Source organism: Mytilus galloprovincialis, chromosome 12 (genome assembly GCF_965363235.1).
Source record: "Mytilus galloprovincialis chromosome 12, xbMytGall1.hap1.1, whole genome shotgun sequence".
Taxonomy (NCBI): domain Eukaryota; kingdom Metazoa; phylum Mollusca; class Bivalvia; order Mytilida; family Mytilidae; genus Mytilus; species Mytilus galloprovincialis.
Genome location: NC_134849.1, coordinates 81,133,508 through 81,205,596, shown reverse-complemented (window position 1 = coordinate 81,205,596; position 72,089 = coordinate 81,133,508). Strand labels below are relative to the sequence as shown.

The window sequence follows — 72,089 nt, the reverse complement described above, 5'->3', positions numbered from 1 at the left end:
ATTCATCCAAATAGTGCGTTAGCTAGAGTATGGCTTCGTAAATTAGCTCACAGAATTAAATTGGAGTGTTGGTAAAAGAAAAAAAATATATATCTACTATTATAGACAATTTAGTTCTTCAAATTTTAATATACAACAAATTTATATTCCACTTTTATTATAAAACTGTATAAGGCGATGGTGGGGCTTACCACAACGTCCCTACAGTAATCGCAATAAACTGTTTATTGGTCATATAATATTTATATCGGATATTGCAACTTTCTTACCATTCACATCATAAGTATTTAGAAGTTTCATGATGAATATTCAACCGTATAAAGTTGATAACATACAAAAAAACAACTTGGACAGTGTATATGCTCTTGCTCAAAATAGTTACAACAACAAGTATACTCTCAATATAGAAAAATCACCGAAGAAAAAGCTTGAAAGTACTAAAAGATCTGTAATAGAGTATGCCTATACTGGCGGTGGCGTTACTATCAGAATGGACACTATATCTTTTGAACTGTTCATATATGCTCTGGAGCAATATTTTAACGATCCTTTTTTTAAGTTTCATGATTACCGTAAAACCATAGCAACAGACAAAGGAGGAAATAATGTTCAATTTACCTACCATATTTTTGACAATCCAACTAATAGTTACACAATTAATGCATACCTAACAAAATGCAACTTACTAATCAATGGGAAAAATTTGGACAAATTGATTGATAGAGATATTGAACACATACACAAGATCATGTCTGATACACAAATCAATGGTGCAAATATCAACACTGACCTCTTGAATAAAAACTCAGCATCAAAACTAATTGATGCACTAGATTGTCTAAAAAAATCAGCAACACCAAATCCTGGCTTACCTGAGAACAAATCTACAAAAAGTTCAAATGAGGAACGTTGTATTAAGTGCAATAGGAACTGCAAATCTAGGGCAGTATTGTGTCATAACAATCATTGGGTGCATTATAAATGTGACAAGTTGTCTGAAGAAGATATTTCCTCCATCGAAAAGAATGATAAAACATATCAATGTAAAAGCTGTGACAGTACAAAGGTAAATATACTTGACACACAGAGGGGCAATGGTGGGACTTACCACAACGTCCCTTCTGTGTTAAAGTACCACCAAATTCATATAATTAGTACTTCTAGCCCTGAAACACATCTAAAAACATATGGAAATAACATCCAGTCAGACGTAAGACACATTACCAGTGCAAGATCCATACTTATAGAGGAGAACCTTATACAATGCTCTGTGTGTGATGAAGCCCTAAATGATACAGAAAATATCTGTCCAGAGTGCAATTTAGTATGTCATAACAGCTGTCGTCTTGATACCAATACAAATTCATGTTACACTTGTGTTGGCTTGTTAGATCAGAGGTCCAGTTCAAATACATTGGAAACAGTTTACAAACTCCATACCTCTACAAATTCTATTTTGGTACAGGACATTATTGATCAATCTCAAGAAGGACATCCTATATCTACAAAATCTTCAAACCATTCGGATTGTCTCAACACACAGTTATCCAATCTCAATACTAAAGACTTATCAACATCCTCTTCAGATATAGAAACTACTGTTCAAAACACATTTAATAGCCATGAAGCTAAAAGTAATCACAACAACATTGTATTAGCATGTACCAACACGTCTGTAGTACCTAAAACTGCCATCATACAGACGAACATAGATCCTTCCATTCCGGATATTCCTATGCCTCACAACCATCATGTTACAAATTCAAAAGAAACAAGTAAAAAAGATCAGGCTAAAGAAATTTCGGCCAAAGACTTTAAACTTCTAGAGCAAAAGTTAAAGAAAAAAGAAGAACAATTAAAGATTAAAGAAGCTATATTGAATGGAAAATCAAATGACAAGTCAAGTATTTTAGATAGACTATTCATAGCAGAAAATAGAAACCTAGAACTAGAACAATCTCTTAAAACCCTAAATCAATGTTTAGATAACTCTGTGAAGAATCAAGCCCACATGGATAGTAAGACAACTGACAACCATAAACAAAAACAGCCAGCTGACGATCTCATCAGAGGTATACATGCAAGAGTAACCGAGTACGTCCTAAAAAAAGTTGATCGTGAACTTAATCTTCTCCAATCCTTGGATACAGATAGTCCTCTACAAGAGAAATCCACACATGGCAATAGTGCTCCAACTAGCTCCGTCAAACACAACGTTGAATACGCAAATCATAGCAATAGTGCTCCAACTAGTTCCGTCCAACACAACAGTGTCTATACAAATCCACATTTTCCGAGCTACCCACACAACAATGACTATTCCAGAGTTAACAATATTCCAGCCACCAATTGCAATAGTACATCACATTATCAGTGGGGCAATGGTGGGACTTACCACAACGTCCCTACTGATAGTCGTGATCCATACTATCCACAATCTCACAACTGGAATAATTATCAGGACAATATCCACAAGAGTTACTATCCGGAAACAAGAACTCCAGATTATTATATCCCTGGTAACTGGTGGGGCAACGGTGGGACTTACCACAACGTCCCCCCAGAAACCTTTCATCATTCTAATAATTGGCATTCTGCAGAAAATCATGTTTGTTTTTCTAATCTAATCTCACTTACTCCGACTCAACTTTCTGCAAATTTTGCTAGTAATACAGAGGCAAATTGTAGAGAAAAAACATCTACTGTAAGATTTCATAATTCATCGACGTCCTCTATAAATAACACTCCGAAAGAGAAAGATAAGTCCAAATCTTATAGAAATGACTCATCCATGTATCCCAGTGATGATAAAACTTCTCCAATCCTTCACGGTGCAAGAATAGGTCAACCACTATATTATTCACAAGACAATTCTGAGCAGGATTTTTTATACAAGGAACTGTTCCAATTCGAAAGGCACAAAATGATGTCATAAACATCCACACACTACTCACTAAACAAATGAATACAAGCAGTGATGGATTTCCTGAGTATGATGTTTTAGATTTTAAAAATGACTGTATAAATGTACATTGTGTAAATAAAGATAAAGATGTATGTAGCAACTCTACTCTGAGGATTTTAGATTTTAACTGCAAAAACATATTGACATGTGGTCCACTATTTAAGGAGTTAGAAAGAAAAATTGATATATTTCTTCTCCAAGAACACTGGCTATATGACTGCCAACTAAATCTATTACAGGAACTACATAATGATTTTACTGGAACGGGTAAAGCAGTTGATTCTAATGATCCTATTCAACCCCTTCATATGCCTCGTGGCTATTGAGGTGTAGCTATATTGTGGAAAAAGAATCTTGACTTGTTACAACTTTATCAATTGGAAATGAGAGAATACAGTGTATTGAGTTGTCTGGAAATCAGAAACTTTTATTTATTTCTATTTATCTTCCTTGCAAATCGTCAGATAACCATCTAAATGAACTTTCCGAATGTATTGACCAATTACATGAGATCATGGAAGTTTATAAAACCACTCACCAGATAATTATTGGTGGAGATTTTAATGAAAATATTTTTAAAGAAAATAACTCTAATAGAAAAAATTATATACTTGACTTCATGTCAGACCATAACTTGTCTACTACAGAAGTTGGAATTACCTATACACATACCAGTGGCATATCATCTTCTGCAATTGATTATATACTTTACCAAGAGAAATTTAAAGATTTCATAATAAATATTGAAAAACATGACATTATTTCAATCGTCTCGGATCATCTTCCAATTCTACTACAACTCAAATATAAATTTCCCTGCATTAATTCTATAAGTCGCACGCATATGACTACCCACCATAAGGTCAAATGGAACAATATAAATAGAGATAAATATAAAATTTTGGTTGATGAAGGCATAGCTCTATTAAAAGTCGACCCACTGAACCCTAATGAATTGGATCAAGACTCTCAACCATACTCTTACTTAAGCTACTTTAGCTTATGCTCCCAAAAAGAAAAAAAAGATACGGAAGAAGAAATTACAAATTATGTCTGAAAATATTTCTCAAGCAATATCAGAGAAAAAAATAGCATTCTTTCAGTGGAAACAAAATGGTCGTCCACCTGACCCCAACAATCCTTTTACTATTCAGAAGAAAATCACAACTTCCTCTCTTCGTAAACATTGCAGAATAGAAACTGCACTACAGAGAATACAAGAACGGCTGAAAATCATTGACGCAGGACACAACGATCCGGCACTTTTCTATAGCCTTATAAAAAAACAAAGAGGTAAACTTTCACGCTTTATCGAGGAACTAACTGTTGATGAAGAAACTTTCCAATCTCCTGAAAATGTAATGAAGGGCTGGAATAAGCATTTTGGTGACCTTGCAAAAAAGTCCAACAATGACTCTTTTGACACTAATTATCTAAATTCAATTGAAAAAGATGCTACCCATATTATTAACAAATGTAAAGATACATATATTCATCAGGAAATTTCTACTGAAGAGATAAAAAGTGCTGTCTCAAAACTCAATACAAACAAAGCTGTGGATTTTTATGGTTTAACAGCTGAACATTTTATCCATGGAAGTGAATCTTTAATACAACATTTACAACATCTGTTGAATATCTGCTTTGAATTCTGCTACATACCGGATTCACTGAAAATTGGAACTTTATTTCCTGTGTTCAAAAATAAAGGGGATGTAAAAAAATGCCAAAATTTATAGAGGAATTACTATAACTCCAACATACTCAAAAATTATAGAAAAAATATTGAAAGAAAGAGAAAATCCAAAAATTATAATTTCACAAAACCCATTTCAAAAAGGTTTCACTGAGGGCACTTCTCCACTGATCTGTGAACTTTTTATAGAAGAATTTGAAAGGGAAAGTAAAGACCTTAACCTTCCTGTCTACATATCCTTATTAGATGGCAAGTCAGCTTTCGATGTTGTTGTACATGCTAATTTGATCCGTCGTATGTTCCAGATAGCCTTACTGAACAATCCATACTATTACTAAATAATCTATATGAAAATGCATCTTCTCTTATCAAATGGAATAATATAATGTCAAAAGAGATGTTCACTATTGATCAAGGGGTCCGTCAAGGTGGTGCATTCAGCGCTGACTTATATAAAATCTACATTAATCCATTGCTTAACATTTTAAGTACATCAGGTCTTGGTGGGAGAGAAGGGAACATACATTGTTGTGCTCCTACATGTGCTGACGATGTAGCACTTGTCTCCAACAACCCTCTAGAATTACAAACCATGATAAACATTGCTTTGGATTTTAGCAAAAGAGAAGGATATTTACTACAGCCTACAAAAAGCGTTATTATTCCAGTAAAAACATTGCAAATTTTATGAAATTGAAGATGGATTTTGGAAATTAAATGGAAAAAACATGCCAATTGTTTCGAACGCTTCACACATAGGAATTCAAAAATCTGACAAAAATTCTGCTGAATCAACAGTAAATGAAAATATAAAGAAGGCACGAAGAGCGATGTTCAGTTTAATGGGTACAGGCCTCCATGGTGAGAATGGATTAGATAGTAAAACCTCAATAGCATTGATAAGAACATATATTCTGCCAATATTAACTTATGGTTTGGAAATTTTATTACCAAAAGGAAAAATACTAAATAATATATATATTTAATATAAAAAATGGATCAAACGTATTTTGTCTTTAAATTCCAATGTAGCAGATTCTGCAGTTTATACATTATCTGGTTTACTCCCTATAGAAGCTGAAATCCATGTCAAAGCCATCAATCTTTTTTGGAAACATATCTAGAGCGAATTGTGATTCAATTGAATGGCGGCTAGCCGAAAGACAGTTACAGATAAAACCCCATAATAGTTGCAGCTGGTTTATTGAAGTCAAGGAATTATGTTTAAAATATGAAATTAATGACTTATATGCTTATTTAAATAATCCGTTATCAAAATTCCAATGGAAAAAGCTAGTTAAATTCAAAATTCATAACTATTGGACATCTAAAATTTCTGATGAGTCAAAAGGTTACTCAACTCTCAAATTCATGGACCATAAATATAATATTGGATCAGTACATCCTTTAGCTATATCAGTTAGTGCAAATCTAAAGGACATCAGAAAAATTCCTGTACGTCTTAAAATTTCAACTGGGAACTATATCCTACAAACCCACAAGGCATCATTTTCAAAGAATAATTATATAAGCCCAACTTGTAAAACTCTGTAGTAATGCAGATGAAACGGTGGAACATTTTATTCTATAGTGTGAAAAGTTAGAAGAGGCAAGAACACCAATTTTGTCAAAGATCTTAGATAATGGAAGCCTGATCCTAGCCAAAGTGGCAACTTCGTTTCCAATTGATCTTATCCAACTAATCATCAATCCGTTCTGTTATGTAGACATAAATGCAAACAGAGCTGTTTTTGAGGAAACCAGTAACATATTGGAACCCCTGTGTAGACAGTTGCTTTATAATTTGCATAACAAACGCTATGCATTATTAGCTAATATAGATAAGCAAGGCAGTAGAAAATCTAACTTCTAATTGCTTAAATAGTGTAGTATAGAAAGCTAGGCCTTGCAAGTACATAACGGGCATACATGGTCCCAGAATGAGTTGTTTTTATATTCAAAGAACAATTAGTTTTAATTCTGTCAAAGATTTTTCTTATATTGTATTTGTGTATGTAACATAAATTCTTGAGGTGACGGAAATTTGTATATATGAAGTGATGCGCGTTGTATTGTGTTATTGTGTATAACATTTTCCTCTGTGTGAATGGAGGTGTGCCTTGATTGGCAGAATTACGATTACAGATTACAGATCTGGGGTCAAATATTCCGCAATAAAAGTTCACAAAAGTGAAACCTCATATGGATAGTTGTTAGATCTCATATGTAGTATAACGTAATCAGAGATCAATATTTTAATTAGATTGTGTACGTTGCCCACTAGATGTATTTTGGTTATTTGTGTTGTTGGATCGTTGTCTCATTGACGTATATCCCACATCTCCTTTTACTCTTACGTAGTGTATTGTCCACTAGAAGTCTATTGTTATTTGTGTTGTTGGATTGCTGTCTCATTGACGTATTAATCCCACACCTCCTTTTACTCGTACGTTGTGTGTTGTCCACTAGATGTATTTTGGTTATTTGTGTTGTTGGATTGTTGTTTCATTGACGTTTATCCCACTTCTCCTTTTACTCGTACGTTGTGTGTTGTCCACTAGATGTATTTTGGTTATTTGTGTTGTTGGATTGTTGTTTCATTGACGTTTATCCCACTTCTCCTTTTACTCGTACGTTAAGTGTTGTCCACTAGATATATATTGGTTATTTGTTTTGTTGAATCGTTGTCTCATTAACGTATATCTCACACCTTCTTTTACTCGTACGTTGTGTGTTGTCCACTAGATGTCTATTGGTTATTTGTGTTGTTGGATTGATGTGTCATTGACGTATATCCCACACCTCCTTTTACTCGCACGCTGTGTGTTGTCCACTAGATGTCTATTGGTTATTTGTGTTGTTGGATTGTTGTCTAATTGACGTATATACCACACCTCCTTTTAATCGTACGTTGTGTGTTGTCCACTAGATGTATTTTGGTTATTTGTGTTGCTGGATTGTTGTCTCATTGACGTAAATCCCACAACTCCTTTTACTCGTACGTTGTGTGTTGTCCACTAGATGTCTATTGGTTATTTGTGTTGTTGGATTATTGTTTCATTGACGTTTATTCTACATCTCCTTTTACTCGTACGTTGTGTTTTGTCCACTAGATGTCTTTTAGTTATTTGTGTTGTTGGATTGTTGTCTCATTGACGTATATCTCACATCTCCTTTTACTCGTACGTTGTGTGTTGTCCACTAGATGTCTTTTGGTTATTTGAGTTGTTGGATTGTTGTCTCATTGACGTTCATCCCACATCTCCATTTATTCGTACATAACATTGCAATACTGAATGAAATTAACATATATAGTTAATATTTATCAGTGATCCCAGCAATAATTATCGTTTTTATTTTTGTATTATATATCATTTGTAAATTTTGGACTATAGATAAATTATCAGAAAGTTTTCTCACTTTTTAATTGTACCAAATAAAATATTCTCATTTACGGAACTAATGGTTAAAACTATTCTACAAAAAATGTATTTGCTTCATTTCGAGCAGATCCTCCGTCTTCCATCTTAGGTAAACAAAACATGACAAAAGTAAAAATCTGGTGGTACTTTAAATCTAAGTAATTTCTTAAGTAAAATTCGACCTAATAAGTATAAGTTATTTCTTAAGTAAAATTCGACGTAATAGGTATAAGTAATTAATTCAGAGTAGGATAGCCGACCATATACATACTCTTACTGGTAGATTTCTATGTCTGAGGTAACAGAACTAAACACCAAACATATTTCGGAAATTCTTTCGGAAATATAAAAAAAAAGAAAAAAAGTAATTTTTAAGAGGGCATTTGAACTTTAGTCATACGAATGTCCTGATATCTGAAATATAGTCATACGAATGTCCTGACAGTATTATTTAATAACAAATAAAAACATCTCTTACAGTTTAACAGGAAAAATTAAAAGTTAAAAATTGGTATCAAACTGTATGTCATATTTCCATTGTCCTTGGCCTCTTTTTCGTGGTTCAGCGACTGCTTAAACATGAGTACTCACACCAAATTGTTTTTTTCTGATCGTGATTGAATTTATGTTGAAAGTCTGTAACATGAAAGTTTTACTGCAAGCACACGTATCACACGAACTTAACATTATCAGTGATCGATCCGAATGAGGTCAAGATCTGCTTGACCCCACCAGACAGACAGTTTTTCAATCATACCGTACACCATACAAGTATATAAATAGCTTACAGTATCGGAGAAAAAGATCTAATTACAAAACTTCACATTTAACAATGAACAATAAAAATGGTGTATGAAATGATTCCAATGTATATGTCAGTCTGGCAGGGTTAACCTGACCTAAATATAAAAATAAAGCGATGTGGCATGCTGAGGGGTATGATTGCCTATGAGACATCTCTCCATAAGAGACAAAATGACGTAGAATTAAAACAACTATAGGTCACTATACGGCCTTCAACAATGAGAAAAACCCACATCATATTTACGTTAAGGTGGTACCTAACACTACAGGGAGATAACTCTGTAAAATCAGCTAAACGTTTTAATGACGTTGTGTTGTTAATGGATAATTAAGCTTTTCAAAGATCAAAATAAGTTTTTGTCAAACTGCTATATAACCAGTGTAATTTTTCTGATAAAACGGTTGGTTCAAATTTTTTGAAATTTTTATATTTTTGTCAAAGGGTCAAAGTTAATAATTTGTCAAAATTTAAAGAAAATTAAACGAGCCAACTTAATTTTAGTTAAAGTGTTGGGTACCACCTTAAGCACGATATTGTGTCTCAAATGTTAACGTCAAATTTTTACGTTTTACGGCGATAATTGATAATTTAGGATATTTTTTTTTATTTCGCTGGCAATTTTTGTTTTGCACATCAATATGGACACTTCTTAATGTTTGGTTGTGCATGGAATATTTCCCGCTGACAGTAACTTTAGCAACAAACAACAAAATACAGTGTATTTGGGCAATGCATAGGTCTATAGTTGAAGATATATACGGTATGATAAGTGCCAATGAGACAACTCTCTACCAGAGACCAATTGACATAAAACGTAATAAATGCAATGTTTCCCCCATTTAGTTCTGAAATGGAGGAAGATATATATTTTGCTTTAATATAAAAGTTTGTCGGGAATTACAAATTAAACGGGTTTTGCTTATAAAATTCACTTTACTTTCTTTAATAACGGCACAATTAGATTAAGAAATGAAACGGTTGTCAGAAAAACAAAGTTAATTATAATTCATCTCATATGTTTACAAGCTTTGCGACAGTGTGATGTGGAGAGGTATATAGCCACGCTTCAGACCAAATTTTTATTCACTTTCAAGTTCTATACATATGAATCTTATTGCAGAGAAATAAAAAAAAATCGCAGTTTTACGCTTCCCTAATTTGAAAAAGATTACTTTTTATCCTCTCTTGATACAAAACTGTTTCACAACTTAAGAACCTCATCTAAACGAACAACCCTAGTTATCGGAATTTCTGTTTTTACTTTCTGGTCTTGTTGATAGTAACTGACTATCAAAAAAAAATTATCTGAGGAAATATATACAGATGATCCACCATAAATAGCGTACCCCGAATCGACAATTTAACTTTGAAAACGTATGAAAATCGTCCAGAGTACAAACTTGCAAGACATTTCATTTCTTTGAAAACGAAGTCGTTTTGACTACGCAAATTATCTAAAAGTATGTAGCTGTATTGTAAAGTTAAAGTACAATTACGTAAAAGCACTATTTAGCCTGCAACAAATCTAAATTTTCAATTAATAACGTCGCAAATAACAATTTATTTGTAAAAAGCGGCAAAATCCGACATTGGACATCTTGCAAGACATTTGCCAGAAGCCGTCGCAATTTTATATGTGGTGCGAGTGCTGCAAAAATTCGATTTTAATATGGTCTATGTATGTACTTTTGTGAGCATAATTTATACAAACGAAATATCATATGATCTTATATTTTTAAACCTATAAATTTTAATAACTTAACATTTTTCAAAATCTGACCATAATGAACAGTATTTGTTTTTGCCAAAAAATAGCGTTGGTCGTTACAGGAACGCAAATTCAGTAATATTGTAATATTTTATATATAAAGCATATCATTCAATCGAATTTTCGTGGATATAACACTGTTTTGAAGAACACAAACACCCCTGCAAAAGTTATTATGCGTATAGTCTGTTACACCTGACTAGCATATTTTTTACGTTCTGTCAATATGTTGTCCTCATTTTAGACTATAGTAAAATATGATAAAACAATTTGTAGTTTTTTTCGGAATAGTGTTTACCTGTCTAGTCTATGGATATAAGTTTTATATAATTTAACTGTTATTATTTGATAGAAAAGCTGTTTATTTGTGTGGAATAGTTGATTTCACGGTATTGACGCAATAACGTGCGTAACGTCATTGCAAGCTAAAAGGGCCCAGAAATGAAAAATGTAAAACAATTCAAACAAGAACGTACGGCCTGATGTATACGAATGTCCAAAACAATGAACGAAAAAATATATAATATGCAACCAACAAACGACAACTCTGAGTTACTGGCTCCTGACTTCGGACAGGCACATACAAAATGTGGAGGAATTAAACATGTTAGCGGGTGTCTTCCCCCTCCCCTTTAACCTCGGACAGTGGTGGATCAGCACAACACAAGAACAAACTGTACAAAACAATAATTGGAACAGGCAAATATAGATTGTGGCGGGGTTAAAAATGTTTGCGGGCGCCAAACCCTCCCCTAACCTGGTACAGTGGTGTAATAGCACAGCATAAGAACAAACTTTAAAAATCAGTTCAAAAAGGCTTTTTCTATGTTGTGATGTTATGCTATTGTTTCAGAAAAAGGGAGAAGGTTTGGGCCCATTAAAACGTTTAATCCCGCTGCAAATGTTTGCACCTGTCCTAAGTCAGGAATCTGATGTACAGTAGTTGTCGTTTGTTTATGTAATATATACGTGTTTCTCGTTTCTCGTTTTGTTTATATAGATTAGACCGTTGGTTTTCCCGTTTGAATGGTTTTACACTAGTAATTTTGGGGCCCTTTATAGCTTGTTGTTCGGTGTGAGCCAAGGCTCCGTGTTGAAGGCCGTACTTTAACCTATAATGGTTTAATTTTTAAATTGTTATTTGGATGGAGAGTTGTCTCATTGGCACTCACACCACATCTTCCTATATCTATTTAACTCATCAAATCGATACAAGCACTTAAACAACTAACAAAAAACACTAAAGACACAAAGTAAAGATCTGACTTATAAAAAAAAAACATCTATCGAAGGCAAAAATATCAATCAGTACACACCCAACATCTACTAATAGATTACGTGTTAATAAAAGACGAGAAAAAACATGATCTTGTGAAATGCTAACATATAGATATCGGTAGAATCCTCTCATTTTCCTGGTTCATTGGTCAATTTTAATGTTTTGTGATTAGATACGGTTTTTATGTATATACTATAAGCAACAGGTCAACTCTATTTGCTGTATGGAAAGATTGTAAGGTGAACATATCCGTCTGACATGTTGCATCTGACCTTGATCTCAGTTTCATGGTTTATATTAGCATGTGTTAAAGACTTGGTCTCTATCTTGATTTTTTTAAGTTGATAAATTCGGCCTTATTTGGCACAACTCCTTTGAAAGGTTTGGTTTTCTGCATAAAACGGACATGATAATATGACATGTTTTTCATCTTCTTTTTTATCATTACACATAAAACACACTCTTTCTTTTACATTTTTATTTTACGATTACCTTCATATTTTCTTCACCTTGATTTAATATTTGGTAGACCTACATTCAAATATGCCATCTACATCGTCCATGGCAGATTCATTTCATGGGTCATTTAAAAAAAAAAGTGGATATTTCAGGTGTGAAATAACAATACAAAAAAATATATATATATATGAAATTGAATAGTTTGACAACAATACAACCTGAAATAAAAATATGCAATCTTTAATGCTACTACAAAAATATTTTAAAAAATAACATAGAAACAAGTATGGTACAAATGTCAACAACATAACGGATTTAGTTTCGGTCACTGTTTTTTTTTTAATAATATTTACATTTTGCTTGATATACATTTCCATAAAGATCATCACACTTTTTTCAAAACAGTTAAAATAACAGTCATAATACTTTTTAGAAACATTTTTTAAAGTGAATTTAATTCAGCAATGTCAACTACATAACGCTTTTTGTCAACTACATAACGATTCACTGTGTTATGTAGTTGACCGTTATGTAGTTGACCTATTTGTGGTTTTTGAATGTTTTTCTTGACCCTAATACTACCAGATAAATGGTTTTTATTGAATTAGAGTCAGTATTATAGACTTTGAATGATTTATGTAAAAAAAAAAAATTTATGCCAAAATTTATCAATGTTTTTGCCGTTACAAAGTTGACATAGAATAAAATTACGGAGTAATTTGTACTCACCAAAACTAATCTATAATAGTCCAGTCGATTTGTGCAGATTTTTGACAAAATTGCTCAGATTGTGGTAAAAGCATGAAATTTGGCATAGAAGAAGTATATGTCATGGACAACATTTTAAGCTATGGACCCACTCTGAAAGTCAAAATTTGAGGACGAGGCGGACATTTTAAAATGGTGGCCGTTTGATCTCTGTAGATTAATAAAAAAGAAATCATGAAAATGATATTAGAGAAGTAATTGAAATGAAACCTGGTTAATAGAACAACAGTGCTGATTTCAATTGTCTTGTTGAACAAATGTTTTGGAAATATTACCCATAATGAATGGCGGCCATCTTGAAAAATCTTGATTTTTTTTTTAAGCCAAAATATGTAGTCATGTTTCGATAAAGATAAAAAAAAAATGCATTGTCGAAGATATACAAATGTATTTGTTTGAGCTATATAAACAGGAAAACAGGTGAGCATACCCCCTCCCCGAGTTATTCTTCTGTTTCGTATCGGGTATAACAGCATTAAAACGCGAACCACGAAGATGATCATAAAATGAACTATTACTCTAAAAGTAATACTCGTTCCACCGCTTGTTCAACATAGAATAACAGGAGAATTTTATTTTACAAGTACAAACAAGTGTGGACACAGATGAGTGTGGATAGTATGGTTGGATGTTGGACATTGTCTTATGACAAAAGGAGTTCTGTGTTTTTCCTTTATGGTGTAATTTTTTTGTCTATCTGATAAGCCTTTTTTAACTGATTTTTATAGTTCGTTCTTATGTTGTACTGTTATACCACTGTCCCAGGTTAGGGGGAGGCTTGGGATCCCACTAACATGTTTAACCCCGCCACATTATTTTTGTATGTGCCTGTCCCAAGTCAGGAGCCTGTAATTCAGTGGTTATCGTTTGTTTATGTGTTACATATTTGTTTTTCGTTCATTTTTTTTACATAAATGAGGCCATTAGTTTTCTCGCTTGAATTTTTTTACATTGTCTTATCAGGGCCTTTTAAAGCTGACTATATATGCGGTATCGGCTTTGCTCATTGTTGAAGGCCGTACGGTGACCTATAATTGTTAATGTTTGTGTCATTTTGGTCTTTTGTGGATAGTTGTCTCATTGGCAATCATACCACATCTTCTTTTTTATATTATTAACTGTGTTGCACGGTGACAACGAACCTGAGCATTAGAACTGTTTTTTATTTAATTTTTTTTTTTTATGTTCAAGACAGGCATGAAGGAGACAGTAATAACACTAGTTACCGAATGATTATGTTCTACATCTTTGATTTTGGATACATTTTGTATCTAGGAGAGCAACACATAATAGATTAATTTTTTCACGCGTTTTTTTTTCTATATGGGAGATGATATCTAGATTTGAGAACATGATATAAGGAGCCTGTAACTCGGTGATTGTCGTTTATTTATGTGTTACATATAAGTTTTTTGTTTATTTTTTTTTTAACATAAATAAGGCCATTAGTTTTCTCGTTTGAATTGTTTTATATTGTCATTTCGGTGCCTTTTATAGCTGATTATGCGGTATTGGCTTTGCTTATTGTTTATGTCAGTACAGTGACCTATAGTTGTTAACTTCTGTGTCATTTGGTCTCTTGTGGAGAACTGTCTCATTGGAAAGCATACCACATCTTTTTCATATGTATTGGCTTACTATTGGTATGGTTCACTAGATTTAGTTAAAAAAAACTTAAGTTAAGACTAAATAATTCTTCAATGTTTCCATTTGTAAAAGGGCATAACCCTAGAATGATAATCAAAGTGCTTGTAATCACTAAATGGTTATTAAAGACTGCTTTAATTTATCAGTTGGTAGTGAATTTTGCATTGTATATTGTATAAAGCATTAATTTAATCTGATTAAACTACTATTCTGGACAGAGAAAGACAACTCTAATTTTCAAAGAAGATTTCATAAAGCATTGGTTTTAAGGTAATTCAACAACCATTCTGGACAATTTATGGTCTCGACTTTACAAACATGCTTGTTTTTGGCCCTCAATTCCTCGACTGTTTGCCCCAATAACCCTTAAAATATACCCCAACCTTCTACTTATGGTATTAAACATTATGGTACAATTTCAGAGCAATTGAAATACTTATACACAACTTTTTGTACTGACACTAAATAAATGCTTGTTTTGGGCACCTTTGGAACCTAAACCTTATGGACTATAACCCCCAAAATCAATCCCAAGCTTCCTTTTGTGGTTATAAACATTTTGTTATAATTTTATTTATTTATTTTTGCTTATAGTTAAGTTATTATATGGAAACCATCTGTCTTCGGATGACGACAACAGGATACCTATTTAGGACCGCAAAAATTTCTGTGGTTGTATAAAAATTTCAAGCATGAACAATGAAATATAGTTTAAGAAATCGATAAGCCTAGATAGAACTTGTCGTTTTTTTAACATATGTTTGGTTCAAATTTAAATAGAATGCTTTTATCTCCCCAATACTTAGGCAGCAACCATTTGATTTTCTAGGGGGGGGCTATGGTTTTTTTTGGAAAAAAAAGTTTGTTTCCAGTTTTTGGAGAAAAAAATAATTTGTTTTTGATTCTGAGAAAAAAAAATTGTTTGTTTCACCCTCAGCTGCCACTATATGTAATGCTAAAATTGAAAGAAAAAAATTGTTTTCGACTTGTCGTGAAAAAAATAGATTGTTTTTCGCCGCAGGCGAAAAAAAAAGTTTGTACAGAAAAAAAAAACATAGCCCCCCCCAGAAAATCAAATGGTTGCTGCCTTACATTGTACATAAGAGGTGATACTACTTTGACAAATCCTTGTACATGAGAGTTGTCTGTCAAATCTTTATTTTACAAAGAAAGAATTGCATAACAATGAACTGAGCTCAAAGCAAAGTAATTTAATAATACACTTAGACAAAGAGCTAAATCCAGTGATATACTTTGTACTACAGGTCCTTCGTGAACATCCATCGACCAAAACCATATCTCAAGAACATTCCATACTACATGGTTGGATTCAGAAGTCCTGAAAAAGACATGATTTTTTTTATCGTATTTTAAATATATATATGCACAGGTTAAAACTTTCTTGTGGTATAATCATTCAGTATCTAGCAACTATCAAGTTGCTTCATGCACATATTGATATAGGTTTAGTGTCCTTCTGTTGGAAATAAGAACACACACACCTCCATCTAGTTTTAGTCAACTGACAAAATATTCATAACTATAAAATGTTATCTAAGACCATAGGTGGATCCAGGGGGACCGCCCCCCCCCTTTTTATGGGAAAAAATTGGTTGATTATATAGGGAATCACTCACTGAAGCATGACGACCCCCCCCCCCCTCCCTGAAAAGTTCTGGATCCACCATTGAAGACTTGTCAGTGTCTATTTATCATTGCCACTAAATCAGTGATATATGTACACATACATATATGTAATTATATACATGCAAGACTAAAATTATAGAGTACATATATAAGACTAATACTGGCATTCAGCCTTTACTACATCTTCATACCCAAATATAAAAAAGAAGATGTGGTATGATTGCCAATGAGACAACTATCCACAAAAGACCAAAATGACACAAACATTAACAATTATAGGTCACCATACGGCCTTCAGCAATGAGTAAAACCCATACTGCATATATAGTCAGCTATAAAAGGCCCCGATAAGACAATGTAAAACAATTCAAGCTAGAAAACGGCCTTATATATGTAAAAAAAAAATGAACGAAAAATAAATATGTAACACATAAACAAACAACAACCACTGAATTACAGGCTCCTGACTTGGGACAGGCACATACATAAATAATGTGGCGGGGTTAAACATGTTAGCGGGATCCCAACACTCCCCCAAAGTCATTTTCAAATAGGACTTCATGATAAAATAAGATTCTATATCTACTACCAATGAAAATGAAATATCCCTCTAATAGACTAGCATTTAAATCACTGTTTTCTAAACTGGTAGCTAGGTCACCATGTATCTTAAATATTTCAAATGCATGTACATTTAATAATATAAATTCTCCAAAATTCACTTTTTTTTCCCTTTTTTTTTCTTCTGTTTGATATACCATTTTTTGAGTCTATATATTGTCCTTTATATTGAGGTAATTTTTCACAAAATAAACCCACTTAATCTGAACTTTAAATGCAAAAGACCCCTAAATGGCTAAGAGATATTGCTATAAAGAATTATAGTCCATGATTTATATACATGTGATTTAAAATTCATGAAATTTACACTGATGCACAATAATATCTTATGAGACCTGTTTTAACTTAAGGACGACACCAAAAGTTCAATGAAGGATTAAAAACTTAATTCACATAGTTTTTTCACTGACCCCCCTACCCCCTTCTTAACTTAATTTGGGAAAAACTGATTGACCCATATGGATATATGTAAAAATCAATGTCAGATAACCAAATTTTGCAGCAGTTCAACCCCCAAACTATTTGAATTAAGTTTTTTATCTTACATAGATCTTTTGATGTCGTCACTTATCTTTAGATGTCGTCCCTTACCGTAAAAACTTTAAACAAAATATTTTTTTACTTCAATTTTAATTTCGAAAAAAGTGGATCATACTATATTAAGGAGCCTCGAGGGTATACAATTTTCAGAAAAAAAATAAACATTTGTTTTTCATTACAAATTGTATTTGTTACTTTTTGTATGTAGTTGTTACTTTATCATATGGTATAAAAATCATTCAAAACAATAAATTTGTGTTGGCCCCAGATGACTTTTTAACAGGGACTAAACTTGGGAATTTCAAGCTAGGAGCCCAGACCAGATATTTGATTATTTCATAATTAGTTTGTACATGTTCAACTAAAATTTAACTGAAAGTTTAGGGGCCCAGCTCAAAATCTAGGAGCCATGGGCGACTGGGCCCCTTCAAGTTTTGTCCCTGTTTTAGAATGTATTCATCATTGAAAAAGTTCCAAATTATCTCCCTTTGGTGGGTAAATGCCATTTTTTTGCTTTAAAATTGAAATATCTTTTTCAACTCATCTGTGACCTATATTTTTTAATATCATTTCCATATGTAAGCTGTACTTAAACTAAATTATTGTAAAATTTGAGCGATTTCTGTAATAAATTTCTTTTTTTATTTCGATATTAACTTTATTTCTCCTATTACTTCAACAGAAAAAACACTTTTACATAAATATATGCTTCTTTGGAAGACTGATTATGAGCGCAAATGAAAGGTGACCCCACTTTTTTTATTTTATTTTTCTATTAACTATAATATAAAGTTCATTTATAGAAAAATATAGAGAAATCCTATATAAATGATTTAGACCCGCCACCCCCTTAAAGTTTCTTGATGATCGCTTTCTAAAGTTTTTACTCCCTCAGCTCTCTACTAAAAAACCTCTATTTTCAGCCACATGACCCAAACAGGGAGTTGTACATTTAACTGTCTTTCCGAGATTGGATTAAATAGCGATAAGGTGTATTTTTCATATTTTCCGGGATTGTTGAAAACTTGCATATTCATCACTATCTGATTTTGTGGTTTTAACAATCCAGACAGACAAATGGTTCGAGACCACAATTGTCATCCCTTGATTTTCGTTGTTCACGAATAAAGTCCATAGTGTTAATAGTGGGTTACTTGCCATTAATTTTAATACCCCTTCCAAATTAATTTATCCATGTTTAATGCCTCAAATTGTAAGTAGGGGTTGAAATTACACTGTAAAAAAATTTGGGTCCCGAATTTAAAAGGAAAGAAGTGATTTGGTCCAGGTGAAAAAGGTTGAAATATAGGATTTTCGGAAGCTGTCAAAAGATTTGACTTTTGAATAATTATGCTAAGTGTGATAAATCAAATGAGTACTCTATTGCTTTATGTACATAATAAATGATATATTAAGGCATTTAAATGGAAGTTTTATGCAATATTTTAATTTTTAAAGCCCAACATGTTGATAGTTGAAATTTTCCAATTTTAACGTCAAAATTTAACACGCAAAGATGAGTATAGAAATTAACATATTGTCTATAATGTACAATGTATATCCTATTGTTGTGAAACTTTGCAAGCAGTGTTATAATTTATAAGGCTTTGGTCATACCAAGTTTTTTTAAGATTTGTCAACTCTTTCTATCCTATTAGGTCCGAGACCACAATTATCGTCCCATGATTTTCATTGTTCACGAATATAGTCTCAAGTGTAAATAGTGGGTTACTTGCCATTAATTTTAATTCCCCTTCCATATTAATTTCTCCATGTTTAATGCCTCAAATTGTAAGTAGGGGGGTGAAATTACACTGTAAAAAAAATTGGGTCCCGAATTTTAAAGGAAAGTAGTGATTTGGTCCAGGTGAAAAAGGTTGAAATATAGAACTTCGGAAGCTGTCAAAAGATTTCAAGACGCCCTAAAGATAAAATTGTCCATATTTTGAGTGAGAGACGATGAAGTTTTCTTTAATTTTGATATAATTTGTCCCAAAAGTAGTACAACACACTGTAAAAGTTTCATTGAGAAAGCACGGGTGGGATTTTTTTAATTTTCATATATGTTCTAAAAGAAATGCACTACAAATTAATTGTGTTCTCTAACCAAATAGCAATAAGGTGTTTAGGAAAACATGACCTAAAAAGTTAACCTCCTTCATATAAAACAAAAAATGTGGGAAGTCATACTGAATGGTCAAATGTGTTCAATATGAAAATTGCAGTTAAGATGGTAATATCACAAATCGGCCATGAATGTACATGTAAATGGACATAAAAGTATGACTTTTGCGCAAAATTAAAGGGAAATGACGGGGAAGGGGCAAATAAGTGTTCAAGGGGAGCAAATGCTGTTTAAATTAGTATGCGGTTTTAAATATAGAGGGAAAGTGGAGTTATCTTTTTAGACTTAACTTAAATATAACTTATGTAGACTTACCTTCTAATTCTATAATATAAAAAAAAACAACAACACACAACTCAGAACTATTACTAATTCACTTGGACTATACTGATATGCAGACCTAAAAACAAAAAGAAATATATCATAAAATAGTAATTGAAAGATTCATAACACTTTGAATGGATAATTCAGACACGTGTTACACGGGGAGCATGTTTGTTTACAAATAATAATGTCACGTGATCGCGCACTGACCTCGCATGTTCGGTCTCACTAATTAGCGACAACAAGAATTATAGCGACAACAAGCGTCAACAAGCGACAACAAGCGACAACAAGAATTATTTTAGCGACAACAAGCGACAAGAAACTATTTAGCGACAAGAAAACATTTTTTTTTAAATTAAAATTAATTATTGCAATAAATATTAAAAGAACATGCAAAAGAAAATAATTTTAGCGACAAGAAAGTTAAAATGATGGAAAAAAATGAAACATTATTTACATAATATTTTATCATCTATTATGAATAACAGCCAGTATTACGTTTAATTATTGTATTATGAGATTACTTTTCCTTGTGTTTTAGAACATATATATATATTATTTATCTTATAATTTGTTTTTTAAAACTCTTTTCGTGCAATATGTATTAAGCTCGCAAAATGAATTACTTGTGCATCATTGTCCTGAAAATATTGACACAAATTGTGAAATACAAAGAACTCAACCAAACAGGCGGAAAAGAAAATTGAAATGTGAATGTTTTCATCTTTTTATTTATTTATTGCCTCATTAAACGATATTTATCATGTTTATGCATATTGATTGAAGATGAAAGGAAATTAATGGCAATCTTGAGTTTTCAACAGGTGTTCAATATTTACAATGATTGTATATTCTGGCGCGTGTAATTGTATAGTCTGACGCGTGTACAAAGGTGTTAATTGGATGTTATTGTAGCAATAAAACAGGGGACACGCGACTCGTTAATCTCATTTGATGTTCCACATTGTGTGTACTGTTATTACCTTAGGGTGAAGCCACATCTAATGTTGTTCCTATCAAGAACAATGAATTATACTGTTAGAAAGGAAATAATATTTCATGTTTTTGTTTCAATAAATCCTTCAAAGGAAAGCTAGTTGACCTTTTTTTTTGTTTTTGTTTCAATTTTATAGCATGTGCATTTCCTTTACTCTACCAAGCTGACTGAAGCCATTCAACTTTTATGTTTAGTATAAAGTAAATTGTCAGCATTTCAGTATTATTCTCGCAAAAGTACGTGCTCTGTATATGGACCCCAAGGTAGAACCACGTCCTCGTCGTGGGGTCTGGAAACACGCTTAAATAATAAAGATGGCAAAGCGTGGCTGAGAGTTCTACAAATAAAGCAAGCATCGAATTGACATAACAAGAGTACACTTAGAGCATAGTATGAAGCAAATGAATCAAAATATTATATTCCATTATGCCCGCTCCATATATATCTCCATTCGTTTATTCATACTTTGACTTTGATGAAAACAGATACATACATTATCTTATACATATTCTTCATATTTAAAAATTAAAAAAAAGAAGCTCAATCTCTTTCTTTTTCACAAATGTTAAATTTCTTCATCTACCAATATACTAATATAAACTTCACAATCTCTTTCTTTCTCACAAATGTTTCATTTCTTCGTCTATCTATATAATAAAACATTTTAATTAGACATATCTGCTCGTATATTTAAAAAAAAACATTAAATACAAATTTCTTTATATCTAATAAAAAAAAAATGTTTTCTTGTCGCTAAATAGTCTTCTTGTCGCTTGTTGTCGCTAAAATGATTTTTGTTGTCGCTTCTTGTCGCTTGTTGACGCTTGTTGTCGCTTCTTGACGCTTGTTGTCGCTAATTAGTGAGACCCCGCATGTTGCATCGCCCTTACAATTCACTAATACATAACCATTTTCATGCAAACATGCAACGTGAATTTGATTGGTTATCAAATAATACAGAAATAATGCATGAACCGTTGAAGAAGAAATTATTTCATCAAATAGATGCGATTTTCACTTTCGACACGAATAGGTCGGGTTGACATTTCTGTCATCGGAGATAGTATTGAGATAAATGGGATAAAACGGACCGTCAAAAAGGTCTAGAGAAGCACATCAGTAGAACCTTAACATGAATAAGTAATACTTACCAAAAATTCTCTAATTGATAAACTATATAACTGAAATTGCACAATAATAACGGTAAATACAACAAATGGAAGTTTTTAACGACCTTGACTGGCTATACAGTAAATAATTTTGTCGATGGTGATGATACTGGTTAAATTGGCGCGAAAAATATTCTTACTCCTATTGATTTACGTAAAAAAAAATGTATAGAATTGAATTCGACTACAGTTCAGCATAAAAAAAAAACGTGAATATGCAAAAGCCTGGTAATATGTTAATGATAAAGTGTGTATAAATTTTCGTAAACGAAGTTACCTGTATACTTCACCAAGAATTACATTTGAGCGCAAAGATCTGTATGTGTGATTCGGCTTATGTTACATCGTCAATCGGAACTACTCGGCTATTCACTTCGTGCAACCAGAAAGGCCGAGTAGTTCCGACTGGTAACAAAGTACAACATGATTAATTTTTTGCGTTGCTATTAAATCATTGAGGCCACGTGATTGAGGCCATCTATTTTTATTGCGGGTTCCACATATTTAAATCGGAATTATAGAAAAAATGAAATGTTGTGAGCAGAATCAAAACAGAAATGATGAACACTGCAACATTTCCAGCAAAATATAAATAGGATGGAGGATCTGTGTATTCACATTATTTGTAAAACTCTCCTTATTCCTGTGAAGCGTGTGCTTTACATCGAGGCTTATTATGCTAAGCATCGACGCCGACGGTACTTCAACCAATCAGACAATGTTTATTTGGGGCATTCGATCTATTTTTACTCAGATTTTGGAATGTTTTAATCGAAATTATAGAAAAATTGAATATTGTTAGTACATATAAAATAGAAAAAGATGAATACTTTTAGCTAGAGATAATTTGGATGGGGGTTTTGTGTATTCACATTATTTGCACAACTCTCCTTACTGATGCCATATTTTGGAATTTCCGTGACCTAAATGGTTCGCGAAAATTAATATTTTTATATATAGTATAGTAATAAAGCAAGAAAATATGTGTATAATAATTGTCTGATTACAGGATAATTCGTTTTGTTGATATTGTTCATTTGAAACAACTTTCAAAAACCTTGATTGCAGACATAATGAATTTCATATCATGCAAGTATTGATGTTAAAAGAACATCAATTACTCAAATGTTTTCAATTGACGTTAAAAATATCTAACAATAAATGAAATGTACATGTTTTGCCAAACCACACTCTGTCTATCAAATTTGATCACATTGTCATCCACATTTACATATCGTAGTACTACTTAATACTGCCTTTACACATTTGCATTTCCTTAGTAACCATGTTCACTTTGACTTATAACATGTATAAGTTGAGCGCTTACTGCAGGAAGTTATTATATAGTCATATGGTATATTCATCGCAGATGACAAGGCCTGTCATCTGAGAATTTCATAAATATTGATTTTTTTGGAGTAGCCATCTTGAATGATGACCATTTTGAAAACATGATTTTCCAATATATCATTATTTGCTAATCTTATTAATTCACTGTTTGCATTCATACATTTTTTACTAATCTATATTTGATATTCACAAAGATGTCAGATAAGGCATGCACATGTTTACAAAATAAAGATCAGTATCATAATTTTTGTTACTTACATGTTTGCCAAAGTAACTTTTTAAAACAGAAATAACGTATATATATGATATAATTTATGACCGAAAGTTTTTGTTGGAAAAGATCAAAATTGTAGATTTCGAAAACCCTGGGGCTAGATATCAGAAGAACATTATGGGCGATTAGACTGAAAGGAATGTGTGAAATGGCAAGAGAGGACATGTGAAGGTGTGCAATGTCAAGCAGGTACAAAGGGGACATACATAGACATTTGAGCTTGCAGTCACTCTTTTGATGCAAGCATAAGAAGATGTAATGTTTTGAAATGCTTTTCCTTTTGCTCAATTCGAAACAGTTGAATGAGGGCTATGGAACTGCAGAACAATCTAGAATCACAAGGCATAATGGCACAATTAAATCATGTCAAACAAATGTTCAGAGTACAAGACACACAAAGAATTCGAAAGCCAGGAATCTTTTATCATTGGAGCTGTGCTTTCCAAAATAATAAAACATATTGATGGCACACGGTCTGGAAGAGGTATTGTACTAATATCCAAGCTTGCAGATCACGCTAAATTGTACAGTTAACGCCTGGAACAACTTGGAGTTATCATGGAAGGAATAACTGATACAACGCTGTTAACAAAATTGGAATGTAGCTGCCATATTAAGCATGCAAGCAAAATAAATTAGTTCTCTTGATTTTCAACAAATGTATTCGTGACGCTCTGAAACAGACCTCATAATAAAAGCGTAAAAATAAAGGCATCACCATAGCCATAGCAGGCAAAATATATATGCTTGATACTAAAAATAGCTTTACAGGGACACTCAGTAAACGCTGTTGACACTAATCAGTTCAACAGACATAAGTTTCCTCAGTAAGAATGATTCATGATGGCTAAACATCGCGACACAGTCCAGTTATATCGTTGAGTGGCAGACAAACATACCATTTCTCAGCTATAATAGTTCAATTGTGCAACTCGTAGTCGAAAGGATACAACTGCAACTTATCAGTCCTCAGATAGAGAGTAAGATGTCTCAAAGATTGTAGAACTGATTAATTTTGAAAGCCTATATTTAATGTCCCTGTAAACCTTTGTATAGTAGCAAGCCTAACTCTTCAAACTATTCTAGTTACTTTGACTATGAAGAGGCCTTCACCATCACGACTAAAAGTCATGGCCTGTTTCAGATCTTCCCCAACATATTCGTTTAGAATCCGGAGAAAGACGCAACCATTCATGTGTGCTTGCATCATCTATGGCAGCTTGTTTTCAATTTTTAGGAGTGTTGTATTAATCATTCCTTTCATGACAACTCATATTTACTAAGAACATTTACTGTACAATTTACAGATATCATCAATTTCAAATATTAAAACAATTCCAGACTGTGAGCCGTCACTGTTTTCTATCATTTTGGCGAGGCCCATTCCATGGATAACAGATTCTTGATTTCTTTCTGTGTCTCGAATTCTGTCTAATTGTCTTGTCGTGCAGTTTTAACAAACATTTACCATGTTATCTGCCCCTGAAATATTAGTCTCCAGCACTGAGTCTGGCTAAAAGAACAAGTGTTAGTAGTTCAAGTGACCGTTACATACACTATTGTCGATCATAATTGTCGATGCTTCATGATGAATGATATCATATACCTCATCAAAAAAAGAAAGAAAAACAAAACACCCTGCAGTCATTGTTCTTGTTGATTCATCACAACTGTAGCTGGTTATTTTACTGGGTTTTTTTCAATCCGTGACTCATCTTAGACTTTTTTCTTTTTTCCTGACAAAATATATTTTGATCTTAAGATTTGCCTTGAAAGGATTAGTACCTTTTGCCTTGTGATTCTCTCATTACATGACCTTCATCAACTTGGAACAGTTTTATGCTTACAACAAATGACTGATTACCAGCTCAAATGTCTATGTCCGGTCTTTTTATATTTGCCTGGCATTGTAAATCCTCACGTGTCCTCTCTCCGCGTTACGGAATTCTTTCCAGTCTATTTTTTTATTATTTTTTTCATCTCCAGTGATTTTAATAGCTACGCAGTTTTCCTTTTCAACATACGGTGGTCATAACTCATATTGTATATACACATTTTTTGGTGGTAAAAAAGTAGCTTAGCCCTTTATGCTGAACTGCAATTAAAAGAATTTACATATTTCTTTACATACATTTATTTGTTAACCATGTTTACATACGCATGGCTTATTTGAGCACTTGGTGAATATATCCTATATTAACAGTCATAAATAAATTATTAGCAAAACTAGATGTAAATGCAAATAAAACTTAGTAGTACATGTATTAATTCAAAAAACAATTTAGGATAGCGAATAATGATATATTGGAAATTTACGTTTCCAAAATGGCCATCATTCAAGATGGCCACTAAATACTTCAATAGTCCTCAGTTGATATTCTTTGTCATAAGAAATACGAAAGTTTATCAAAATTGGTAAAGAAATATATTTTTCATATTTTTTCTAATTATTTTTATTATTTTTTTTGGACATGATTTCAAAATGGCCGCCCAGAGCCGCCATTTTGATTTTCTGAAATTGGGTCCATAGCTAAAAATGTAATTATGACCTCAACTAACACTCTGCAAAGTTTGATGCTTTTACCACACTCTGAGCAATTGTTTCACAATTCGACTGGACTATACTGAAATGAATCCATGATGTCATCCTGTAACTTTAAGCACGTCATCAGAGGATGAAGAGTAAGTAGAGAGCACTTTCTTAGTTCCAAGGGATATCATCAGTTGTTTATTGGCAACATTATTTCATTTGTGTTATGTAGTTGACATTTTTTTAAGTACGAAATGAAAAGTAAAAAAAAATGCTAATAAAATATAATAATTCCCTATATTTGTGTATACATACCTGCAGTGATACCTATATATTTATAATAACAAAAGAAAAATAATGATTTCGGCTGGGTATTAAGATCAGCATTTAAAAAAGACTAGTTTTTCAATTTCGTACAAGCAATTTTGGGGTTTTTGGGCCCTTTGAAACCCACTGGAAGCAATTTCTGTAGCTAAATTTCATATTGAATTTGCTGGAACTTGTTACACACACCAAAAACTAAATTGTGTATCTAAAAATTGGATAAAAATATTTACACTTTTTTAGAAATATTGATTGTACAAGAAAATCCACATTTTTTTAAAAAGGCCCTCATACAATATAAGTACCCCCCCCCCCCCCTAAAAAAAAAAAAAAAAAAAAAAAAAAAAACAATGACAAACTTCATGGTTTGGTAATGGAAATCCAAAATATAGATTAAATGAAGAAATACAGTAAAACAGGAGGTGCAAAAGTATATATTGTGAAAATTTCAAAAGATTCTGTATCGAAGTGCATTTGTGATCGAAGGAAAACAAACATGCAAACAAACAGATGCCTGCGTCATAATCAGTAGAAAAAAATACAAATAGCTTAGAGGTTCACAGCAGACTGCTTATAACCCTCAAATAAAAAGATATTGTAAGAATCAGCTTTGCCTCGGTTGGCAATATGTTGTTCTAGGGGTAATAATCTGCTCTACATCCCTATCATCTGTAATTGATCGGTTTTGCCTGGGTTGACAATGTTTTTCTAGGGTTAATAATCTGCACTATTACCCTTTTATCTGTTATTGATCTGCTTTGCCTCGATTAACAACGTTTTTCTAGGGTTAATAATCTGCACTATTACCCTTTTAATATTTGTTATTGATCGGCTTTGCCTCGGTTGACCACGTTTTTTCCCGTGGTAAATATCTGCTCTTTTACCTTCTCATCTGTTATTGATCGGCTTTACCTCGGTTGGCCACGTTTTTTCTCGTGGTCACACTATGCCTTATAACCTTATCACATGTAATTGATCAGATTTGTCTCGGTTGACAATGTTGTTCTAGGGGTAACACTCTGCTCTATAACCTTATCATCTATTATTGGTCGGATTTGACTCGGTTGACAATGTTTTTTCTCGTGATAACAATCTGCTCTATTACACTAGCTATAATCTGTAATTGATCGACTTTGCTTCGGTTAACAATGTTTTTCTATGGGTAACAAGCTGCTCTTTTACCCGGCCTTTAATCTGTTAGTGATCGACATTGTCTCGGTTTGATAATGTTTTTCTATAGGTAACAACCTGCTCTATTCCCCTATCATCCATTATATAAATATAAAAGTGTCTCAGTATTAAGACGGTCACTTTTGTTTGTTTGTTCTTTTAAAAATGTTACATGAAATGAGATCTAGATCTCATACCTAAGAGAGGTATCAAATGTTAAAGAAAAGATAGTTGTCCCTTTATTCTTACAGTTTCTATAGATTTTCTCTTCAGCTTTGCTAATAACTGGAGTGCATGGGTAACACGATTCGCTTCTCTAATTATTAGTCCTTTAGAGTGCTATCATTGGTATAAATAAAACGAGAACGAGGCTAGACGTCAATAAGACAGCCACTCAACGAGAACGAGGCTAGACGTCAATAAGACAGCCACCCAACGAGAACGAGGCTAGACGTCAATAAGACAGCCACCCAACGAGAACGAGGCAAGACGTCAATAAGACAGCCACCCAACGAGAACGAGGCTAGATGTCAATAAGACAGCCACCCATCGAAAACGAGGGTAAACGTCAATAAGACAGCCACCCAACGAAAACGAGGCTAGACGTCAATAAGACGGCCACCCAACGAGAAAGAGGGTATACGTCAATAAGACAGCAACCCAACGAGAGCGAGGCTAGACGTCAATAAGACAGCCACCCAACGAGAAAGAGGGTATACGTCAATAAGACAGCCACCCATGGAGAACAAGGGTATACGTCAATAAGACAGCCACCCAACAAGAACGAGGCTAAACGTCGATAAGACAGCCACTCAACGAGAACAAGGTATACGTCAATAAGATAGCCACCCAACGAGAACGAGGCAAGACGTCAATAAGACAGCCACCCAACGAGAACGAGGCTAGACGTCAATAAGCCAGCCACCAAATGAGAACGAGGGTATACCTCAATAAGACAGCCACCAAACGAGAACGAGGCTAGACGTCAATAAGACAGCCACCCAACGAGAACGAGGTATACGTCAATAAAACAGCCACCCAATGAAAACGAGGCTAGACGTCATTAGAAAATTATCAATACAATACTGGAAGTTTTGTTTCCCGTTCTGGGAAAAGATAAACATTCGTTGGACAGGTGTTCATTGTTCCGGTTGTCTTCATAACTAGTTATGCATGGACCTGTTTCCTAACTATTATATTTATATTTATATATCTATATATTATCTGTTTTAATATCTATTGAGAGCACAAAGTCAGTAAAATACTAACGATTACATGGTTGTTCTGGTGTAAAAATCAATACAACAGCAACCCAACGACACATATATCTAAAGATACCAGCAACCCAACGACACATACATCTAAAGACACCAGCAACCCAACGACACATACATCTAAAGACACCAGCAACCCAACGACACATATATCTAAAGACACCAGCAACCCAACGACACATATATCTAAAGACACCAGCAACCCAACGACATATATATCTAAAGACACCAGCAACCCAACGACACATATATCTAAAGACACCAGCAACCCAACGACACATATATCTAAAGACACCAGCAACCCAACGACACATATATCTAAAGACACCAGCAACCCAACGACACATATATCTAAAGACACCAGCAACCCAACGACACATACATCTAAAGACACCAGCAACCCAACGACACATACATCTAAAGACACCAGCAACCCAACGACACATATATCTAAAGACACCAGCAACCCAACGACACATACATCTAAACACACCAGCAACCCAACGACACCTATATCTAAAGACACCAGCAACCCAACGACACATATATCTATAGACACCAGCAACCCAACGACACCTATATCTATAGACACCAGCAACCCAACGACACATATATCTATAGACACCAGCAACCCAACGACACATATATCTAAAGACACCAGCAACCCAACGATACATATATCTAAAGACACCAGCAACCCAACGACACATATATCTAAAGACACCAGCAACCCAACGACACATGCATCTAAAGACATCAGCAACCCAACGACACATATATCTATAGACACCAGCAACCCAACGACACATACATCTAAAGACACCAGCAGCCCAACGACACATATATCTAAAGACACCAGCAACCCAACGACACATACATCTATAGACACCAGCAACCCAACGACACATACATCTAAAGACACCAGCAACCCAACGACACATATATCTAAAGACACCAGCAACCCAACGACACATATATCTAAAGACACCAGCAACCCAACGACACATATATCTAAACACACCAGCAACCCAACGACACATATATCTAAAGACAACAGCAACCCAACGACACATACATCTAAAGACACCAGCAACCCAACGACACATATATCTAAACACACCAGCAACCCAACGACACATATATCTAAAGACAACAGCAACCCAACGACACATGTATCTAAAGACACCAGCAACCAACGACACATACATCTAAAGACACCAGCAACCCAACGACACATATATCTAAAGACACCAGCAGCCCAACGACACATATATCTAAAGACTAAAGAGTCATTCTCTGTAAGCACCAAAATGACAAGGAAATGGTATGTCATGAAATCAGACAAAACTTGGCTGAATGGTGCATTATAGGCATAAAACAATATTCAAATAAAAAAAATGTTAAAAAAATATGTGTTGCCATGGTAACACATCATATTTAAAAAGACTGGTTTTTTCGATTCAAAATCTGGAAAAAAAAAAAATTTAAACAATCTTAACATAACAAGGAAGTAGTTGTAATTTTATCACTGTTAATACCCTGAAAGGATTATTATAGTTCTACACAAATTAAAAAAAATGAAAGCTGTGCATATTTTCGTTTTACTGTACTAGCCTGTGGAACTCTGGGAAAATACACTAGTTTTCAAATTATACATTTTCAGCAATTTTCAAAACAAATTAAAAAAAAAATTGGACAACAGATCTGTAGGATTTTTTAGGGATAAATCTTGAAGATATTGTTTTCAACGTATGTTAAATTATAGAGAGGTGATATTTAAAATAAAAAAGTTAAATGCATTGCTTTGGCCCTATATTTGTATATAATTTGTTAAAAAAAATGGTGACGTTTTTGTGATTTGAAATAAATATTCTTTTCAAATGCTGCACTAGAGTAATATTTTTAATGTAATATATAATATAAATAAAAATAAGTATCTTTGTTTAGTGCATTTAGCTGTTTATAAAGTACAGCTAGTGCTAACATCAATATTTATTCCAACATAGCTATAAAGTTATCTCCCTTGTAAAGAACTCTTCCTATTATGAGGTAACAAATAAACAAGATGTCAGCAGACAACAAGATGTAAACAACCATCATCTTAACTTTATAGTAGATTCAATGCTTTGTGATCGACAAATAATGATTCAGGGTGATTGAAAAATGACTTTCTGCCAGTTTGGATCGTTATCCAAAGAATTTATCAGATGTTCTGAAGACTTTTTCCATTTAAAAACATGTTCATATGATGACATTATTATTGTGCTTTACTGAAGCTGGTATTTTACCACAAAATGTGTTAGCTAATACCTATTCTATTTGTTCGTCACATTTCAATAACTTTCTTAAACTAAATGAAAAGAAAAGAAATAGACTTCTTTGCCTGGTACCATCTCACATTAGTACACATCCAGAAATAGACCACACCCATTCGTCAGAAGTTGTTAGGCACAATGAGAAGAAGAGAAAAAGAAGCAAATGTCTTCACTTTGATGATGTAACAACTTTATTCAGAAAAACTGGTGTTGTTCTGCCAGTAGGAACACGTAAGTCAATGTACTTTTCCTGATCCTGATCCTAAGGTCAATAATTGACACTACTGTTCTCTGTGTGCTATCTTCCTCCTCTTATGGTACACCGTTGCTCGAGGTAATATCTCGCGGTACTTTGGTATACTTGTTTAGGCGCAGGATCGGGAATCAGGGATTGCAAGTTCTTGGAATCTCCCTGATTTTGTAATATATTCCCCTACAATTTGCGATGTTGCTTCGTAGGTTTCTCTTTTTGGTGGTGCTAGTATTGACTGTATATTTGTTGGATCGATGTTAAGTAGTTCCATTTGTCTTCGCATGTCCTCTCTTTCTTGTTGGTATCTTGGGCAGTATAGCAGGAAGTGTTCTGATGTTTCTTCTTCTTCGCATTCACAATATGGCGTGAGGGATTGACCGATTTGGTTTCTGTATTTGTTAAGTCTGCTGTAGCCCGTTCTTATTTCTGACAGTATTCTTCCTATTTGGTTGTTAGGCTTGTCTAGTTGTGCGTCCTTACCAACGATAGGAATTAGGTTGAAAAGCTGTCTTCCAGTTTCACTAATTGTCCATCTGCTTTGCCATTTGAGTTTTGTAGACATCTTGACTGCACATCTTAAATCTGACATGGTTATGACATTATACTGATCATTTAGTGATGAGGCCTCTTTTGCAGCGTCTTTTGCCAACTGGTCCGCTATCTCGTTCCCGGCTATATTAGCATGGCCTGGGATCCAAGATAGGGTTGTTAGTATGCCGTGTCTTAAGAGCGTTCCCATGCATTCTTTGATATCAGTAATTGTGTCGATGTAGTTAGAAGATTTCCAGTTCAGAGTCAAGATGCCTACAGCAGTCTGACTATCTGACAGTATTTTAAGCTCAGAAAACTGGTCCTTTATAGTCGTTATACAGTGCTCCAGGACCATTAGTATGGCTACTAGTTCAGCAAGAAGTATCGATCCTCTATTAGCTACTGGCTATCCCCCACTTCAACCCTTTTGTATATGGGTTGAAGTGGGGGATATATATGTCCAATTGTAAAACTCAATTTTTAAAGGGGTGCTATACCTTTGTATCTTACAAATATCCAATACCTTGAAGACATATTAAGTTGAACAACAACAAAAAACATACTTAAATCCACAAAGATATTTTAAAGTCGATATTTGCCAGATAACACATTTATTTTATTGAAAAAATAGGCATATTCCACATATATTTTACATAGGTGCCGAAATGACTAAATTAAGGGCCGTTTCAACCAGGTGCCGATTTGACTAGAATTACATTTGGATATTCTCAATGGGGACAGGTTCTAGTTTAAGAAAACAGATATTTTTATTCTTCTTTAGTTTAAGTATCCATGCAGTCTTCACAAAGGCCCAGCAGCCCAGGCAAGTAAAACTGTTTTTGGGCCTATGAAAATCATTTCTACAGGCCAACATAATCTAACTAAATTTGTCCCACAATTGAGCCCTGGGCCTGTAGATTAAAAAGTTCATCCTGAAGTCAAAGTATCACAATAAATTATTTTCTTTATTGTGAAAGTTAATTAGTTTCAAATAATATTTAGGCAGAAATTATTTCTGCTTTTAATAAAGTTGGACCATTTATTTCCCAAATCCCCTTGAACCCTCTCTCCCTTACCTCCTAGAATATCAAAGTCATCAGGCATTTATAGTAAAACTATAACAAATAATGTACACTATGACAAGACTATCACTCCCCTATCACTATTTCTTATGTTAGAGGTCAGTGGGTACAGAAACCCAGTAACACAAGAAAGACAATTAGACATTTCAATTACAATTAAAAAAGTAAAAGGGGACAAGATTATGGATGAAAAAATAAAGTAAAAAATCTGTTAACAAAGTTTTTATAGCTTCCAAACACCTAACAGGTCAATAAGCCAGTAGTGTTGTTTAAATCTAAATTTACATTCAATTATAACTGACATGACTGAACTTATAGCATGTATAGAAACATGATTTATAAATATCAAAGTGAATTAATAATGAAAATCTCACTTGCCACAACTACTCAAACAGAAGTCTGATTTTCATGTACATGATGACAAAATTTATCAAACATTTTGCATATATATATGATTGATGATGACGATGGTGGTGTTTTATAAAAATATTTAAACTTGAAGTTTGAAATTATTGTTTTTGAATAAATTCATGTCTGTACTTGAAAAGTGATTAAGCTCAACTGTATATCAATACAATGCTAGATAATATTTTAGATAAAATATTCTTTATAGTTAACAATTATATATATTCTACAAACATACACCAGGCAGGTTATGTTACTTATAATATTTTGACTTATCTAATCTTACATTTGTAGCTGTCTGTATTAGCTGCAGAAAAGAATTTACAAGAAAAGAACTAGATGAGGATATATATACATATGAGGAATGTTCATCAAAGGTACCAAAATAAGACCAGTTGGCAACAAAAATATATAGGATAAATTTAATTTTTCAAAAGTTTATATTTGATTTTAGCATTTTTTTGCAATCATTTTATCTACATGTATACATGTTGAAGGCCGTACATTAACTTATAATGGTTTACTTTTATAAATTGTTATTTGGATGGAAGGTTGTCTCAATGGCACTCACACCACATCTTCCTACATCTATACAAATATGTTAAATTGGATGTGTCTAGTAAGAATGATTTTATAGATGTCATATACTGATAAAAATCTCATTTATAGTACAGATATGATAATTTAACACATTTAATGAAGCATAATCTTCATCTTTGGTAAAAAGGGTCTTAACTTCTGTCAGACATGTCAGATTTCTGTCTGTCTGTCTGTCTGTCTGTCTGTCTGTCTGTCTGTCTGTCTGTCTGTCTGTCTGTCTGTCTGTCTGTCTGTGTCTGTCTGTCTGTCTGTCTGTCTGTCTGTCTGTCTGTCTGTCTGTCTGTCTGTCTGTCTGTCTGTCTGTCTGTCTGTCTGTCTGTCTGTCTGTCTGTCTGTCTGTCTGTCTGTGTCTTTCTGTCTGTCTGTCTCTGTCTTTCTGTCTGTGTCTGTCTGTCTGTCTGTCTGATTGTAGTATTCAAGTATGTTATCTATTTTTAGGTTAAAGACAGTTCAATACATTGTATGGATACTTTGATTGAGAGCCAAAATACAATTGAGACACAAACAGATGGAATTGTAAGTACTACAAAACTTGCATAGTCTTTATGGAAATTTGATTTTATGCTCAATTATGATAGAATAATTCAAATTTGGTATATGGCATATTAGATATGTAAGCGGTCTGTTTAACATGTCTAATATTGGAATTTCATCATTTTGATAGTTGTTATAAAAATTTGTTGGATCAAGATTTCATGTATGAATGCATATAGTTTTATAGATATGTTGATATTTTATTTTCATAATTGCAGTCATCATGAGCACATTACCTCTGAAACAAATTTCTGGTGTCAACAACATAATTATTTTTCATTTTGATCTTTTTTAACAGATTGTAGTTAACATGTTATAGTTTTATAATATAATATAATAAATTGATTTGCTGAGCGCAGCCCGATACAACCGCAGATGTTAAACCCTGAACAGTTGGGTGAAATTTGGATTGTGATAAAATTTTTTACATAGTATAGGTTTCTGACACAAAAAAAATCTAACAAATCTATTGCGCAATACTGTACAATTAAAGATTCTTCTTGAAAATTTCCAAAAAAATTTAGACCCCCCCCCCCTCCAACTATTGAATCCCCACTTGGAGCAATTAACCCCACACTGAATACCAGCCTTTCCTTTGTAGTATGGGACCTTGAAGTACAATTTCAGAGAGATTCATACTCTTAAACACAAATAATTGTCTCGAAACTCGAAAAATGTTTGTTTTTGGCCCTGTTTTACACCCAATTCCTGCATGAATTGAGCAATTACCTCCTAACCTGATCCAGGCCTTCCTTTTGTGATATGGAATCTTGTACATGGTACAATGTCAAAGAGATCCATTATCCTACACACAAGTTATTGTCCAGAAACTACAAAAATGCTTTCCTTTTGTAATATTGAACCTTCTTAGATTTCATAGAGATCATTTACAAACTAAAGTTATTGTTCGTAAACCAACAAAGACGAAGAGCACGATGCAGACAACGAAGCAGAAGACGACATCATACCATTATAAGATCCCAAAAATTTGTTTGCGATCGTATAAAAACTAAGGATATAGGGTATCCATCCATAACAAAAAATCAGTAGACACACTATAACAAATAAACACAAAAAGCAAAAGAACAGCACTGCATTGTTGTAATTCATCTAAAATTCACAGTAAGGCCCATCAACAGAATGTGCAAGTTAAAAAAATGTAATCCTCTCAGATTTACTGTTGCCTTGTGCCTTGTGGTGAATTTAATCTTTATATGATTTACTTACAGACCCATGAGACATGTCAAATGGAGTATGATGGAAGTAATATTTTTTCAGATTCAGAAACAATTGAACAGCAATCTACACAGGTATAAAATTTTATAACTCTTTTATGATCAGTTAAGCTGAATCATTATAACACCGCTTTAATAAAGGGGGTATACTTTTTTACCTCTGTCTGGCCATATGTCCCTCTGTCCTATGAATATTTTTCATCGCTCCTTTCTCAGGAATTACATAAGAAGGATTTTTGAAATTTGGTTTTAGAGTTTATATATGTCAGCTATACAGTTTGATGTGTTTTCAGTTTCATCACTCCACGACATCCTGCTTACTAAATACTTACATGAGTTTACACATGAGTAGCTAACTTGTAAATTTCTGTCATTTTTTAGCTCACCTGGCCCGAAGGGCCAAGTGAGCTTTTCTCACCACTTGGCTTCCGTCGTCCGTCGTCGTCGTCCGTCGTCGTCCGTCGTCGTCATCATTAACAATTTACATTTTGAACTTCTTCTAGAGAACCACTGAATGGAATGGAACCAAACATGGCATGAATGTTCCTTATGAGGTGCTGACCAAGTGTTGTTACTTTGTAGCCGATCCATCATCCAAGATGGCCGCCAGCGGGGGACTTAGTTTAACATAGGACCCTATGGGAAATGCATACAAATGACTTCTTTTAGAGAACCACTGAATGGAATGAAACCAAACATGGCATGAATGTTCCTTATGAGGTACTGACCAAGTGTTGTTACTTTGTTGCCGATCCATCATCCAAGATGGCTGCTAGCCGGGGACTTAGTTTAACATAGGACCCTATGGGAAATGCATACAAATGACTTCTTTTAGAGAACCACTGAATGGAATAAAACCAAACATAGCATGAATGTTCCTTATGGGGTGCTGACCAAGTGTTGTTACTTTGTAGCCGATCCATCATCCAAGATGGCCGCCAGCGGGGGACTTAGTTTAACATAGGACCCTATGGGAAATGCATACAAATGACTTCTTCTAGAGAACCACTAAATGGAATGAAACCAAACATAGCATGAATGTTCCTTATGGAGTGCTGACCAAGTGTTGTTACTTTGTAGCCGATCCATCATCCAAGATGGCCGCCAGCGGGGGACTTAGTTTAACATAGGACCCTATGGGAAATGCATACAAATGACTTCTTCTAGAGAACCACTGAATGGAATGAAACCAAACATAGCATGAATGTTCCTTATGGAGTGCTGACCAAGTGTTGTTACTTTGTAGCCAATCCATCATCCAAGATGGCCGCCAGCGGGGGACTTAGTTTAACATAGGACCCTATGGGAAATGCATACAAATGACTTCTTTTAGAGAACCACTGAATGGAATGAAAGCAAACATGGCATGAATGTTCCTAATGTGGTGCTGACCAAGTGTTGTTACTTTGTAGCCGATCCATCATCCAAGATGGCCGCCAGCGGGGGACTTAGTTTAACATAGGACCCTATGGGAAATGCATACAAATGACTTCTTTTAGAGAACAACTGAATGGAATGAAACCAAACATTGCATGAATGTTCCTTATGCCGTGCTGACCATGTGTTGTTTCTTTGTAGCCCATCCATCATCCAAGATGGCCGCCAGCATGGGACTTAGTTTAACATAGGACCCTATGGGAAATGCATACAAATGACTTCTTTTGGAGAACCACTGAATGGAATAAAACTAAACATTGCATGAATGTTCCTTATGAGGTGCTGACCAAGTGTTGTTACTTTGTAGCAGATCCATCATCCAAGATGGCCGCCAGTAGGGGACTTAGTTTAACATAGGACCCTATGGGAAATGCATACAAATGACTTCTTTTAGAGAACCACTGAATGGAATAAAACTAAACATTGCATGAATGTTCCTTATGAGGTGCTGACCAAGTGTTGTTACTTTGTAGCCGAACGGCCATCCAAGATGGCCGCCAGTGGAGGACTTTTGAATGAAATTAAACATGTTCCTTTCCTTATCAATGAGGTTGTGTTGTCACTTTTAGCCAAATTTTATATTTTTTCATATGATTTCAAAAACCCAAGTAGAATCAGGTGAGCGATACAGGCTCTTGAGAGCCTCTAGTTTTAAGTTGGGGTTTATTTTTTTTACTTTTGTCTGTCTGTCTGTCAGTCCGTCCCTCCGTCCCATGAATATTTATTGTCTCATCTGTCTCAGGAACTTAAGACCAAAATTTTTTCCTCTAGTCACATTCAATTTGCCATGTCAGAAGTTTTCCCACACATCAGACAACCTGTTGTTGGGTTGCTGCCCATAAATTAGAAATTTTGCAGTGTTTGATCAAGTTGGTTATCAACTTGAATTATCTTTGAAACCTTAACAAAGATCTTCTACTCTGAAAATACAAATTAAACCACAGTTGGCCTAAAAAAAATTAAGGGTATCTAGAACCTCTATGTTTATGCAAAATTAACATTTTGTGTTGCTCATATACTCATCCTTGTTTATGCATCAAAACAGCTGCTGAATGTTGGGCTTAAAATAAAATTTCTCTTTGTTTTTTCCAGATCCCTGCATACAAAATTAGCTCTACCCGTGTATGTTATATCTTTTCATAAGAAGAATAATTTCTCTATATATACCTACGCAATAAGAATAATATACAAGTAGACAACAGGGAACACAGATATTTTTTATCATCATTTAATTTGTTAACCTAAGCTTAAGTTTTTACAGACTTTTGCTTGACTATTCACCATAGTGAGTTTGTAGATCAGACCTGATACTGAATATCAATATTGATACAATGAGTAAAGAATACTGTATTATTTGACCATTAATTTGTCACATTTATTTTATGAACCTAAATGATGAAATTTTTTTTTACAGGAATCACAGGCCAGTTACCAAAGAGAAGAGGCACTTCAGTATTTAAATCGCTTTTTAGAAGTTAATGGCAGCAAAACTATTTCCAGCCTTCCATCAAAGTCCTGGTTTGAACTATCCAAGAAATCTCAATACTTGTATGTTGATAGACTACAAAATATTATTGACTGTGTCATAGGATGTTTTTTCCCTGAGAATTTTACTGATGTCTCACAGCAGATTTTTCTGTCAAACTCAACTGCGAAGGTCTCTTCTGAAGAAAATATCAAACCTCTTGCAACCTTATCAACAATTGCCGAGTTTTACCAGAAATCAGAATCTTGGCAGCATAGAAGACAATTATTATCAATGCTTTCATTGTTTATGACTTACCAAGAAGTATTGCAACTTATCCCTGACTTAACAGAATTTAAATACTACACTTCCAAAAACCATGGAGAGAAATTTGGCTATGGGCTGCCTGTACCACAAGCAGAAACACACAGACAAAAAATGGATCCAATGAAATTGGACAGCTTCTTAGAATTCATAACATCACCACATATTATCAGAGATCTACCATATGGTGAAAAGAAATTGAAATTATCTGATGGAACAGTTCAAAATGTGCCAAACCTGATTCGATGCATGGGCTCATCAGATATAATTCAACAGTATAAACTATATTGTGAAGAAAACACTATTATCCCATTAGGTAAGAATAAAATCAAGAAGTTTCAAGTAGCCTCTTCCTTCTGCTGTTGTCTATTCTATGGTCGGGTTGTTGTCTCTTTGACACATTCCCCATTTCCATTCTCAATTTTATCTTATATAATATTGCATACTTGTTACAAAAAATCCTTTTATTTTGGTTATTTGTCTTACCTTGATGTATTAAAAAAAGAAAGACTTAGATATGCTAGTCAAGGTCTATCGATTTTAAAACTTTTCCTTATATTACATGTATTAATTTGTGATTAGGATAGTTTATGGGGAAACCACTAGTCACTGATAGGTAAAAGTTATTTGGTATACATAAATGTATTATGATTTTCTCTTTTTTTGTCCAAGAGTTCATAATGAAGTTACAGTACTTTGTTTATGAAAAAAAAAATTGTTTTACCATTTCCAAAAATAAACCAAGATTGCTTTCACAAAAAAGTATATTAACTGAATGATAGAGTCATATTCATTATAAGATCCCACCTCAATTTAAATGACTTTTTCTAGTGTTATAGAGTTACAGAACTTTGTTTTGTTGAAAATGTGGTTTTAACTCAGCTGTATGAATATGAATATTAATTATACTTCTTTATTGCAGGTGAAAGTACAATGTACAAAATTTTATCAGAATGTACAGCTACCATCCGACAAAGCTTTGAAGGTGTTGACTATTTTGTGGCTGAAGGCGGGAGGGCTTTTGCTACCCTAGAGGCTGTAGCTAAAGAATTACACAGTCTTGATCTGATGACTCAAACTGAATTCAGTGATATCAACAAACTTTTGGTGCAGTCAAGAAGATACATGAAGGCAGATTTTAGGGTATGTGTGAATATTTAGTACTCTGAATATATATACATGCAGTTTTTCCTTTCTATTTTCATTTCGTCTGATAGTAAAACACAATTTTAAAATTTATTATATGCGCATCTATGTAGGAACAGTGTATTGTTGTGCATCTATCTGTCCATCCATCTACATCTACATTGTAGCTATCAAGGAAATCTCAACACTTTATTTTTATTTGGTTGTAATACCCTATTTGTTTTAGGAGTTATTGCCCTTTGCACTGTGATGGGTAGGGTCCAGTAAAACACTGTTCTTTATTTAAAATAGAAGGTATTGATACAATTAATTTTTTAAATAAAAAGTAGCAATACTATATATAGTCCTAGGTCAATGAAGTCTATAAGCCTACATAAAATAAGGAAAAATAAAATAAGAAAAAAAATGACACTTTCCTGTAAGTTTGTATGAATAATATAACAAACTACAATTATTGCATATAATGTCAACCTCTTGGTGTTAAATTCCATGCAACACTAAACTTGACTTGTGAGTGATGTCCGGACATTAAAACAAGATTTAATAATGTAAATTCCAAAAACAGTAAAAAGTAAAATACCAAATACTTGTAAATGGAAGATATTTTTTTTAGAAAGCATGGTATATCTATATACTATATATTGCTGTTTTAATTTCAGGTCCATGTTGCTCAGTCATGCCAAGTTGCAGACCATTGTCTTACATATGGAGGAAGCGATCCCAAAGATGAAAATTTTAAATCTGAATGCAATCATTCGCATACACATATTTGTGAGTCATGTGAGCAGCTGAAAGAAATCATAACAGGGATGACAAAAATAGTAACCAACACTACTGAACATGAGGATGCAGCAAATGATATGAGATTTAAAATCAACCAGGCAGCACAAAGTATCATTAACTTGAAGAAACATCTTGTTAAGTGTCAAATACAAGACCAAGCCAAAAATGACACATTTGAACAAATGAAGGAAAATGAAGTCTTCATAGTTTGCGATTGGGCTATGAAATTTTTGCCCAGAAAATTTAGAGAAGATCAGTGTGACTGGTTTGCAAAGAGGGGGATTCCATGGCATTTGCCAATAGCATTTAAGAAAATTGATAATTCTCTACACTCTCTTGGATTCATCCATATATTTTCAAACCAGACCTCACAGGATAGTCACACTACCAGTGGCATAATACAGGATGTCATCACATCAATCCAAGATGATAACCAGAGCACAAAGTTTCATCTTTGGTCTGACAATGCTGCCTGTTACAAATCCTCGGAAATGATGGCACAACTCTTTAACTTGGGCAGTGTACAAACCTACAACTTTTGTGAGGCACAGAATGGCAAAGGCCCCTGTGATAGGACAGCAGCAACTGTTAAATCAGCAATAAGAAGATACATCAACCAAGGAAATGATGTTGTAACTGCCAATCACATGAAAGAGGTAAGAACTTTTCTTTTCATGTATTATACATTTATGTACCTATAAAACATCATTAAAGTGCATGTAGGTGATTAGATTTGGTGTTAAATTCAACAAAATAATATTAACAAGAATAACACTTTTAAAAACTGTATTTAATTTGGCAACATCATTACACTGCTCTACCTTAATCAGAAGTAATTTCAAAATTCAAAACTAGACTTATCCCAAATACTTTTGATTTTATTCCTAATGGACTAGGTCATGTAGGTGAGTTACTTGAAATTACTTTGTCAACATATTCAATACTGCTTTTTTTCTAATGATGATATTTTTGTATGAGAGAATGGTATTATAAATTAAAACAAGTCTATTACAAATGCTTTTTTAAATCATCATTGATTCCTTTCTACTAAAATATATATAAACAAGAATGTGTATACAGATGCCCCATTCATTTTCTATGTTCATTATACTGTGAAATTGGGGTCAAAATTATAATTTTGTATAAAAATTAGAACGATTATTACATAGAACATACATGTATAAAAATGAAAATGTGGTATGAATGCCAATGAGACAACTCTCCACAACAGGAGAAAATGACACAGAAATTAACAACTATAGGTCACCGTACGGCCTACAACAATGAGCAAAGCCCATACCGCATAGTCAGCTATATATAGTAGACTTTAGTTTTAAGTCTACTGGATTCAACTTCCTCAAATCTAACTTCACCTAAAACTGTAACCAAAAACATTAACTTGAAGCAGGACAAATGGAGGAATGAAAGAACGAAAGAATGGACAGACAAAGGGACGCACAAACGTAAAAACATAATGGTCCTAAAAGGGGCATATAAATGGGGCATAAAAAGTGTATAATATTTTGATTAAAAATATAACTCTGTTTTAGATTTTTGTAAATGACAGCAATTTCATAGTTTAAAACCAAAAGCTTTCAATTGTTCATGGTCACAAGATATTGATTATCAATGCAAAATTATCCAAATTAGCAATCAATATATTGTTGTTGTTTTTTTCAGGCCATTGACAAGTCAATGAAGAATGTTAGATACAGAATAAAAGTGGTAGACAATATGACAGCAAAACCTAAAAGTGTGGACCGTGTCATTCCATCAATATCAAGTTATTCAAACTTCACCTTTGAGAGGAATGGAATCAGAGTATGGAAGGCATACAATATTGGCCAAGGTATGTGTTATAAATTGACAATTTTCGTGAATGCAGAGGTTGATGAAGATTGAGTTCTATATAATGCTCTGCAATTGAGTTATAGATTCAAAGAAAGAAATCTTAAATTATATATATATAAGACTAAATCTTTCATAGAAGTTAATTTTCACCAGTTGCTCTACACCAAAATTACACCTGTTGACCTAAACTTTTGAATTCAAAACTTACTAAAAAATAATGACCAGCAGCTTCATCATGAACTTTAGAACAAAATTGGGCTCAAAGCAAACACTTGTATACATGTAGTTTTTAAAAAGATTAAAAAAATTAAGTTATTGTTTATTATACGATTAACTCACAAACTGAATAAAAGTCCAAAGGACTTATATCGTAAGTTTGTGAGTTAGAGACCCAGTTTACACATCAATAACATCTAGAAAAAAATTGTTTAATCCTTTTAATTCTTCAGTCAAACATACACCATTATTAATTTAAATTGTTTGTTTGACAGCTACTATAATTTACCATCAAAAGCACAATGGCATGTCGAAACTAAGGAGTACGCCGCCATCTTGACTTGCTAAAAACCATTAATGTCCAAAAAATGCAACAGAATCTAAAATGAAATATTACCTACCTCAAAAACTTCATTTTAATTAGATTTTATCCGAATTGAAAATTTTCATTCGTGTGACATACATCATGTTTTGCCATGACGTAAATTTACCAAATCCTTCATGAAATTTCGCGGAATTGTAATAAAATTTTAATTTTATACATTTTTGAAGCTTTAGGGCATTTTTTTTTGTTTTTAGCTCACCTGGCCCAAAGGGCCAAGTGAGCTTTTCCCATCACTTGGCGTCCGGCGTCCGTCGTCGTCGTCCGTCGTCGTTAGCTTTTACAAAAATCTTCTCCTCTGAAACTACTGGGCCAAATTAAAACAAACTTGGCCACAATCATCATTGGGGTATCTAGTTTAAAAAATGTGTGGCGTGACCCGGTCAACCAACCAAGATGGCCACCACCGCTAAAAATAGAACATAGGGGTAAAATGCAGTTTTTGGCTTATAACTCAAAAACCAAAGCATTTAGAGCAAATCTGATATGGGGTATAATTGTTTATCAGGTCAAGATCTATCTGCCCTGAAATTTTCAGATGAATCGGACAACCCGTTGTTGGGTTGCTGCCCCTGAATTGGTAATTTTAAGGAAATTTTGCTGTTTTTGGTTATTATTTTGAATATTATTATAGATAGAGATAAACTGTAAACAGCAATAATGTTCAGCAAAGTAAGATTTACAAATAAGTCAACATGACCGAAATGGTCAGTTGACCCCTTTAGGAGTTATTGCCCTTTATAGTCAATTTTTAACAATTTTTCGTAAATCTTAGTTATCTTTTACAAAAATCTTCTCCTCTGAAACTACTGGGACAAATGAATCCAAACTTGGCAACAATCATCTTTGGGGTATCTAGTTTTAAAAATGTGTGGCGTGACCCGTTCAACCAACCAAGATGGCCATGGGATAAAAATAGAACATAGGGGTAAAATGCAGTTTTTGGCTTATAACTCAAAAACCAAAGCATTTAGAGCAAATCTGACATGGGGTTAAATTGTTTAGCAGATCAATATCTATCTGCTCTACAATTTTCAGATGAATCTGACAACCCGTTGTTGGGTTGCTGCCCGTGAATAGGTAATTTTGCTGTTTTTGGTTATTATCTTGAATATTATTATAGATAAAGATAAACTGTAAACAGCAATAATGTTCAGCAAAGTAAGATTTACAAATAAGTCAACATGACCGAAATGGTCAATTGACCCTCTAAGGAGTTATTTTCCTTTATAGTCAATTTTTAACAATTTTCATAAAATTTGTAAATTTTTATTAACATTTCCACTGATATTACTGGGCCAATTCATTATAGATAGAGATAATTGTAAGCAGCAAGACTGTTTAGTAAAGTAAGATTTACAAACACATCACCATCATCAAAACACAATTTTGTCATGAATCCATCTGCTTCCTTTGTTTAATATTCACATATACCAAGGTGAGCGACACAGGCTCTTTAGAGCCTCTAGTTTTGTTATATATGCATTACAATAGAAACACCTGTGATGCAATTGTTTTATAATCTCAATTTGCTGAAAATCCCAGTATCCTTGCAAGAATGTGTACTGCGTATGCATAGATTACAAAAGTAGTTTTGGAAACATGGTTTATCGAAGTGTAAACTTAGAGAAAAATTCTAATTGACCAATCCAATTCAAGTATTTATAGATATGCAAATGATATTAGAATTATTGTATGATTAAAACAGGTTTTTAAAGAAATTTATTGGTGCATATTTACTAGATTAAATCACCAATTAGCACATACAAGTCTGAATATGTGAGTGAAAGTTTGTTTTTTTTTTTCTTTCTAGGATGTCTTATTTCAAACATAACTTCAGTAGAGTCAATACAACTCCAAGTGATAGAAGATTCAGGTCACATACATTTCCATCAACTGAAACAGAAGATGAATATACCTGAAACAGATTCAGAAGATGTAGTGGTTTGCTCAACTGAGGGTTGCACAAAAACATTTGCAACCAATGAAGAATTAACGAATCACTTATATTCAGAAAAATGTACACTTGTATTTGATCAAAAATCTAGTTGCAGCTCTGATATATCCAAAGTCAAATACCTTGAAAAGGTTGCCGAATCAAGTGTGAATAAACAACTAATGATCATGCCATCTGCAACTAAACTATCAACATCTGATTCTGAATTGGACATGGGTTGGGCGTTGAAAGACGAAAGAAAAAATAAGAGGTTTAATAAAAATCAAACAGATTATCTTCATGAAAAATTCAATAAAGGACAAAAAAGTGGTAGAAAAGAAGACCCATACAGTGTGTCTGAAGCAATGTTGCTTGAAAAAAATGAAGATGGTTCTAGGCGTTTCCATTATAGTGAAATACTCTCAGTCCAACAAATTACCAGTTATTTTTCCCGGTTATGTAGAAAGTTGAAGCTTGATGAATCTGGTTCTGACGCAGCCAGGGAGGAAACCATCAGCAATTTGACTCAGCAAATCAATTCAGACAATTAACTCTATTTATTGTGTTATATATTGTTATATAAGTTCATTTATCTGTGAGAGCCTCTACACAGAATTAAAGAGAGCTATTTTTATCCTGTAAAGAACCTCTGTAAGAATTGAAACCAAACTTAAGTGTGTATGTTAATATCAAGGTCTTGATCAATGTATAATAATTATTATCAATTTGATGCTAATCAGAATTCCAAAATGGCAACTCAAAAAATCAAACTATATTTTTTTTCCATTATTAATCAATCAATCTAAAGGGGTTAAGGATATTTGCTTGTCATATTTTAGTATTTTTGTTATATTTTTTAGAAATTCTCTGCTTTTATCCATTTGAATGCCTTGAAAAATTTTGCCCATGGACCCCATTTTTCTTTTCATAAATCTTTTACATATACAATTATAAGCCATTGTTATTGAGAGCTTAAACTGGTCAAGGATAATTAAAGCTATGAAAAATCAAGAGAAAACTTTTTCCTGCCAAATTTCAATGGCTATAATACTTCGAAAACAAGCACATTTTTTTTTTTGATTCATCAATTAATCCCTATTAATTTAGACTAGTGTTATAGAAAGCTCTTTATTTTGAAACTGAACAGCGAACTTTCTTAACATTTAATACAGAATTCCTGTTAACAACTGAGTTATATAATGCAACATTGGTAATTGGTCCTTGGCCAGAAGGTCACATACATTAGTCTGATGCTGTAAAAGAATAGGGTATCCAGGTCTGAATGTTCCATATTATCAATACAGGGCTGATATTGTAAAATTCTTGCCCCTATTCGAATTTTGTAAAATCGGGAAAAGGGGGAGGGGTGGGTGTGGTTGAGAGTTGGTTGTTGTCGATGAACTGATTTTTTTGTTTACATGTATTATCTTAATTCATGCATGTTTAAAATAATTTCACACTGTCATGTTGATTTTAATAATCTTATGCAAAGCGATATATGATCTCTATTGATTTCATGCTAAAAATAGGCTATTTATAGACAAATTATGTTTCCATGGCAACCACATAAAATGATAAAAACTGAAAAAGTGTTGTTTATTTCTCTCAAAAGGCTGTTTATAAGATTTCTTTTGGAAAGTTTGTCTGAATTTCTCTTATGCAGTTTGGTTATATACCGGTTATGTATCACTGCATGTATGTAGATTTTGTCAAATATCAGGATTTAGAGCAATTTTCAAATTAAAAAAAAAAAAATACCAAAAATATCACCTCTCTAATTTTTTAATATTGTGATGATAACTAATGGAACTTCATTGTCAAATAGTTTCAATAAGGTCTGTTGTCCAGTTTTTTGTTGTTAGACTCTTAAAAAAGGCTGAAAAATCACTTTTTTAGCTGTATGACAAAAGTGCCAAATGACTACTTTATATGCATGCCACTGCATGTCTAGAAATTAGTTTTAATCTTTAATACTTTAGTTTTATAAAGTTAAAGTGTGATATATTTGAACAGAATAAGCTTCATTGTAGCAAGTTTTGTGTATTTTGCAATATGAAGTGCTGAAAATCTGAAAAAAATCATGTTTTTCCAATGAAAAATGGCTCAAAATGAGGGTAATCAGTTTCCATGGCAACCAGATTCTTTTTTCGACTTTTTTTATTTTTTCCAAAATAAGACATCTTAAAGAAGTCTTGATACAAAATTTCATTAAAATCTGTGACTATGCGTTTCTTGATTTTTCCAAATACTTTGATATTTATAGAGAATGACTCTAAAGACACCAGCAGAGCCAAAAAGATGTAAAAATCTCTAAATCGTTCCGAGTCAAATAAAGAGGTCAACATTCAGTCTCAAAAGGTGACCTATAGTTGTTAATGTTTGTGTCATTTTGGTTTTTTTGAGGATAGTTGTCTCATTGGCAATCATACCACATCTTCTTTTTTAAATTAAACAATACACAAGCGTCTATAAAAAATGTCAACCTCTTAATGGTTCTCAATCTAAATAAAGAGGTCAACATACAGCCTTAAACAATAGACAAGCGCCGATACAAAATGTCCAGCTCTAAATCGTTCCGAATCTAAATAAAGAGGTCAACATACTGTCTTAAACAATAGACAAACATCTATACACAATGTCAAGCTCTAAATCGTCCCGACTCTAAATAAAGAGGTCAACATACAGTTTTAAACCATAGACAAGCGCCTATACAAAATGTCCAGCACTATATCGTTCCGAATCTAAATAAAGAGGTCAACATACTGTCTTAAACAATAGACAAACGTCTATACAAAATATCAAGCTCTTAATCGTCTGAATAAAGATGACAACATATAGACTTAAACAATAGACAAGCGTCTATACAAATGTCTACCTCTAAATCGTTTCGAGTCTAAATAAAGAGGTCAACATACAGTCTTAAACAAAAGACAAGCGTTTGCACAAAATGTCAAGCTCTTAATCGTTCTGAATCTAAATGAAGAGGTAACATACAGTCTTAAACAATAGAAGTTCTTAAAGGTAAAAAACGGACGACAAGAGACTACTTTGACGAGGTACTTTGATTGAGATACGTGCGGCTTAACTAGTTCTAAAACGTAAAAAAGGGACGAAGAGAGACTACTTTGACGGGGTACTTTGATTGAGATACATGCGGCTTAACTAGTTCCTAAAGGTAAAAAACGGGCCAAGAGTGGCTACTTTGAAGAGGTACTTTGATTGAGATATGTGAGGCTTAACTAGTTCTAAAAGGTGAAGAGGGACGAAGAGAGACTACTTTGAGGAGGTACTTTGATTGAGATACATACGGCTTTACTAGTTCTTAAAGGTAAAAAAGGGACGAAGAGAGGCTACCCTTAACGGGGTACTTTGATTGAGATACATGCGGCTTAACTAGTCCTTAAAGGTAAAAAAGGGACGAAGAGAGACTACTTTGACGGGGTACTTTGATTGAGATACGTGCGGCTTAACTAGTTCTTAAAGGTAAAAAAAGGACAAAGAGAGACTTCTTTGACGAGGTACTATGATTTAGATACACACGGCTTTACTAGTTCTTAAAGGTAAAAAAGGGACGACGAGAGAATACCTTGACGGGGTACTTTGATTGAGATACGTGCGGCTTTACTAGTTCTTAAATGTAAAAAAGGGACGTAGTGAGAATACTTTGACGAGGTATTTTGATTGAGATACGTGCGGCTTAACTAGTTCTTAAAGGTAAAGAGGAACGACGAGAGACTACTCTGACGGGGTACTTTGATTGAGATACGTGCGGCTTAACAAGTTCTTAAAGGTAAAGTGGAAGAAGAGAGACTTCTTTGACGAATTATTTTGATTGAGATGCATGCGGCTTAACTAGTTCTTACAGGTAAAAAAGGGACGATGAGAGACTACTTTGACGAGGTATTTTGATAGAGATGCATGCGGCTTAACCAGTTCTTACAGGTAAAAAAGTGGAAGAAGAGAGACTACTTTGACGAGGTATTTTGATTGAGATGCATGTGGCTTAACTAGATCTTACAGGTTTAAAAAGTGGAAGAAGAAAGACTACTTTGACGAGGTACTTTGATTGAGATACATGCGGCTTAACTAGTTCTTAAAGGTAAAAAAGGGACGAAGAGAGAATACTCTGACGGGGTACTTTGATTGAGATATGTGCAGCTTAACTAGTTCTTAAAGGTACAAAAGGGACGAAGAGAGGCTACTTTGACGAGGTATTTTGATTGAGATACATGCGGCTTAACTAGTTCTTAAAGGTAAAAAAGGGACGAAGAGAGAATACTCTGACGGGGTACTTTGATTGAGATACATGCGGCTTTACTAGTTCTTACAGGTAAAAAAGGGACGAAGAGAGAATACTCTGACGGGGTACTTTGATTGAGATACATGCGGCTTTACTAGTTCTTAAAGGTAAAGAAAGACGAAGAGAGGCTACTTTGACGAGGTATGTTGATTGAGATACATGCGGCTTAACTAGTTCTTAAAGGTAAAGAAAGACGAACAGAGGCTACTTGGACGAGGTACTTTGATTGAGATACATACGGCTTTACTAGTTCTTAAAGGTAAAAAAGGGACGAAGAGAGGCTACCCTTAACGGGGTACTTTGATTGAGATACATGCGGCTTAACTAGTCCTTAAAGGTAAAAAAGGGACGAAGAGAGACTACTTCGACGGGGTACTTTGATTGAGATACGTGCGGCTTAACTAGTTCTTAAAGGTAAAAAAAGGACGAAGAGAGACTTCTTTGACGAGGTACTATGAATTAGATACACGCGGCTGATACGGTGCTTTTTGTTCGCAATTTGCTTTTTGTCCGCTTTTGCTTTTTGTCCGACAATTTTGCTTTTTGTCCGAAACTTTTGCTTTTTGTCCGTTGCTTTTTGTCCGTTTCGCCTTTTGTCCGAAACTTTTGCTTTTTGTCCGTTACTTTTTGTCCGTTTCGCTTTTTGTCCGAAACTTTTGCTTTTTGTCCTTTGCTTTTTGTCCTCTGATTTTGCTTTATGTCCGATATAAAAACGTGTATATCTTTTGCCGGTTTCGTTTTGAACATCAAAACCCCCTGCCATTTTTTATTATTACAAAAGTAAACATACATAAGTGATTGCGCATATTGTCAACAGAGGCAGACATTTTTATTGGTATCGTGCATATTTATGATGTTTTGCGTTTTGTGTTTGATAGTTTGTAAGAAGTATTACATAGCTCAAATTTTATGTTATGCACATAACATTATTTATAACTGAATGCTATCAAACATGCAATGCTTTTATCTTTTTCATAAAAAAACATACTTATTTATTTTAGCCCATCTGGCTCTTTTGACCAAATAGGCTTTTCTAATCAAGTAGCGTCCGGCGTCCGTCGTCGTCATCGACCGTTAACTTTTACTAAAAAAATACTCTAAAGTTACTGGGCCAAATTTAAACAAACTTGGCAACACTCATCATTAGGGTATCTCATTAAAAAAATATGTCTAATCATGGAAGTTTTAAATATTCAATATTAATTCCATTGTCTAATTAAATCGCCTACCAACCAAGATGAACAACACGCCGGAAATAGAATATATGGGGTAAAATTTAATTTTTGTCTTTTATTTTGAAAACCACTAAAAAGGTAGAAATCTGACAACAGCAGGATGTTGAGCTCTACCGATTGTTCATACATTTCAAAACAGTCAGATGATGTCCCAAAATTGGTTTCCATTCTCTAACTATGGTTTGCCTTAAACCAATGCTAATAAACTTGAACACAATGCTTATTACCACATAACCCAGAACAAGTTTGAAATTCGGTGGCTTCACTTTTACTGTTATAAAGTTAAGTCCCTTTGCAAAAACTGCTGATTTTTTTATTCCCGTTCTTTTACTTAAAAAAATGGTATGAAAGGTGCAATGTGCATTACTACAAATCACAGGTCAAAATGGTGGCATCACTTTTCCAGTTATGCCCCTTTATAAATAAGAAAAATGCTGACTTTGTCGTTTTTGTTTTCTAACTTAAGTTCGTCTTAAGCAAATGTTATGAAACTTATACAAAATGCTTATACTAACAGAAGTACGATCAAGTTCAAATTTGGGTAGTGTCACTTGCGATGATCAATGCACTGCATGAAATGATGCATTTAATATAAAATTAAATGCATATGTTATGCATATTAAATTTCAAATTACAAAAAATATTATGCATTTACTTTGCTGGAAAATTTCTAATTTAATATAGATTTAAACTAAATTTAATATTGCAAATAAATTCCCAAATTTCAACCTAGTTTAAAGGTATTTTTAAATCTAAATAAATTTCAAATTTAAAGAATTTAAGTATAGACTAAATTTGAATAAATTTCTAATTTAAAGAAATGTTTATGTAAATTAAATTTGAATAAATTTCTAATTTAAAGAAATGTTTATGTAAATTAAATTTGAATAAATTTGAGATTTAAAGAATTTTTAATATAAATTAAATTTGAATAAATTTCAAATTTAAAGAAGTTTTGATATAATTTAAATTTGAATAAATTTGAGATTTAAAGATCTTTTAATATAAATTAAATTTTAATAAATTTCAAATTTAAAGAATTTTAAATATAAATTAAATTTAATTAATTATGTAATTTAATTACATGTAAATTCAAATAAATTTCTTGTTTATGACTTATTCAAATTAGAACTTCCATCAAATTTAATGCAATTTAAAGTCAATATAATCCTGTATAACTACTTACAAAACAATAGTGCAAATGAATAATAAAGAAAAGGCAGAATTTTTCCCTCTGTTTTTTGGAAAAGGGATGTTGGGGATTTGTTTTTACTTTAACCCAAATATCTGGTTTGAAAATATCTAATTAAATAAAAAAACAAAAATTAGGAAAAACAGGAATTTTTAATGGTGATAACTTTGTAGCTACTGTACATATAAAATTGATCCTCCAACTTTTCTGATCCATGTTTACAAAGTATTAGACTTGAAAGGCATGGATTGCTGCTCTGTGTATTTACAGTAGAATAATATTTGTGGTTTCAAATGGCAGTGTGCAAATGTATAATTTGTCAGAAAACATTGAAGACTGTATTTTTCAGATGAAACTTAAACAATAATCCAACGAATACATGTCACTCATTTGCAAAGCTCAATACCATTTTGTAAATATGCCTTTACCTATATGTAAAGAATGGCAATGCATCTTAATTTATATAAGAACTTGAAGAGTTAGAATCTAAGACATACAAAAAACACAAACACCAGATATAAACTATAGGACAAGGCTATCTATGTGTGATTTGGATTTTGACAATGGCAGCAATATACAATACAGGAGATAACAAAAATTTTTGGACAAAGCATAACCATACACAACAATTTCTAGCATTTTCTTATTGTCATCCTGTCTAGGGCATAGTTATTTTTATCACTTCTACATACCTGCCAACTTTTCAAAATGCCCATGGGGGTTTTACGTGCAAAATGGCTGCCACAGTCCCAGAAAACCTTCAAGGGGGCCTTCAAATATATTTTAATGTTGTTTTTTGGCTTCTTCATACTTTTACAAGCCTTTTGCCATTGTAAAATTAATTGTTTTGTATAAAATTGTGGACAAAATTGCTGTTTCAAAATTTCCATTTGGGAGCCTCCATGGGGGAAATCCCCCGCAAATAGTGACAGTTGGCAGGTATGACTTCTAATCGGGTCAGAATAATAAAAAAAAACAATTTTGAGTTATCTCCCTTTGTATATACTTCAATAAAAGAAACAAAGTATCTAACAAATTAATTTTATTCAGATACTGTCAGACAAATTAGAGTTGTTTTGGTGATAAATTAAAATAAAATGTCAAAAAGTTTGTTATACAATTTTAAAAACATTTAAAACAAATAAAAAAACACTTTTGTATAAAAAAAAGTCAAGTTCTACATCAAAGAACCTCATCAAATTCAAACTAATTAATAAAATAATGGTTATTGACAAATTAACATGCTTACTTGTATAGATTATTTAAGAATCATAACAATTGGGTTATAACAAATAGCAAACATAGGCACCTCTAAATTTCAAGTTTGGCATCATAAAAATATTAATGAATAATCTCCCCTGCTAGCATTATTTGTCAATTTTAAAAACTTCAAAAAGCAAAAAACAAAAAACATAACATTATTTACATGATTAACATAATTCGTAAATTCACAAGAGTGCACACACTGAAATGTCTCGCCTTCTTTACTTATCATTGATATTATGTTGATAGTCCTAAGTATAAAGCTTTATTAAAAACTGTCACATAAACTTAACATTAACCAAGATAACTAAACAAAGAGCAATGAACCATGAAAATGAGGTCAAGGTCAGATGAACCATGCCAGGCAGACATGTACAGCTAACAATGCTTCCATACAACAAATATAGTTGACCTATTACTTATAGTTTTAAAAAAATAGACCAAAACACAAGAACTTAACACTGAGCAATGAACCGTGAAAATGAGGTCGAGGTCAAATAAAACCTGTGCGACTGACATATAGATCATAAAATATTTCCATACACCAAATATAGTTGACCTATGGCATATAGTATTAGATAAAAAGACCAAAACTTAAAAACTTAACTTTGACCACTCAACCATGAAAATGAGGTGAAGGTCAGATGACATCTGCTCGCTAGACATGTACACCTTACAATCATTCCATACAACAAATATAGTAGATCTATTGCATATAGTATGAGAAAAATAGACCAAAACACAAAAACTTAACTATAACCACTGAACCATGAAAATGAGGTCAAGGTCAGATGACACCTGCCAGTTGGACATGTACACCTTACAGTCCTTCCATATACCAAATATACTAGCCCTATTGCTTATAGTATCTGAGATATGGACTTGACCACCAAAACTTAACCTTGTTCACTGATCCATGAAATGAGGTCAGGTCAAGTGAAACCGTCTGACGGGCATGAGGACCTTGCAAGGTACGCACATACCAAATATAATTATTCTATTACTTATAATAAGAGAGAATTCAACATTACAAAAACTCTGATCTTTTTTTTCAAGTGGTCACTGAACCATGAAAATGAGGTCAAGGACATTTGACATGTGACTGACGGAAACTTCGTAACATGAGGCATCTATATACAAAGTATGAAGCATCCAGGTCTTCCACCTTCTAAAATATTAAGCTTTTAAAAAGTTAGCTAACGCCGCCGCCCGATCACTATCTCTATGTCGAGCTTTCTGCAACAAAAGTTGCAGGCTCGACAAAAAAAACATCCTGCTGCTCGAACATTGATTAAAATTTCATTCTAAATGCTGTATGCAAGAATAAAAATAATAAGGTGTAATGAAATACTTCAAATATGTACAATTGAATAAAATAGCACACAAATAAACTTTTATCAACAAAATTATGTAATGTGAAGCAAAAAATTATCAATATTGAATATGTACTTGGACAATTGAAGAAAATAATAAGTTTATATGCTTATAAATATATTTGGTGTATTGACTGTCTCCTGATTAGTTAAAATTTTTTAGTTTTATTTTCAATTTTTTTTGTTTACAAATTTTATGAAGTCAACATGTGCATGATGTGTGTACTTTGTTATTATTTATATAAATTAAATAAAAAAAATTCTTTGAGCCTTATTTTTGATAGAAATTTATTTATAATGAATGGCAATAACTTATTTTGATTTTATTGAACCATAAAATTAATTTTCAACTATTTACATTTTACATAATCCTCTTCGCAGATTATCTAATGTGAAGATTCAAAAAGTTATCTCCCTTTGACCAAGCGATTATAAATAATGTGAAATCTTACAGGAAAAATCTTGACAGCAAATACAAGACACTGAAATGAGCAACACTCAAATTATTATTCAGCATTTAATTAATTAGAAAAGGCAACAGAAAGTTTAAGTAAAAAGAAATATGTAGCTTAACCAAACACATTAACATAATCTGATATCACCGATATGCTGCACTTGTAAATAATTTTAATAAAAAATGCAAATATTGAAATAAAAGAGCAGTAATTCATTTTTTTACTTTAAAAAATAATCAAATTCAATAAACCAAACCACTTCATTTTAAGGGTTCCCCCCTTAAACTGAAAACTGTCAACTATAATTCAAAAGTAAACATGAAGGTATTTTTGTTCTTGCAAATTCCAAAAGTGTACCTTTGAATTGGTCCTTATTAAAATTTAAAGAAATTTTTATTGATATCTCTCAATTTTGTGTCATATGCCCTTAAGTAAAAATCCATGCAAGTTCTGTACATTTCTTGTGACAAGGCCTCTCTGATTTACTTGGACCTCAGCTCTTTGCCCTGTGCATTCAGCTGTCTCTGGTATTTACAGTCTAGTAAATGACTTTAGTTTATCCATGTAAGATTTAAAATCTTGTGACAGTCAAATCCCAGTTGTGATCAGGCGAGTTTATCTACAGAATCACTGTCCCAACTTGACATTAAATCAATTTGCATGGCCTTTCTAAATTTGTCCTTTTCTGACACTGGCAGTTTCTTGGCTTAAAGGGCCTTAGCTCTATTTTGTAGCTTCTGTAATAAAGTAATAAAAAAAAATGTTTAATTTTATTAAATTGACAAGTGATATATATGTGACAAAAGCAATAATTTTCTGCATGCAATTATTCTATCTTAATGCAGTTGTAATCAAAATCATATATTTAAAAGATATTCTAATGAGTGACCCAAAAATATCTCGTGGAATAACTCTATAAAAAGAATAGCTAGAAGTTGTGATAAATTTTCTATTTTCAATGGACCATGAAATTGGGGTCAAACCATTAATTTATCCTTTGAAAGATCATAACATAAGGCACATGTATATTTATTTTTAAGTTGATTGGTCGTTAACATCATTAACAACTATCCTGACCAAAAACTTTTACCAAAACTTGAACCTAAAGCAGAACAGATGAAAGAATAAACAAACAAAAGCATGGATCATTAAACATAAACCCCTTCTACTATTGTAGGCTGGCATAACAATTTATTACAACTATTACACATTGTGATTTATTTATCAACATCAAAAAAAATATTGATTTGTATCAGTTTAGTTTTTCAATTATATTTTAAAACTAACTCCTTCTATCATTGTTTGGTCTTATTCACGGTGTAGAATATATACAACTTTTATAATTTAATGTGTGATCCCCTCAGGGGTTCAGGCTTATATTTTGGCAAGTGTTTGATGTGTCTATGGGCACTATGGAGGTCTAAAATTAGGTAGCACCCCATTTTTTCCCTAGGGAGATTGATATTGGAATAGCTCATTATTGAGTTTGTTGTCTTTATCAATTTCAATATAAATCACAATATCAGGTACAGCAATTTTTTTTTCTTTTGACATATAAGAAGTATTTGTAAATAGTATTAAAATACAATCAGCTGTATACAATATAACCAAAACAAAAATCTGAGACTGGATTACTGCCCTTTTATCTATTTATTATTTGATCTATAAAATAATATTTAATCAATAGAAATGTGAAAATTTCAAACAAGATTTAAGTCAGTTATTGTTTGATTTGGCTAATTCTACTAAATACACAATTATTTTGATTTTTGTTGTTGTTGTTTTTTTTCCTGCAATTATTTTGTAACACTCTAATAAAAATGAGTATGAATTCAATCCTCCATGACTCTATTCATGCTATTTGTTAGATATCTCTACTCTCATTGGCAACAACACTTCATCTCCTTATAAATTAATTTTTGCAGGCCTCAACTAACAGTATTTTCCATAAAATATATAAAACAATAAAAAGCTAGTACAATCATGACAATGAGTACTATTAATTTATCCCAAGACTTGGTCTGGTCATGTCAAATTAATGTAATCACCAAATAGCTTACTTCAAAATAGAACCAGCTGCTGTTTTACATGTCCAGACTAGATTGTTTATGCCTATAAGCATCGCAAACAGCTGCTTACTGCAAAATAAAACATAAAAAGTTCCTAAAATAAATGTGTATTGCCAGGAGATAATTAGTTGAATTTAAACATTCATATTATATTTGTTAAACTTGGTCTAAGGAAAGGGTGTACAGGATTTCCAATACTCAATATATATATATATGTCTAGCGGGACGGCTGCAGTGCAGGCGATTTGGTGTCACAATATCACAGTAGCATGGGTTCGAATACCAGCGAGGGAAGAACCAAAAATTTGTGAAAGCAAATTTACATGTACAGATCTAACATTGTTAGGTTGATGTTTAGACGAGTTGTATATATATATATATACATGTATATAGCCCAGGTGGTCGTGTGGTCTAGCGGGACGGCTGCAGTGCAGGCGATTTGGTGTCACGATATCACAGTAGCATGGGTTCCAATCCCGGCGAGGGAAGAACCAAAAATTTGCGAAAGCAAATTTACAGATCTAACATTGTTGGGTTGATGTTTAGACGAGTTGTATATATATATATATATATATTACAATGTTTGGCTATTTGAAACATTATGATCACATGCATATATGTATATATTCTGACAGACATTTCAACATACATGTAATATACATAAGGTATATTTATAGATTTTAACAAGGCTAAGTAAGTATATAAGCTGATAATACTAAAAAGGCATACATGTAACTCTATCTTTTATCAAAGACAATGGCACGTCTCTATTTGAATTACATGACTTACAATGTACATTTATATCTTTTGAAAGATTTTTAAAATCATAAATTCAGAAAATGTAGACAAAATATATATATACAATATATACCTTTATATGTGAAGGAACATGGATGGCTGTTGTATTCCCTTATCTTTGAGCATCTGTTTCTGCTTGAAATCGATTCTCTGTAACAATTGGTGCAATTCTTCAATTTTTTCACTGTCATCAAGATTTCTGTTTGGGAATCCATCATCTTCTTTATTAGCTAAGTAAAATAAAAACTTTTTGAGAAAATGTAAATATTCAACATGATGTTCATACAAAATGATATTAAGTTTAAATTCTTTTATATAAATGCCTTTTAAACTTGAGTCGCTGAACTGTAGTAACATGTATATGTTACAGTAAATACATGTAGGTGAAATTAGGAATTACATGTAATTACTAAACACTTGAAGTTGGTCAAAAATTATCTGTATTATAATGCTCAACTTAAACTATTTTGGATTAAAACTAAAGTTACTCTGATTTAACCAAATATTTGAAAGTCCATATTTATTTAAGATATTTTTTATACATATCAACCATTCAAAATTTTAAGAGTACTAACTGATCTTCTAGTTAGTATTACACAGCTAAAACAATGTTGTATTATGGTCAGGTGATCAAAAGTTATGGTTGTTTTAGCAGTCAGTAAATAGGTGTAAATATTCATTTTAAATTTAGTAATTACTGGTAATAACTGGGCCGTTTAAGGAATTACTTGTATTAACTAAGTGCATCAGGAATTACCTGTAATTCCTAAATTTTAGTAATTACATGTAATTCCTAATTTCACCTATTTACTGTAACATATATATAAACAGTATGTAAAGGTTTGAAATGTTTCCAAAAAAATACTCAATAATCATAATATAAATGAAGGAAGTATGGTAACCTACATGTATGTATCATTTGTTTGGCTATAGTAATTGGATCAACATCAGTTGGTCTTTAGCGGATAGCATTTATTTTGGAAACATACCACATTGTTTACTTTAATCTAATTAATCTTCATATACAACATGTACAATGTACATATACATGTATCTTAGTTTTCTCGTTTGAATTGTTTTACATTGTCATATCGGGGCCTTTGTGGTATGGGCTATGCTCATTGTTGAAGGCTGTACAGTGACCTATAGTTGTTAATGTCTGTGTCATTTTGGTCTCTTGTGGACAGCTGTCTCATTGGCAATCATACCACATCTTCTTTTAATATATCATTAAGCATTTGAATAACAGGCACTTGTTTCTATCCATTGGAAGACCCACTATAAACGTATATTTTCGAGAAGGTACCCAAGTAATTTTTTCACCTCTCCGCTTAAAACCATTATTTCTGGTATATATATACGTTAATAGTGGGTCTTCAAATGGATAGAAACAAGTGCCTGTGATTTGAATTGATACCAATATCAAGGGTACAACTGATATGTCACCTGGGTAAGTAAGGTACATGTACCTATAGAACAAGTCAATTATCCAATAATCTTAAAAACTATAGCACAGTTTGTTCCGTGACAATAAACAATAATTTGGTTTGCACGACACTTTGACCATGTCCCCTCCTTTTTAAATAAGGTTTTGGGAATAAAATATATTGGGCATGCATCTATCAGATTAATCATAAAAAGTAAATTGATTATGTAAGGTTATGTAATATATAATGATCTATATTAAAGTAATGCGGTTACCAAATCGAAAATCATGTTGAATTTGAAGTGTGTTCTTCTTTTGGGATTTGAAAATCCCGCAACATGACGACTTAAACATTGCTATGATAGAAAACACTCGAGACTACCGAAAGGTGCACGGTCGCACTTGTAAACCATCCAAAAAGTATGAAGATATTTAGTAAGCGTGGGTTCCACCACACTATACTGCTATACCAAACCCGAAAATGAACGAATATTATAACAGCATAGTAAGCGTGGGTCACTCCACACTATACTGTACGATAAGACAAAGCCGCCAGTAAAAACTACGGTGAAAAGGATTTCTACTCACACCTATTAAGACTAGAAGATAAACATTGAATCGTGTGTGAGTGGAATTTTGTGTACAAAATAAAAGAAAAACTGTATATATTGTGTACATACAACTGTTTATTTCTTGATGGTGGAGGTTGATTATTACTACTACTCCTTTGGAGGTTGTCCTGAAGGACGGAAGAAGATTCAGCGGTAAGGTAAGCACTAAATACCAATAATATGTTATTAAGCCAAATAAAATAATGTATCCTTGATATGATGCGTATATAATATATAAAAGATGTGAATAACAGAATAAATGACAGACACATGATCTCCAGAAATTAACTATTAAAGATAATAAAGTATTTTCCTGGTCTACTTTTTGGTCTTAACTTACACTGTTATTATAACAACAATACAAAAAAAACCGCGGGACATGACCAGATAATAAATATAATTTTTCATACGTACAAATCAAGTTGATCGAGTTACCTGGACTCATAATATTCACATATTAGTATAACCTTTAATATATATTTCTCAAATTATTGCTTTAATAGTAAGCATAGGTACTTGGATACAGGACATTTTTTTTACCCTACCCTTTTTTTCCAAAATCTGTTATATTTTCGTTTTCTCACTTTCGTATTATTTATTTTTTTCGCGTCTGTCTGTACGTGTCATTAGAACATAAATACACTACAAATTACTTGGTTTTGCTATTTACTATCAATTCCAAGTTTACTATCCACAGCAGTCACGGATATATTACTAAAGAGAGTGAATTTTAAAATAGAAAACGAAAAAATAACGGATATTGGAAAAAAGGGGGAGGGTAAAAAAAATGGTGACATCCCATTAGTCTGACAACCATTATTCGGACAGCCCAATACTCCGACAACATGTACTATTGACAGCCCATTATTACGACAACCCATTACTCCGACAGCCCATTATTCCGACAATATGCGTTTTTCTTAGTGTATGGATAAATTTTCTCTAAAAAAAAAACCAACTCCGCTCTCTGATATTTGTGGTTGTCCGTTTTGATTCCAATTATTTTTTGCATTAATTTTGTCTCAGTATATTGGAGTTGATACACATGATTATAGCAACTGCTCAGTCCTTAACCTCGCCCCTCTTTCGTTTTGCGTGTCTAGTTACTTTATTTATCTTTATATTTCGTTGTTTGTGTGTCTACTATCAGTCTGTGCTGTTCTAGCTCGCTATTTCTTGCATGTGTGTCTTGATCTACCTTCTTTTCACTAGATCTTCGAATCCCCCTTTTCGCGTATCAGGGGAGTGAGGTTCCCCCACTATGAACTACATAAATAAATAATACATCGGAGTTGGAAAACACTACCCGCCCTCTTTGGTCGCAACACTTTCTCTCCTTGTATCACTCATCTGAGTTTTATTTAAATTTATTTTGTTGCAGAAATAATGGGATAAAGTAGCGTCAGTCAAAATAAGAAAAACAAAGAGACAAATACGTACCCAGAACCTAAAAAATAAGAAGACAAATAGGACGAAATATGTGCTAAGAAAAGATGAGCAATTCCAATCATGATCAATCATGAATACGGTATCATGTTCGGGAATGAGAATCCACGAAATACGGAGACAGTACATGTAGCACTTCTAATAGCGATCGTTCAGACATAATCCGAGAGATGACACTCAATATTTTGTTGGGAGACTGATTTTGTATCCTAAGATTATTTTAAATTCTAGAAAGATATGCCTCTTTTTTAATGATTGGTGGAGATGCAGGACTGCATGATGATTTACAACAAAACTTATTACGAAAAACAAATATGACGGACATGAATATTTCGGCAATTTCTATCTAAATATGCATAAGGAAAAGTGATATCGGGTCAGTGACTGTATATGTCATAGAAATATACAGTCAACGCATTTTGACTGCTCAAGTAGAACGAGTGCAGTATAAAAGACAATAACAAACTAGTAGAATAAGACAATGTGTGACATTCTTGTCCTTGTGTCTTTGTCAAATTGTTTAATTGTAAAAACTTAGTAATATGTGTTTTGTGGGAAACTTATTTTTCATTTAAAAATTGGTTTCAAGAAGAAACATATTTAGATATCATTGATTTTAAGAAAGGTAATTTATATGTTAATTCAGAATCGGTGCTCTTCCATTACATGAAGAATTGAAAATGCTAAATACTCAAAAAATCGTATTGTACAGCTGATAAAGTTTAGGATGAGCGTCATTTTTCAATCGAATGCTCACTTCATTATAATTTGAGGGAGGAATTCTTTCGCCATATTTCTAGCACATATCAGAACTTTAAAACGTTAGACAATTATGATTAATTTCGAAGTGAACACAAGAAAACTTTACTATTATGGAGAAAAAAAATGAGGATCATATCGTTAGTTCTTTTGAATAATGTAGTACATGTCTGGATACTGACTGTTAATTGATATTAATACGTATTTTTTTTTATATTTTGTCTTAGCTCCGATTGTGACTGAGGCTTATAGTGCTATAAATATAATTATATCATATTAGTATTGTAATGTCTTAATGTTGACACAATCATTAGACCGCCGCTTCGAAAAAGTGGGGGTATACTGTTTTATCTCTGTCTGTCCGTCCGTCCAACCGTCCATCCGTCAGTTCGCCGCCCGTCCCATAACTATTTTCGTTGCATCTTTTTCATGAACTACATTACAAGGATTTCTGAAAGGTTTATTGAAGTCAGTTATATCGTGTGATGCTTTTTCAAACTCATTACTCATTACATGACAGCCAAGTTGAAAACTTTTGTCACATTTTTCTCAGGTACTACAATACCATGATTTCTGATATTTAACTTCAAGGTTTATATAAGTCAGTTATACTGTGTAATGCTTTCTATCTACCGAAATCTTTGGGCAGGGTATCATCAGTAGCTCGCGCCATCAATGCTTGTTGTTGATTTACATAGATCCTTTAATTTGAAAAATAAAATATTATTTTCTGTTTTATTCTATATACAGATTTCGAATTGAGAATTAACATTGAAAGTATACGAACTACCTAATTATATATATGTATTATATATACGGAGTTATTTCTTAAAATATGTTATTACAAATATAAACGTAATAATACAGACAGACACATTTTATTTTACCCTGATATCCTGATATTTGACTTGATAAGTGTCGGAATTATAGGTTGTCGGAGTATTGGGCTGTCGGAGCAATGGGTTGTCGGACTATTTGGTTGTCAGACTAATTGGTTGTCGGACCAATAGGCTGTCGGACTAATGGGCTGTCGGAATAATGGCGTGTTACCAAAAAAAAACAAAGTTCCGATGATAGTAAGACCCTTATTACTATACACATCCTTGATTCATGACAGTGATATATGCATTATAAACTGTATACAGAAATATACAAGATATTGACTTCTAAATTAACTTAATGTTACCTCAGTTACTGACTCCATGTTGACATTATTGTGTAATGTTGATGTTAAATGAGATAGGTGTTGAAATTCTTCGTCGAATAACTGAATTTGGTGTGTCGATATCTACTGATCCTCCACATGCCCCGGGCAAATCCAGAGGCGCTAACCGGGCATTCTTTTGCATCTGACCGAGAAGACTTTCAGAAGGACTGTATAGACGAATCTTTAATTGTTTTAGAACCTTCATCAGACCCGAGTCTTGCATGGAGATGGACACTGATATACTTAAGTACTGGTACATTGTATTAACGATTTCACTACGAGGAATATCATCATCTTCAGAATGTGAGAGACAAGCAAATCCGCCAGACGACATATCCAGACAGACTTAGTCAATGATGCAAATAATATTCTTGTATACTTGTAGCCAGACTGGTATATATATATATAAGCAGACTGGTGGACGTGTAGGACATGAAGGCAAACTGTTAGAAACGTAATCTGGCGGGTAAACATGTATATCGACTTGTAAACACGGAGACAGACTGACGGACACATAGAGACCGCGGTTAAAACGTAGTGACTTGTGGACATCGTCAGACTGTTGAAAATCATATGGACAGACTAGGGGGCTATAAGAAAGACTTGTGAAAGTAAAAACAGACTAGTGGATAATTGAAAAACTGGTGAACATGTAGACAGACTTGTGCAAATGTAAATTGACAGAAAATATTTGTCAGCCTAAAAATCTAATTCTAACTCTATTGGGTTTGATTTTCAGACTTACATTAGACATTATTTTATTAAACCAATCATGGGCCCTTGTCAGGCAAGATACAAAAACATCATACAGTGATTATATAAACATTAGTGAAATACACAATATTATAAGTAATACACAAATAACAAATTGATAACATGAGCATTGTAGGATATAATTACATGTATATTAATACGAAATCTATATTCTTTGGGGGGGGGGGGGGGGGTATTATGTTGTAGGGCAAGCTAGGGTAACAGTTATCAAAGCCCCCCCCCTTTTTTTTTCAAATAAACGAATTTTGTTTATTAATCTTCATTTTGTCGGATTAGAAATGTTCTATGATCTCATTTATGATTTAAGTATAAACTAAAGGACACTTTTTTACTTGGTTGTGCTATAATGGATTTAGTATTACCATTTTTTTCAGTTAAGAACAAAAATGAAAATAATGGATTATTTAAGGTTTTCTCATTTAAAATATTCAACATAATGATTCTTTATTTGCAAAACAAACAAAAAACAATTTTGATTATTGCAAATACATAGACTCACTAAACAAACATAATGAAAAATTGTAAGGTTAAATTAAGTGTAATATTTCCAAAATAAATTCAACATCATGTCAGCTCATCGGGTCAATTTAATTAGCCGGATATCGTTGCCTTTACCAATTATTTCACACCACATTTTACACTAGTTTAACAAATAATTCATACTTTTTATACTGATTCCGAAGCGTTGTCTATGTGGTTTATTTATTATAAAAGTTGTAGGTCACTGGGTCATTATCAAACACTACAGGAAATTAAACAATGTATAAATTTGTCTTTGGTATACACGTCTATATACTATACTGACTAATATAAGTTCAGCAGCGCATATTTTAATATATTTCAACAAATAAACAATACATATTGTCTGTGTGTGTGTTACAAGTATGCAAGTGATCTAATTATTACAGGAAATAAATGGAACCATAATGCGTGATTTTCTTTACTTGAAAATGGAAAAACTTGACAGAAATTAAGATAGATTTGACTTGAATGTATCTGTTGTTTTACCTTTTTTGTAAAGCAGTATATTTTGAATTTGTTAATAGTATAGAATTTTTTATTAATCTAATCAAGAACCCATAAAGGGCATCATTTTACAACACAATATGTTAGTATACTAGTATATATAATGCGACGTAGGTAAAGATTTTTCTTTATAAAATATTGTCATTTCCAATTTTAATGAAAACACATTATGTGGTCAAGAGGATAGCGTTGAAAAACTAAAAAAATGTTTGCACTTCGCCATTTTTTAAGTTAAACGGTCAGTTTCATTTAGCCTTATTAACATTTTTTAGTCGAGCGTCACTGATGAGTCTTTTGTAGACGAAATACCCGTCTGTCGTGAATGTAAAATTTCAATCCTGGTATTTATGATGAGTTTATTTACCATATTTACAAATATCTTTCTATTAAATATACCAACCGAGCTATACACTAGCTGTTGGCGCTTTTAATCTTGGTTGCAGTATTGAAAATAAATTGTAAAAATGAAACAATGTTACTTTTTCTTAAAAGAGGATTTACGTATTCAGCTTCTTTTTTTAGAGTGAATGGCAATATATTTGTATTTTTTTTAAACAAATACTTGACAGGGTGCTGCCTGAACTAAAGTGAGGGGTATCTCCAGTCAGTTATTCCCTTTATGGTATATAATCAATAAAAAAAAATCCCACAAACGGGGGACCCGCCCCCCCCCCCCCCCCCCCAAAAAAAAAAAAATTGGATCCGCCTATATCAACCGAGCTATACACTTGCTGTTGGCGATTTTAATCTTGGTGTTATTTAACATTTGCAGCTATTGAGGATAAATTGTAAAAATGAAACAATATTACTTTTCTTAAAAGAGGATTTACGTATTCAGCTTCGTTTTTAGAGTGAATGGCAATATGTATATATATATATATATATATTTTTATATATTTTTTAACAAATACAGGACATGGTGCTGCCTGACCTAAAGTGGGGGATCTCTCAAGTCAGTGAATCCTTATATAGTATATAATCAATAAAAAAAATCCCACGAAAGGGGGACCCCCCCCCCCCCCAACTGGATCCGCCTATACCAACCGAGCTAAACACTTGCTGTCGGCGCTTTTAATCTTAAGCTATTGAAAATAAATTGTAAAAATGAAACAATATAACTTTTCTTAAAAGAGGGTTTAAGTATTTAGCTTCGTTTTTAGAGTGAATGGCAATATATTTTTTTTCTTTTAACAAATACATGACAGGGTGCTGACTGACCTAATGTGGGTGGGGGTCTTTCAAGTCAGTGATTCCCTATATAGTATATAATCACTAAAAAAAATCCCACGAGAGGGGGACACGCCCCCCCCCCCCTACACTGGATCCGCCTATACCAACCGAACTATACACTAGCTGTTGGTGCTTTTAATCTTGGTGTTATTTAACATTTGCAGCTATTGAAAATAAGTAAAAGAGACAACGACTCGAAAACAAGCAGACGATAGACGAAGGCAATTGGGTCTTCAACGCGGCGAGAATTCCACGCAAAATACGGATATAACAGAAAATGTTCTATAATTGCCGATCCGACACATGTATTGTAACTATCCATGCACCCATCGATTCAATCGAAAAACTCGACGTACGACCTTCGACAATAAACCAACACATGCGAAATGTATATACGTAACAATTTATAAAATGTCCCGATGTGACAAAATGTGAAACAATAGCGTAGAGTATGTAAAAACAAGAACAAAACAAAAAACAAAATTTGATAGAAAGCAACCATTGCATCCCTGAAAAATAACTTTCAATTCAGAAACTCAAATGTATTACGATCTTAGAAATCTTAGAATTCATGGCTATAAAGCTGAAGAGAAATGTTTAAGCATACTGAGCACTATGAGGTTTTGATTTTTTATAAGTATCAACTGCAATTTCAAGCTTATTTTATGACCTCACTTTCATCGAAGGGTATATTAATGTATCACCTACAGGTTCGTTCGTCTACCCGTTCGTCTGTTCGTCAAGCTATTATAGATTGGTTTGTCTGGCTATCACCTCGTACAGTTTTTGAGTTGCAACTGAAACATTTTAAGTCAAATATCCTCAAAATTCAAGGTAGTTGGATACATTTTATTATAAATGCAGAGAGAGATCATGGTTTGTCCTGCTTCCTCTTCCGACATTTTTTTAACTATAAATTTATAGTTTTAATTAAGGGAGCTACCATTTGATTTTTATGGGGGGGCTAGGATGAAAAATTTTGTCCTGCCTTTTTTTTTAGCTGTAATCTCTGTCCTGCCTTTTTATTTTTCACTCTGTTTGGTCCTGCCTTTTTTTTTTAGTTTATCCTGACTTTTTTTTACCTAAATTGCCGTCCTGACTTTTTTTTTTTGCAAGTGTCTCATCCTGCCTTTTTTTTTTACTCAAAACTCCTGTCCTGCCTATTTTTTTCAAATTTCATCCTAGCCCCCCCATAAAAATCAAATGGTAGCTCCCTAATATTTCAGAGGTTGCCTGAACATACAATTGAGATGTTCATGCATGTATTCCTATATATGCATCTTGATTTTTGTCAAATATTCTTAAATGCCAGGAAGTTGAACCTTAACAATTATGTATATAACCAGTATCTATAGAGCTACTCCTACATTTTTTTAAGCAACGACCTTGATATCTTGTAGGATGCAGAGGCGTATCAAGGAATGCGGTAGCAGGTGGGCCTCCCCCCTTTTTTTTGTTACTGATTATAAAGAGAAGCACTGAAACATGACTGGCACAGGCCCCCTTTTCGGCAGTACTGAGACCCACTTTTGAAAATTTCTAGTTCCGCAACTGGGATGTTTATACGCATAATAGTGATGTGCAAGTCCATATTTAGTCTTAGATACATGATTTGTTTTATTAGTTGTTGGTGGCTTTGAACTAGCTGTCAGTTAACTGCGAGTACTTTGAGATATGTTCCTATAGTGTCTTTTTGTTGGGGGATGAACAAGTACCCGGCCACGTCCACTTGTAGTTTTGTCATCTGATGAGTTAAGCCATTTTCAAACGATTTTAATAGTTCGTTCTTATGTTGTTCTGTTATACTATTGTCCCAATGTTAAGTGCATGGGGTTGGGATCCCGCTAACAGGTTTAACCCCGCCACATAATATAAGAATGTGCCTGTCCCAAGTCAGGAGCATGTAATTCAGTGGTTGTCGTTTGTTTATGTGTTACATACTAGTATTTTTTTTAGTTCAATGTTTTATATAAATAGGGCCGTTAGTTTTCTCTTTTGAATGGTTTTACATTGTCATTTCGTGGCCTTGTGTAGCTGACTATGCGGTATTGGCCTATCTTATTGTTGAAGCCTGTAGGGTAACCTATAATTATTAATTTCTGTGTCATTTTGGTCTCTAGTGGAGAGTTGTCTCGTTGGCATTCATACCACATCTTCTTTTATATATATATAGGATATTTTTTTCAAATATACATTCATATACATTATAACTAATAATTGGACTAAATCAACTATGGCTGGGGTATTTAAACGTGTCTTATAGACACACATAATTTACGTTTTACTTCTGTATTGCTTTTTGCTAAATGAAATGTATGCAAACCTATGTTGTTTTATGCAGTGGTGTCACAAGGGGGATGGGGAGGGATCTTCTGCATGCATATGTAGTTCCTAAAATTTTATACTATATTCATTTAAATCTGAATTACCCGGCATAGTTTTCTCGTTTGAATTGTTTTACATTGTCTTATCGGGGCCTTTTATAGCCGACTATGCGGTATGGGCTTTGCTCATTGTTGAAGGCCGTACGGTGACCTATCGTTGTTAATATTTGTGTCATTTTGGTCTTTTGTGGATAGTTGTCTCATTGGTAATTATACCACATCACCTTTTTTATGTAGTCTTTCTAAAATATTCGATGAACATCTTTTCATTTTCGCCAATACATTATTTTTTTTCATTCGCCCAAATTTTAGATACATGGCGTAAACACACACTAGTTAATTAATAAAAAAAAAAAACACACTTCTTTCTGCTATTTGCACCCGCCTTGTTCGCCATGGGACATGACTGTGTGATAATCATATATAGGCGGTATGATATAACTTATAATTTTTTGTGAACGGGATGACGATCGGAATTCATTTTTGTTAACTTCGGAAATTAGTACATACATGTACATGTAAAAAAAAAAGTTCTTATTTATAATCGTGTCAAAAATATCGCTCTACTATATATTTTGACAACCTGGCAGTCAGCACTGTTCTTCTTTATATTTCTTAAATGTACCACCCTACGCGACATGCGTTGCGGTAGACATAAAACTTTTTCATGGGCGTCCGAACGTGTCCGTGTTTCTGTCCAGCCACCTCTCATGTAAAATTCTTGTCAATTGTGAATCAAACTTATATATATCAGAGATGAATCGTCACAAATGGCTCGGACCAGTATTGAATTTTAACATTTTTTAAAATATTTGATCTCTATTTTGCACCGATTATTATTACTATTATCATCATTATTATTACAAACCTATACTGTTCGCTATTTATATACACATGTTATAAATTGTCATAATAATTGTTGTTCCTTGCAAATAGGCTGCTGTCGTTTTCATCTGGCGCAGAAATAACTGGTGTATGTGTGTCGGGGGTTTGGGGGGGGGGGGGGGGTCCAGTCTGTTGGGCTAGTAGAGAGAAAACTCAAGTGAAATTGGTAAATGGCTATCGCAGTTTTGCGGTGACCATTCCTTCCCCCATGAAATCGAGGATTGCTTCACGTTTGACATTATGTCTGACGCTCGAAGCCGTCATCCATGCATTCTAAGATGTTGTACTTGTATATGCTGAACTTCAAGTTAGCCATCTCATTGCTGGTCGGCTGCACGCGTTGAAAACTGTAAGAATAACGGTGCAGTTTTTCATGGATGTAAACAGAGTGCTTTTATCTTAATTTTACTGGTATGTTTTTAAACAGTTATACCATTGGCATTGTCCCACGTTAGGGCGATGGTTGGGATCCCGCTAACATGTTTAACCCCGAAACATTATGTAATGTGCCTGTCCCAAGTCAGGAGCTTGTTATTCAATGGTTGTCGTTTGTATATGTGTTTCATATTTGTTTTTCGTTCATTTATTGTACAAAAATTAAGCCGTTCGTTTTCTCGTTTGAATTTTTTTACATCGTCAGATAGGGACCTTTTTTAAGCTGATTATGAGGTATCGACTTTGCTCATTGTCGAAGGCCAAATGGTGACCCATAGTTGTTAATTTCTGTGTCATTTTTGTCTTTTGTGGGGAGTTGTTTCATTGGCAACCATACCACATCTAAATTCTTTTTTATAATCCTGCTCGGAAGCCTACTTTCACCTCCTCTTGAGTATGTTACAACAGTTATATACATGTTATGATTGACAATTTATAACTTAGGCCACGGTTTTTTAATTTGTTGGTTTACGGATTTTCTCCATGAAAAAGTCGGGTCGGGCGGTCGGGAAAAAAATAAAAAAAATATCTTTCAAGACAGAAAACTGATATGCAAAATAAATATATATTTCACCTTTCTATAATAATATGTTTGTTATCCTATTTTGTCATCATTTCTTAAATTTTAGTTTAATGAAATATTATTGCTCAGTTGTAATAAAAATTGCATGACATTGCCTAATAATTTCCCGTGAAAAAGGGGGTGCACGGACAAAGACGTAATTAAATTTCATAAAGGAAGACAAATTCACATAGCTCTTAATCAATTCCAGAAAACTTGGTGAATAATGATCTTCAAGAACGAAAACTGATAAAGAAATAAATGTAAAAGCGTGGTAAGAAAATAATTTTCAACACACGCGTCAAAAACGTAATAGACTCGTCCACTGGAAAAAATGAGAATATCGGGTTAATCTGTTGTCACGCATTCCCGTTTTTATCCAAATGGACGAAATTTTTTATTATCTATGAAACAAGAAAATTTTAAATGACCTGTTAATATTCAGTACTTTAACTTGATGTCCTGAACTTCCACCTGTCCACATTTGGACAAGTCTATTTCTATGAGAAGATGCATCTTACGGACTGTTGACAAATAAGAGAAACGAACTTATTGTGTAATTGGTTTTAAACACGGGTTTCGTTCCACAAAAATATTTGTCCAAACGACATGTCAAGGCCATTAATAATTGATTTATCTATTTTTAGAAACGTAAACTGGAAGTTTCATTTTTTCACAACAGAAAGTGTTATCAATTCTGTTAGTGATTAATGCATTTCATTTTATAAAAAAAGGATAATTTATTTATTTTTCAGGGATAATGAATTTGTTAGGGTCGGCGGGAATGAAAAAGCATGAAAAGTCAATTTTATTTTTATTCTGGAAATCGGCAAAATCAGGTCGGCGGATCCGTAAACCAACAAATTAAAAAATCCTGGCCTTATGTACTGGCTAACGGAAGAGATTTATAATGATCAAAACGACCCTGTAAGTAGCATGTACACAAACAACGCAAATGAAACACAAATTCGGCAAAAAAGAAATAAAAAAAAAATCAGCGAAAAAGA

At 33.2% G+C, this 72,089-nt stretch overlaps 1 protein-coding gene and 1 long non-coding RNA gene across 2 annotated transcripts; one reads left to right on the top strand and one right to left on the bottom strand.

The window, feature by feature from the left end:
- Window positions 1-30,542: 30,542 nt before the first annotated feature.
- On the top strand, window positions 30,543-47,241 carry LOC143054995 (uncharacterized). Its single transcript, XM_076228109.1, has 9 exons — window positions 30,543-31,703; window positions 34,038-34,120; window positions 34,782-34,859; window positions 36,107-36,187; window positions 38,964-39,654; window positions 40,261-40,481; window positions 41,144-41,923; window positions 42,948-43,116; window positions 45,530-47,241. Exons 1-9 carry the CDS (start codon window positions 31,403-31,405, stop codon window positions 46,201-46,203), a joined length of 3,078 nt encoding a protein of 1,025 aa, XP_076084224.1. The 5' UTR covers window positions 30,543-31,402; the 3' UTR covers window positions 46,204-47,241.
- A 6,167-nt stretch (window positions 47,242-53,408) lies between these two features.
- Window positions 53,409-60,121, bottom strand: LOC143054994 (uncharacterized). The gene is made up of 4 exons (XR_012971905.1): window positions 60,039-60,121; window positions 58,411-58,567; window positions 57,531-57,608; window positions 53,409-56,207 (listed from the first exon to the last, which is right to left on the bottom strand). It is a non-coding gene; the product is annotated as an uncharacterized LOC143054994 (long non-coding RNA).
- Window positions 60,122-72,089: the final 11,968 nt, after the last annotated feature.

What these genes read in the sequence shown, in the direction of transcription:
- LOC143054995 (XM_076228109.1), top strand. Translation starts at nt 31,403, where the DNA reads ATGATGACATTATTATTGTGCTTTACTGAAGCTGGTATTTTACCACAA. An exon ending in AAACACTATTATCCCATTAG is followed by an intron (nt 39,655 to 40,260) that starts GTAAGAATAAAA and finishes TCTTTATTGCAG; the next exon opens with GTGAAAGTACAATGTACAAA. An exon ending in GGCATACAATATTGGCCAAG is followed by an intron (nt 43,117 to 45,529) that starts GTATGTGTTATA and finishes TTTTCTTTCTAG; the next exon opens with GATGTCTTATTTCAAACATA.